Source organism: Castor canadensis, chromosome 12 (genome assembly GCF_047511655.1).
Source record: "Castor canadensis chromosome 12, mCasCan1.hap1v2, whole genome shotgun sequence".
NCBI lineage: Eukaryota > Metazoa > Chordata > Mammalia > Rodentia > Castoridae > Castor > Castor canadensis.
Genome location: NC_133397.1, coordinates 49902856 through 49974944, shown reverse-complemented (window position 1 = coordinate 49974944; position 72089 = coordinate 49902856).

The window sequence follows — 72089 nt, the reverse complement described above, 5'->3', positions numbered from 1 at the left end:
TAAAATTAGTAAATTCATTAAGAATTAAGCATCCATGTGTTGCCTCAGAAAGAGAGAGAGAGAGAGACAGAGAGAAAGAAGAGAATAAGTCTACTTTTTGTTGAGAAGCAGTTCGTACTGGCAAACTACTATTTCAAAACTACTGTTTTGAAATAATACAGTCTCTTTAAGGAATACAGCTATTACCCATTTTTAATTTCGACTGTATCTAAAATGCTCCATGGCTTAGGACCAAAAATTTCTGATCTTTCCTTTTCTCAGAACGTAAGAGCCATTACCAACTACAGAAATGATGAAAAGTATATGTGAGTTAGGAAAAACAATACACTCAAAACGTCTTTCTCTTTCCTTGTAGATGACATTCTTTTTTTTAAAGCTCTAATTTTCTTTTAACTTTTTCTTACTTTAATTTTTGATTTATGATACATTAATAATATGAGGGGATTTCATTGTGATAATTCTATAGATGAGTACAGTATACAAACAAAGGTGACCCCTTTATCAAATTCCTATTCCCCTCCGTCTTCCCTCCCACACCCACATAGATGCTGCTTGACATGTGCTCTATACACACCTTCTAGCAAGGTATCTTGGCTAAACATACAGTTTATCTTATTTACAAGGTCCTCAATGCTGAGACTTGAAAATAAGAGCTGTATTCTTATGTGCAAAATGAAGTTATCATTAGGTTTTATCTTCATCCCCTACGATTCACAAAAAGCTAAAGTGGAAAACTTCATCTGATCTGAACAGGTATATTCTCTTTAAGATTTGTCTTTACTTCTTGATTTCACTGCTTCTTATCTGTGGTGTTGGGGTATAAAAATAGGGTAATGGCTACTTTTCAGGTAATCCTATCTCTGAAAAAAGGATAATATCTTATGTGATCTCAGCCTGTAGAAAAATTAATATTTTACCTCATTCTTTTCTCTTGGACTTTGTTATTTTCCATCTTGTTTGTAATCTAAGCTGTCTGGTGTATGGTCAACACTATACTCAAAGTGAAAATGTTTGTCTTCTTTGCTCCTTGTATTATAACTTAAAGGGCTAGGGATTAGATTCCAAGTAGTGAAAAACTAGAAAATTAGTATTCCTTATTCTCAGAAATATATTGACTTTTGTAATTTCTATGTCAAAATCTCATGCAAATTTTTGTAGCAGCTATCTGGAAGTTTATTACCATGTAGATCTGGCTACATCCAAACTAAATCAATCCTAGAGAGAGGTCCACATCCCACCTGATTTCTACATCATTTTGAATAAGTAGCTTAGAAGAAAATTACATAGACAGAATGAGGCTCCATAGACCAGAGGTAGAGCCAACTGACTATTCATACATTATCTTCTATGAGAATCCTGTTTTCTGGAATCCCTAATATTGGTTTAGTTGGGACCAGTATACCCACAGTGATCAGTACTGCCTATGACTCTTCAGTGGACCCTGTGGGATATTTCCTGGTCCTCTCTTACTCCCTTGGAAAAGGAAAAGGTGTCTTTCTTCTTCACCATAGTTTATTTTTCCACCTTTCTCTCACTTTAGAGCAACTTATTTTCCTTGCACCTTTTTTCTTGGTGAGACTAGGTTTGAACTCAGGTCTTCGTGTTTATAAAGCAGGTGCTCTACTACTTGAACCACACCTCTAGTCCATTTTTGCTCTGGTTATTTTGGAGATGGGGTCTTGAAAACTGTTTGCCCTGACTGGCCTTGAAACTTGATCCTCCTGATCTCTCTCTCCCAAGTAGCTAGGATTACAGGGGTGAGCCACTTCACCTGATTTACTTGCCTCTTTAATCCCCATAATAGATGACCTCTAAAACAAATGTTTCCCTGCAGAATGCATTCCCTTTATGTTGTGGATGATTTGACATTGGTTTGCTCAGGTATTTGTTGTATTAGCACCTCAGCTACGTCTTAATCCATCAATATTATAAAAATTACCTTAAATCAGGTGATTTATAAATAGTAGAAATTTATTCTTCATAAGTCTGGAGATAGGAAGCCCAAAATCAAGTCACTAGATTCCACGTCTGGTGAGAGCTCTCTTCTGATTTTAAAATTGATTTCTTCTAGTTGTGTCTTCCCATTGTGGAAGGACCAAATAAGCTTTCATGGTCCCCCCTCTTTTATAAAGGCATTAATCCCACTTATGAGAACCCTACCCTCATAAGCTGATCACCCCCCATTTATCTCACCTCCCACAGGTGTGGGTTCTATGGTGTGAATGGAGGGAGTGGAGAGCACAAACATTCAGACTATAGTAACTTACTCCAGGTAGTTCCCCGTGGCTTTGATGACACTGCACTTCATCTCATCTACTAGTAACCTATTATTATTTTTTTTTTTACTATTTCATACTCCTTCTGAAACTCCTATTGAGTCTTTATTTCCTTTTTGAGGAATATAAAACTCTCATAGCAAAAATAATGGATGTTCCTTAACCCTAATTAATGACAAGCTCCTGGCTTGATTTGCTTCATTATTTTTGCATCATTGTGATCAAAATACCTGAGAAAACAACCTGAAGGGAGGAATTATTTATTTTCATGGTTGTTTGGCTCTTTTTCTGGACCTAGAGAGGAGCAGTACATCATGTGTGTTGCAGAAACTGTTCACATCATAGTAGACAAGAAGGACCCAGGGACAAGACACCCCCCAAGAACAGGTCACCAGTGACCTACTTCCTCCCACTAGGTACTACCTCTGAAAGTTTCCTAAATCTCCCAAAATAGTGCCACCAGCTGGGGACCAAACGTTCAACACATGAGCCTGTGGGCGCATTCCATATTCAAACCCAAACAACTCCTAAGACCAAGTAAAACTGAAAGGACTAAAGTCATTACTAAAAAAAATCTTATGTATATCCCTGCATACAATATTTTAGATATTAAGAGTGAAATGTCACTTAAGTAAAATACTACTGGCAATGTTAAAATGAAACACATATAATTGCATTCTACTGGTTAAGGTGGAAACTAATACACATCCTTGCAAAGAGATATGATGAAGTATATCATCATTTGTAAGGATTTAATTTTTCAACTTGAGGAGATAATCAGATTTGCTTGCTTGCCTAATTTATATACAAATTGTTGATAATTTTGTTTAAAATAGCAAAGCCAAATATCAAATGATTAAAAATAGAAACAAATAGCAAATTTTGGATATGCAAGCTACAGTACTCGAGCACAATGATATATACGTCTGCAAAAGGTGATAGTGATGTGAAGAAATGTTTTATGAAAAACATAGCATATGAATCTATATAAACATATAACCTATAATCAGCTACAGTTACCCTGGCTTTCAAAGATCCAGTTGAAGTTGACATCAGCCTTCTGTCCAAGGCCCTGTCAGATTGGAGAAGTCTGCTGCTTGCTGTCTGTGAGCCTGTGCACTTTTCTTCATCATGTTCATTTTCAATAGTATTCCTCTTTGCCCCCAAATGACCTGGCCTCAGATCCTAGTTCCTTCAATGATTTCCACAAGAAACTCATTCATAGCACATATTTATATTTTCTGGTATCCTTTGTTGAAGACTTAGGTGAGCAAGGGTGGAGGGAAGTTGTTATTGGAAGAAGAATTTACAAGAAGGGTTATAAATTATAATATGATCTTCTACCATCTCCTGTCTCCACTGTCACATCTTTATTTTATTTTTTTTTGCCTCTTACTCTTCACTTAAAATACACAATAAAAAAGAAGCTCCATTCTTTCCTTAATTCTACAAAGGGTTAGTCTGGTTAGACCTTGGCCCTTTTTTATCATAATTGACTATAGTAAGGACATTTTTCTCAATTTGTCTAGTTCTTTAAAAAAATTGGAATGTAAACACCTTTCCCCATTGAGTTACTTATTGTTCAGTCTCTATTTAGTAAAAAGGACACATATGATTCTCTGTATTTAACTTTCTAGCTGTTTATTCCTCCTCTTCTGAGATACCTTGTGTTCTTCTTTGTTATCACATTTGTAGATAATCTATCCTGCTGGCTAAGTATTCCCTGCCTTTCCTAATGTTTCATTTATATTCACTCCTCTAGAATGGTGAGGGACATATAAAACAAGGCTGCTCTTTGATTACCTTCTCTTTGTAAACCTGTATTAAAGTCTCCAAAATACTTTAAAATTCTATTCGTTAGAAAAAATCCATTATATGTGCACAAATAAAGGACCATGAAGAAACATCAAGATGGTAACCATGGCTGTTGGTGGTGAATATAATCATTAATGATTCTTCTTTAATTATTTATTATATTCTCCATATGTACATATATATATATATATATGTATGTATCCACTTTCAGTTAACGAGCATAAATTCTATTAACTATATATGTTAAAGAACATCAACTTATCTTTAGGATTATACATAATTTTAGGTTTCAAATAGATGAATATGCTGATGTTTATTTAGAATAATTGCGTAAGCTCTTATAAATTCAGAAATATTCTCAGTTAGAAATAAGTATGTATTTATTCATTTGAAACATAAAAATCTTCAATAAACATAAAGCTTAAAAAAAACTTAAGCTCAAAACACTTTGGCATGTTCCAAGATGGAATGCAAATAGCAATGTAAATTCTAAGGTAGTTTTCACATTCTCAAATTAATGCATTATTTTCTTGATCTTTCTGTTATGAAATCTTTCTGTAGCTGAATATCTTATGGAATTATGCTAAGCTTTCAGCTGCTCTGTTCTGGTGGCATAATGTTTGCAAGTCTTTTCTAGGCCAAACCCCCTATATTATGCTGTATCACCGCACATTAGGTGTCATTAAATATCTATTTCACTTATCACTAATTTCAACATGTCTGCTGTAAATTGAAGACCTGATTTAAAGTTGCTCAATACGGTGCTGTCACTTAGTATTAGACCAAGGAAAAGGTGATATGCTGGCATGGAAGGACCTTAACAAACAATTTTTATCTGTTGCTAAGAAAACAAAAATTGGCTTTCATGTTGTGAATTTTAATGAAGGAAAAAGAAATTATGTGGACTTTGCTTCAAAAGGTATTTATGGAGCGAGAGGGTTTGTTTCTACTTTTCCTACATGCTGTCATTTCTCAACTCTCCATATCAATTTCAAAAAGAATTTTGTAAGGGATAAGAATGTTAAATAAGCCAAGTCTGAAAACTCCATTTAACTTCAGATATAGAATACCTGTATAAGGGAAGAGGGGTATGTGGTAGGAGAATATAGTTAGATACATCTTATTCAAATTCTACTTAAGATCATTTCATGAAGATGGTCAGAAATGAAAAAAATAAGTCCAAATTTTCCTACACGAATTTTGGCTGTCAGGTTGATAACTTGAGAAGTTGTTAATAACTGAAATGTAACTATTAATCTGTCTTTGAATATTCCATATTAACTACTGCTGGTTCAACCACACAATCAGAAGAAAAAAAAACCATTTGTTCATTATGGTCCCTAGATGCAGTAAGCTAGGAGTTCCTACTACTTGTTTGAAACATTCCCTTCAGTACTCAACTTCAAGTAAAACCTCATTATATATAAAGACCTAAACCAAGCCCATTATTTCCAGGGTATAAGCCTCATTCTACTAGTCTCTTTCTCTCTCTCTCTCTCTCTCTCTCTCTCTCTCTCTCTCCCCCCGCCCTTTCATGTCTTTTCATTAAAAGATGCTTTTAATGCTTTTGAAGGTAAATAATCCATCTTATATTTCTTTAGTATTTGTGCACCACACATTTTAAATAGAAATGAGCATTCAAAATACTTAACCACTGATTTCAGCATAAGCCAAGACCTATCAGGACTGGCTGCCAACAAACAGCATACAAGAGTAAGTAAGCAGGTTAAATACAACCTATGCTATAAGGCACCAACACATGTATGTTTTGGATTTAAGAAAATAATAGTAAAATAAGAAAAAAAGTAGTAAGGAAATTTCACCAGTATGTAGACTATAATTTAATAAACCCTTGTGCCTAATAAAGTCAGAAAGACAAATCATAGGGCCATTTTCTAACATAGAAGATATTTTCAAATTTCTTACAGTAACTTGAAATGAAGCTGGCACCTCTGGTGTAAGCTACATCAAAGGCAGTCAATAAATACTTATTTGATTTACCAAAAACAGCAAACAATATTTACGTTGATTTTGTTCCAGAGCAGTGCTAAGATTAGGAGGATATGTGATAAGTAATCTATGCGTGAAGATTTGGTACAAATTCCCACAAGCCATTTTATATTACTTAGAACAAGAGAGCCCAAAAATCAATCTAGAGCCAATGGAAACCATGCTTGAATAATAAATAACCCTATAAGCAATGGTATTGGCAAACCAAGTGATAGTAAGAATTGTTTTTGGTAACTCTTGACTTATTATTTCTCACACAACGGCTAGACTTTTAGACTTGTGCTGTTGGTTTCTCTCTCTCTGTCTCTACTTTGCCTCAGTGACAATTTATGGATCCAATAATTTCTCACATTCTACTTGGAAAAATGTTTCTTTATCCAAAGGTTAACTCCGTTAGGAGTGAAAACCTCTAAATTTTCTCTGTCGCTGTATTAGCAAGGACAACTAGATTCACTAGACTCATAAATCTATCAATTTTCTAGTCTATAACAGTATAATTCCTGAAATCTGGTACATATGAATGGAACTGCTAATTTTCAATAAATTTACAGAAACAGGTAATAGTGTCAGGGGCCCCTAGCTCCAATCATTTTACCTATAATAAATGATACCACAAGGGACTGGCTTAAGGTCATAAAATTTACTGACTAGGATACAGATTTTAGACCCCAAAGTATTTTATAACTTCCCCTTATTTTCTCTTTTAAAGCACTGATTCTAAGAAAGATTTCTCATGTAAAATTGATTCTAGATAGGAAAGAGGAAAAAATACATAGCCACAGTTTCTTCAACTTAGTATTCACTATTGAAAGGAAATAATATGTAAGTAATATTCAAGAAATTATTTGAAATATGTACCTTAGTATGGATGTTAAAAATGAGACTAGTATTTATACTTTCCTATTTTATTTTAAAATGCACATTTTAAAACATAATGCATTTATCTAATTATTGATGAACTTGTGCTTTTAAGAAGTTATCTAAAGATATAATTAAATATTTTAATTTCCTTAAGTAATTATAAAATATTTTACCACTGCTCTTTATATGCAGATTATATACTTTTCTTTTGCTGTTCTTATTCTTTTTTCATGAGAGTTTGCCAATGTTTTAAACACATGCCTATGGTAGTTATCATTCATCCATATAATAAGACAAGTTAAATATACTTCCTTGGGGTTTTTTTTGAGATTATCAAAAACACTTTGGGGGAAGTAGGTGGCCAAAACAATGTATATACATTTAAGTAAATGTAAAAATGATAAAATAAAATATTAAAAAAGAATATTTTAAGTATAATATTTCCATAACAATGATTGAGAGGTCTGAGTTGAAATTCTTATGAATGAATGCCTTTACTGCTTAGAGTTAAATTGTTTAGTATTTTAATGACCTTTGGGATTTTCTAGGTTAAAATTGAACAGGATGTGTGACAAAAGGAATAGATGAGCTGTATTTTTTGCTATGTTTTTACAACCACAGCCAGAATGAATAGAGCAGTTGAAATACTTAAATAAGAATTTCCTCATTTTTCTTGTCTCCAAGAAATGCACACACGTGATTTGACAAGGTTTAAGTAAGGTGTCAGGAGCGAAGCATCAAAATGGTGATATAGTAACATTGCCACTCCTTTATGGGCAGTTCAGGTAATATTCCCACAGCTTCTCTAGCTTAGAACACACACTTTCCTCCTGCCTATGTGTCGTGTTGTAGCTGGTGTTAAGTAAACCAGGTAAGAGAAGCATAGTATATAGCTACTTGGAAATAGGTCTTAAATGACTGTTTCCAGTACAGAAAATAATATGAGAAGGGCTCTGAAACAACTGGGAATATTTTTTAAAATTCTTCAAAATAGTAAGCATTCATTACAGAAAAAAAGGTCTAATAATTTTGACAGGAAGATTGGTTTTATTGGTCAGGTCAGTGTCGTTTAATTTAATGAAAATTAAGTGCTCTGCAGAACCACAGAAACTATGCTGAAATACAAGATGGATCACAACATTTTGAGAAATATGTGACTATACCCTTAAACTTCTCATAAATATTTATTCAGAACAGTGACTTAAATCTGTCATTTTCAAGACATAGAAGACAGGTGTATGACTTCTGATTAACTTATTGAAACTAGGCTTGAGCCTTCCAGGGTCAAAATCATTCCTGCCATTTCTAACTTTACTGCTAATGACTGGACTATATTAGAATTTGATGGACTAAGTGGATCTTTGGAGAATGAAACATATTCACTACTTCTGGTGCTGATACCATTTTGTAGTATAGGAATGCCTTTTTCACTTACCAGAACCATATGTGTGAATATAACTGCCCGAACCTTTCATGTGCATGAATTATTCATTTGTTTATTGTTATCCAGACAATTATCTACTTATGTATTCCTGTAACCTTATTCCACAAGACATTTAAACAGCATATAGGGAATATGGTTTGAATTCTGTCTTGAAACTTGGTAAAATGATTCGACCAAGCTTTTGGGAAGCTCTGCCAATGCAGTAAAGAAAAGAGCAATTTTAGTCATGCAGATGTTTGTGGTAGTGGTGCCAAATGCCCAGGAGGAGGCTCGACATCTATGTTTCCTTCTCAGCTGACTTTTGCTGTGTGGGCACACAGTGTATCAATAGCAAGCTTTTGCCCACTTGTTCATCTCCTGGAATATATGAATGCAGATATGTCAGGCCAAACTGATAGATACCTAATCCAAACTAATAATTCCTCAAATGACCCCTTTTGAGGAGTATAAAAATCTTCCCTTAAAATCACAAAAAATAAATTCAATTGTATGGACTGATATAAAAATAATTAATTCTGAAAGACCTAATTCTCACTTTTCTCTTTTTCCAGACATGTTATTTTCTTTGAATTATCATTTTAATTCATGGATTAGTGACATGAAAAGATGTTCTGGTAATTATAGGTTTCCCCACAGACTGGAGCAGTGTATCACATTGTACACATAAAAACATGAAAATGCCTGAGATATTATTATTTTATATTGAGAAACAGTTTAATTATTTAGAATGTGGTTTTATTTTCTAACATGCAGCCAATCATATTCTATTATTAAAAACTGTTGCTATGGTTTCCAGGTTGGAAAGTGATATTTATTATATTATGGCAAGATATTGGAGGTTTTGCTTTCACAGTAAAGAGAAAAAATTGAATAAAATTAGTTTTCCAATAAATTAAATCATGCCACACAAATGTATTTATAACTAAAACTTATTAAACATATTCTCTTCTGGTCCCGTTTGCATTTTAAAAATTCTCAAGTTAAAATAAGAATCAGCCCTCTTTTGTTTGTTTGTCTTTGAATTAGTTCTGATTCATTTTTTACATCAAAGAATATAGGAATAGTTCAAGAACACATTAGAGGTGGGACTGCAAATTAGGGCAGGGAGAGAGGGAAGGTGGCCCATGTTTAGAATAAAGGGAAGAAAGTATGAAACAGAGAAGAAATGTGCTTTAGAAAGTGGGGCCTGTTTAATAATAAGTTGGAGTGCTGTCTTTTCTTCAATATTTGATTTCTATGATCTGTTAATCCTTACTGCTTTCCTATACACCATCCCTTTGTTCCCTCTTTTCTGGAAAATGTATACTATTTTATCCTGCTTTAATTACTACCTAGGTCACATGGTATCTGGAATATCCCTGTGAAGCAAATTGTGTGAAACCATTTCAGAACCCAGGAAAACACCTCTAAAGAAACCAAATTCACTTGCACAAGTCAGTGGCTGGCAGCTGGAGCCATGAGTGGACCTGAGTATCAAAGAGCCTTTCTCCAGCACATTGTCCATTTGGCCCCATGCATGTTGCTCTATGATATCCTGCCTTAATCAGTATGTTCTTTAATTCTATGGACAACTAGTTTTAAAATATTATTTTGGCTTATTATTTAACCATTTCTTGAATCTTAAGTTCTTTCCCTCATATTTTAAAGAAAATTGCTTCTAAAGAAAGAAATTGATATACAGGGCTTATTGTGACTGTCAAGAGTAAACAACAATTCCAAAGAGAACAGAGGAACCAGAAACCAGAAGAAAACCCAACAGCCTGTTAACTTCTTTCCTAGTTTTACCATTTCTCAAACATAAACATTAAAAGCTAAGGTTGATATTTGAAAATAGGTGATGAAATATTTAGCAAAATGCCACACACTTTGTATGTCTTGAGCTTTCCCATTGCTCCAGAGAGCAGACAGGTAACTTACCTTTCTTTAGCAATTATGCCTGGCAGCCACTATGGCAAGCTTGAATTGTGTCAGCTTATCCAGTCTACAAAAAATATATATATAATTGGTATTATATTCCTCACATTATCAATGTAAAAGAACAAGGAGATCAAAGATGTTAATATTATTTTTGGAAATTAATAACAAGTAAGTTTTTGTATGAATTGACAATATGCCATGTGTCACGCTAACTTGGAGCAACTCATGTGTTCTTTATAACAAGTTTAAAATAAATATTCACGTCAATATTTTCTGATGTGATAATCCAAAATTTAGACTTAAGTAGTTTTCCCAGCCTTAAATGGAGAAGCTTGAATATATCAATTCAAACTTATCTTTTTTGCCAAAATCATAAAAAACAAACAGAAATAACAGAGTAAAATCACTTTTCTGGCAGGAAAGGAGAGATTGGCTGGTAGATATCACGCCGAGTCCTGCAGAATGGGATTTCTTCCTTGTTCCTTCTCCTCTTTCCAGTGAGATAGCTAACGATGAGAAAATTAATTCCATGTGAAGCTTTACGAGGGACAAAATGTTTCCTGCTTCACTTTCTGAACTGTGTGTTGCCCTAAAACTTATAAAATCTAGAAGACTTTTCTCAGCCTGATGGCCACAGGACAGGCACTTCTCAGTGGTATTTGTAAGTTTCTGCCACTGCTTTTTAACACCTCAGATGAACCGAAATTAGAGATCGAAGGACTAAGTCAGATAATGTACTATTAAAAATACATTTTAGAAGCTTTGCTAGAAAAGGAAATAACACTTTTTGAATTACCTGTAATTTTGAATTATCTTTGGAAATATTAGTTACAAATTGTGAAGATATGAAGATTTTTTTTCTCTACCTCAATGTCTTAGCAAGTCAAGAAGAAGTTGGAAATATTGGTAGATTTCTTTTTCAATGTGAATGTATTTAATATATAATTTAATATGTAAATGTTTCCTAGTATACAGTTACATTAATTGACAAGCAAGTTATTGATTTTTAAAAGTATAATACTTGGGAATACAAATTTATATTGAAAAATCGTGAACAAAAGGATATCCTAGACAATTACTCCCTGAATATCTGAATGAACTACATTAAAATGCTAAAACAGGAAAGGCACAAACTAAAAAGAAAGTTGATCTAGCAGCATTTTGAAAAATCCACTTTCAACACCAGGCAAGAAAAATAATACTGGTACAGTATTTAAAAACATATTTTTAGTCAGGTACGGTGGCTCATGCCTGTAATCCTAGCTTCTTGGGAGACTAAGACCGGGAGAATGCGGCTCTAGTCCAGCTCTGACTAGAGTCTGATTTTTAAGACTCCATCTCCAAAGTAACTAGAAAAAAATGGACTGGAAGTGGCTCATGTGGTAGAGCTCCTGCTTTGCAAGTGTGAAGCCCTGAGTTCAAACCCCAGTCTCACCCAAAAAACAGAACAAAAACATATTTAAAACCTATTCTTCTAATAGAAATGTTTTGTAGCTATTTGCTATTTCTATAATGAGGTTGAGAGAGTAAAAGATAATAAGATCCTGAAATTTGTGTAAAGAAGATGAAAAAATAGTTGTCAGTTTTCAATTACGTGCTTTAATGACAGCACCAAAAACCACAGGGATGGAATTGAACTTTACCATGAAAACTATGAAAGTTTCTGTTATATCGATGAATCTTCAATTTAACAACAGATGAAAGTATTTTCCTTGCATTAATTATGTGTTTTGGATATCCAATGTGTTTTTGCAAAATTTCATCATGTCTTGGCTTGTTTGATAAGACAATTGGTTCATGGCTCAGATGTATTGGATTCTGTGTTCAAAGCCAAATGGCGACTCAAAAAGTAGGGGTGAAAAGTGATCTTATAGAGTGACCTTAAAATTTAAGAATGTTTTTCATTTAAAAACGTGGTTGCCATCCATCTTCTGAATAATAAAGGGATATAATTTATAACATGGCTATAAACATGTTCTATCCCCAAATCTACTATTTTCAAATTTTTTGATTTATGTAGATTTTGATGGATTTGAAGTATGAATTTTCTTTGTTAAATTCATAATTTTGTGTCTACATGCTAAGAAGGTCAAAGAGTTTGGTAACTAAAAGGAAAGCCCCGGACTACAGAAAATAACTTAAATTCCTCTGAGTCAAATGTGGTTTGAATACCAGGGCAAAGTATTTCAAATTTGCTGTTAGAAATATAATATTGAGTGCCAGTGCCTATATTTTATCCTTTTGGAAGAAATTATTTAAGCAATGACATTGGAAAAAATTATTATTAAGCAAGCACAGAGCATTTCAGCACTGAAATAAAGACACAGCTATTTCCCATCACTCACCTTCACTGTTTGATAATCTTTTACACATTGAGTTTCACTTCTTCAACAGTTGTGTTATATCTCCTTGATCCTTTCTCAGCATGAAGCATGACTCAGTTTCAAAGATAATATCTTTCAGATGGAAATATTTCTCTCACTGATATCAAATAAATTCCTGATGTGGAATTGATACCCCAAGTTTTATGTAAAGAAAGAGGAAATGGTACCAGCATTTCCAAAAAAAACTTGCACAGATATGTGACTTCATACAAAAAGGAAAGCCAGTGAATGCAAATGTCTTCTTTGATATCTCTGCAAGCAAACCTTTATTTTCATTGGAGCAAGTATGTTAAATATTTAAGAGAAGAAAATGTACCTTTGCCAACTGTGAATCTTAACTGTTATTTTTTTCTGCAAGCACCCTGTAGAGAAAGAGTAACCACAAAGTCCTCTAGAGGAATGAGGTATGAACAAATTGTATATAGAGATAAATTTGAAAAAAGGACATTTATAAAATAAAATGAATTTAAAACCTTTAAAAATTTCAATGTAATGTTTAATGGTACATTTGAGGACAAGACAGCTTGCAAAGATGGCATGAAATAAACAGATCATCACTTAGAAACGTAACACTCTCTAACCCTAGAGACTCCATTGAAGTTCATCCCAAGTACAGGGCCTGGGAGTTAGGCCAAGAAAATTATCTCATGGGGTTTTGAGCTTGATTTGTATTTCACATAATATGAGGTGGCATTCATTACCTTGCAATCGATATGCAGATAAGAAGAAATTATTTATGGCACAATTAATTGGAAGGGAAAGAGTATCGTATAAGTACATATGGGAGAACTGAGGCTTTCTGACAGGACCATAGAGCACAAAGAGATTTTTGACAATGATCAGACCTCAGAGGTAACCTGCTGCTTTGGAAATTCAACCAGCTTTATGTATTCTAATATATTTGTCATCATCTTTTAGTGTTGTGTTTTAACTGTAAACTGAATATTTACAAAATTTTACATAAAACAGCTAAAATTGTTTCAAATTTTAAAAATATCAGCATTTCTAAAATAATCTTTAAATATCAGTTCTATGAGATGTTAATAGTTAGTTTGGAAGAAGCAGTGTTGAAAAGGAAATGGGACTATCCAGAACCTTTGATAGCTAACATATAGTGAAATTCTAGGAGGACATAAATTTTATAGTATTTCCTAACTTATTTAATTACAAAACTCTTCTTCAACATGCCTTTTTGGGAAGTAACCTATAGGAAGGAAGGAAGGAAGGAAGAAAGGAGGGAAGGCAGGAGGGGAGATGAAGGAAGAAGGGAGAGGGAGAGGAAGATGAGAGAGAGAGAAAGGTGGGAATATATGAGAGGGAATTGGGGTGGGTGTTGTCCAGAACTCCTAGTCGCACACTGTGGCAATTGCCTGCCTTCCACATCAAACCAAGTGCTTTACATACAAGGCCTTTCCTACTATATTTCATCTTGCTAGCTGCAGCCCTGAACAGGGTCATTCATCCTCTGCAAGAGCTCGTTCAGGGTAGGAGCTCCTGTCCAGTGCAGCCTGTTTGATGAGCTTCCTGCCCAGTGAGTCAGTGGCTCTGGCACCATCCTGCCCAGCACGCCCCCCCACAAAGAAGTCTTGTTACTCCATGAATACCAGAGATTGGTCCTTGGCTTCCAGGGCTCTCAGGGCTGGCTTTACCCACATTCTCAATCAGTAGGAATTCAGAGACTTATATTCTGGCTCATGAAAAAGGAAGATAAAATGTTCACAGAAATACTTCCAGCTTGGAAGATTGCTAAAGAGACTATTGACAACATTTCATTAAATCTTAACACATTCCTTTTTAACATGCCTTTTCTCATGAAGTTTTCCTCACCTGGATTTTTTTTTAAATTTTATTCATTTATTCACATGTGCATACATTGTTTGGGTCATTTCTCCCCCCTACTCCTCTCCTCCACCCCACCCCCAGTTCCAGACAAGTCCTGTTCTACTCTTATCACTAATTTTGTTGAAGAAAACACATGAGCGTAATAATGAAGACAAAGAGTTTTTGCTAGTTGAGTTAAGGATAGCTATACAGAAATATTCCTAGCATTGCTTTCGTGTACACATGTATTACAACCCATGTTGATTCATCTATAACTGAACTTTACACTGGTTACTGATCCCCTTCTTATGTTAACCTCTGTCGCTTTAAGGTTTCTGTATTAGTTCCTTTGGAGTGGGGACACTCACCTGGAATTTTATCCTTTCCACTCTAGCTTTCCAAACACTTTGATTCCCCTTAGTAGCAATAATAGAACTGTCTAAAAGTTATAATTTTTACTATATTATATGTTGTATAGGCATTTTACACAGTATCATAGTTTGAATTAATTTCTAAAATTTTATTAAAAATTTGAGATCTTTAGGTAATTAAAATTACAAAACCTAGTGTACCCATAACCTAGAATAAGACTTGTTAAAAATGGAGTCAGTTTTCTTCTTTCTTTTTTTATATACCAGACTGACCTCTAACTCATGATTGTTCTGCCTCTGCCTCCTGAGCAAGTACTGGCATTATAGGCTTGTACCACCATACCTAGGATCCTTCATTTTTTAACTAAAAGAAATAAAATACTATAGGTAAAAATGAAGTCATTTTATTCACTTTCTCATAGTCTATTCAACTCTCCCATTCATAGAAGAACAAACTATCATTCGTTTTGTCTGTCTCTCCATATTTACATTTATAGATTACTACAAATGAATATGATTTAATAAAAATGTGTGGTATTATTTCATATGATTTTCACAAAAACCATACAAATCATGCCATATTGTACATACATTATTTTGCCACTAGCTGTTTTATCACACCATTGTTCATAACATTCTATTCATGTCAACACAGTTCAGTGGTTCTTAACCTCTTTTGTTGCATAGGATCCTTCGTTAGGCTGGTGAAGCTAGTGAACTTCCCAGATTATATACAGGATCCCAAGGAAACTCAATTATATTAACATATTAGATATTAAATAAATTATAATACAGCAACAATTTTAAAAGCTGCATTGAGCAATATCCAGTGGTAAATGTATACTACTCTAAATTGAAGGGAGAAATGAGGGTACACAATATTTCCAGATGTTGGTCATACTGTAAGGTTACATGAAAAACATACACAAACTCAAATCTTGACCGTCTTAAGTATGATTCATGCCTCTGGTTGTTGCCAAGATTTATAAGAAAAGTATACTGAAATTTCAGTTTAAGCTTCCTATTAAAGTTCATGGTCTTTCCAAATAATTTACATATTTTTCATTCTAAGTCTGTTTTATTGTATTAATTGCTTATGTTCTTGCCAGGTGTGTTTTTATTTTTTTAAAACAGGGCTTATAAAAGTTTTTGATCCAGAAGAAGTTAATATTTTTTTTTTGATTGCATCATTTTTCTTTTTTTTTTTTCTTTTATTATTCATATGTGCATACAAGGCTTTGGTCATTTCTCCCCCCTGCCCCTACCCCCTCCCTTACCACCCACTCCACCCCCTCCCTCTTCCCCCTACCCCCTCAATACCCAGCAGAAACTATTTTGCCCTTATTTCTAATTTTGTTGTAGAGAGGGTATAAGCAATAATAGGAAGGAACAAGGGTTTTTGCTGGTTGAGATAAGGATAGCTATACAGGGCATTGACTCACATTGATTTCCTGTGCGTGGGTGTTACCTTCTAGGTTAATTCCTTTTGATCTAACCTTTTCTCTAGTTCCTGGTCCCCTTTTCCTACTGGCCTCAGTTGCTTTTAAGGTATCTGCTTTAGTTTCTCTGCGTTAAGGGAAACAAATGCTAGCTAATTTTTTAGGTGTCTTACCTATCCTCACCCCTCCCTTGTGTGCTCTCGCTTTTATCATGTGCTCAAAGTCAAATCCCATTGTTGTGTTTGCCCTTGATCTAATGTCCACATATGAGGGAGAACATACGATTTTTGGTCTTTTGGGCCAGGCTAACCTCACTCAGAATGATGTTCTCCAATTCCATCCATTTACCAGCAAATGATAACATTTTGTTCTTCTTCATGGCTGCATAAAATTCCATTGTGTATAGATACCACATTTTCTTAATCCATTCGTCAGTAGTGGGGCATCTTGGCTGTTTCCATAACTTGGCTATTGTGAATAGTGCCGCAATAAACATGGGTGTACAGGTGCCTCTGGAGTAACCTGTGTCACAGTCTTTGGGGTATATCCCCAAGACTGGTATTGCTGGATCAAATGGTAGATCAATGTCTAGCTTTTTAAGTAGCCTCCAAATTTTTTTCCAGAGTCGTTGTACTAGTTTACATTCCCACCAGCAGTGTAAGAGGGTTCCTTTTTCTCCGCATCCTCACCAACACCTGTTGTTGGTGGTGTTGCTAATGATGGCTATTCTAACAGGGGTGAGGTGGAATCTTAGCATGGTTTTAATTTGCATTTCCTTTATTGCTAGAGATAGTGAGCATTTTTTCATGTGTTTTTTGGCCATTTGAATTTCTTTTTTTGAGAAAGTTCTGTTTAGTTCACTTGCCAATTTCTTTATTGGTTCATTAGTTTTGGGAGAATTTAGTTTTTTAAGTTCCCTATATATTCTGGTTATCAGTCCTTTGTCTGATGTATAGTTGACAAATATTTTCTCCCACTCTGTGGGTGTTCTCTTCAGTTTAGAGACCATTTCTTTTGTGAACAGAAGCTTTTTCTGAGTTCCCATTCATCTATGCTATCTCTTAGTTGCTGTGCTGCTGGGGTTTCGTTGAGAAAGTTCTTACCTATACCTACTAACTCCAGAGTATTTCCTACTCTTTCCTTTATCAACTTCAGAGTTTGTGGTCTGATATTAAGATCCTTGATCCATTTTGAGTTAATCTTGGTATAGGGTGATACACATGGATCTAGTTTCAGTTTTTTGTAGACTGCTAACCAGTTTTCCCAGCAGTTTTTGTTGAAGAGGCTGCTATTTCTCCATCATATATTTTTAGCTCCTTTGTCAAAGATAAGTTGCTCATAGTTGTGTGGCTTCATATCTGGGTCCTCTGTTCTGTTCCACTGGTCTTCATGTCTGTTTTTGTGCCAGTACCATGCTGTTTTTATTGTTATTGCTTTGTAATATAGTTTGAAGTCAGGTATTGTGATAACTCCTGCATTGTTCTTTTGACTGAGTATTGCCTTGGCTATTTGTGGCCTCTTGTGTTTCCAAATAAATTTCACAGTAGATTTTTCAATCTCTTTAATGAATGTCATTGGAATTTTGATGGGAATTGCATTAAACATGTAGATTACTTTTGGGCGTATCAACATTTTTACTATGTTGATTCTACCAATCCATGAGCACGGGAGATCTCTCCACTTTCTATAGTCTTCCTCATTCTCTTTCTTCAGAAGTGTATAGTTTCCCTTGTAGACGTCATTCACATCTTTGTTAGGTTTACAGCTAGGTATTTGATTTTTTTTTTTGAGGCTATTGTAAATGGAATTGTTTTCATACATTCTTTTTCAGTTTGCTCATTGTTAGTATATAGAAATGCTAATGATTTTTCTATGTTGATTTTATATCCTGCTACCTTGCTATAGCTATTGATGATGTCTAGAAGCTTCTGAGTAGAGTTTTTTGGGTCTTTAAGGTATAGGATCATGTCATCTGCAAATAGGGATATTTTGACAGTTTCTTTACCTTTTTGTATTCCTTTTATTCCTTCTTCTTGCCTAATTGCTCTGGCTAGGAATTCCAGTACTATGTTGAATAGGAGTGGAGATAGTGGGCATCTTTGTCTGGTTCCTGATCTTAGAGGGAATGGTTTCAGTTTTTCTCCGTTAAGTATAATGCTGGCTGTAGGTTTGTCATATATAGCTTTTATAATGTTGAGGTACTTTCCTTCTATTCCTAGTTTTCTTAGAGCTTTTATCATGAAATGGTGTTGGATCTTATCAAAGGCTTTTTCTGCATCTTTTGAGATAATCAAATGGTTTTTGTCTTTGCTTCTGTTAATGTGGTTTATTACATTTATTGATTTTCGTATGTTGAACCACCCCTGCATGCCTGGGATGAAGCCTACTTGGTCGTGGTGAATAATCTTTTTGATGTGTTGCTGAATTCGGTTTGCCATTATTTTGTTGAGGATTTTTGCGTCAATGTTCATTAAGGAGATTGGCCTATAGTTCTCCTTTTTGGAGGTGTCTTTGCTTGGTTTTGGGATAAGTGTAACACTGGCTTCATAAAATGTGTTCGGCAGTTTTCCTTCCCTTTCTATTTCGTGGAACAGTTTAAGGAGGGTTGGTATTAGTTCTTCTTTAAAGGTCTGATAGAATTCAGCAGAGAATCTATCAGGTCCTGGACTTTTCTTTTTGGAGAGACTCTTGATTGCTGCTTCAATTTCATTTTGTGTTATAGGTCTATTCAGGTGATTTATTTCCTCTTGTTTCAGTTTTGGATGATCATATGTATCTAGAAATCTGTCCATTTCTTTAAGAAAGTAGTCTCTGATGATTTCCTGGACTTCCATGGTGTTTGTTGTTATCTCCCCTTTTGCATTCCTGATTCTACTAATTTGGGTTTTTTCTCTCCTCATTTTAGTCAGGTTTGCCAGGGGTCTATCGATCTTGCTTATTTTTTCAAAGAACCAACTTTTTGTTTCATTAATTCTTTGTAGGGTTTTTTTGGTTTCTATTTCGTTGATTTCAGCTCTTATTTTTATTATTTCTCTCCTTCTATTTGTTTTGGGATTTGCTTGTTCTTGTTTTTCTAGGAGTTTGAGATGTATCATTAGGTCATTGATTTGGGATCTTTCAGTCTTTTTAATATATGCACTCATGGCTATAAACTTTCCTCTCAGGACTGCCTTTGCTGTGTCCCATAGGTTCTGGTAGGTTGTGTTTTCATTTTCATTGACTTCCAGGAACTTTTTGATTTCCTCTTTTATTTCATTGATGATCCATTCTTCATTAAGTAATGAGTTATTTAGTTTTCAGCTGTTTGCATGTTTTTTGTCTTTACTTTTGTTGTTGAGTTCTACTTTTACTGCATTGTGATCAGATAGTATGCACGGTATAATTTCTATTTTCTTATATTTGCTGAGACTTGCTTTGTGCCCTAGGATATGATCTATTTTAGAGAAGGTTCCATGGGCTGCTGAGAAGAATGTATATTGTGTAGAGGTTAGATGAAATGTTCTGTAGACATCTACTAGGTCCATTTGATCTATTGTATATTTTAGATCTTGGATTTCTTTATTGATTTTTTGTTTGGATGACCTATCTATTGATGATAATGGGGTGTTAAAGTCTCCCACAACCACTGTGTTGGCGTTTATATATGCTTTTAGGTCTTTCAGGGTATGTTTGATGAAATTGGGTGCGTTGACATTGGGTGCATACAGATTGATGATTATTATTTCCTTTTGGTTTATTTCCCCTTTTATTAGTATGGAATGTCCTTCTTTATCTCATCTGATCAATGTAGGTTTGAAGTCTACTTTGTCAGAGATAAGTATTGCTACTCCTGCCTGTTTTGGGGGGGCCATTGGCTTGGTAAATCTTCTTCCAGCCTTTCATCCTAAGCCGATGCTTATTTCTGTCGGTGAGATGGGTCTCCTGTAAGCAACAAATTGTTGGATCTTCCTTTTTAAGAAGTTAATATTTGTGATTTAGTCAAATGTATTTTTTATTTGTGAAAATTTTGGCATTTGTATCTTGTTTCAAGAAGGTCATTTTTGGGCTGGTAGAGTGGCTCAAGTAGTAGAAGGCCTGCCTAGTAAGCACACAGCCCCTGCCCCACGTTCAAACCTCTTTACCATAAAAAAAAATGGACATTTTTTCATATTTTAATCTAATAATTTAAAATGGTATTGTTTCATTTTTAGGTTTTTTAAAATATATCTAAAACCTTTCAAATATCGTCTAGGGAAGAAGGGATTGATTTTCTTTTCTACAGTACCTTATGAAATTCTTACAACAAATCAGCATCTTGATATTATTATTATCCTCTTCCAAAAAGCAGGTCACCTCTGATTTTCTCTGTTGATGTCAGTGCTGAATGCTCCCTTTATCAGATGGCCTCAGCTTTCTGAATATCTATCCCATTTGGATTCATGTCATATTTTCTCATTTAATTTTTCTTATTTTTTGTGAATTCTCTTGTTGCTTCCAAAGATTGTGAGCATTTTAAGAACTGGGATAATGTCTTCAAAAAATCCAATAATAACTAGCAGAGCACTGGACACACAAAAAAGCACTCAGTGAATATTTGCCACATGATTGAAATTAATATAACATGTTTTCCTTTGAAACTCTTTCCAATCTAATATACATTTATAAAAAACTGTGCTTCCTATCATAATTTATCATTTGAATTAGGCCTTTTCCTTTTTGAATTAGTTTTTCAACATATGGCAATTCTTACTTTCTGTATTTCTTATTCCAATATATAATATGCCTCCAAAATAATGGCAGTGATTTCCATAAGCCACACGCAGAAGCCAATTCCTTCTCAAATCCTTTCCATGGGGAAAAGGAAGGAGAAAGACCCCACTGGCCCCAATGTCTAGCTTGTCACCTGCTGCTCTGTCTGCAGGTGGTTGGTCTTCATGCAGTCAGAACATGCACAGGATATCTGGCTATAAGGACCCAAGGGAACCAGGACCATCTTGTCATGCCCTCCTCCCCTTCTACTCAATTACGATTTCTCCTGCTTTCCTTGCTAACATTCTGAGTATGTGAAAGTCAAGGAAACTACTTCTAGCTAGAACAGTGCAACACACAATTGTTACCTAAGCTTCTGGAAATTCTCTGCTATTAACCTAAATGCAAACTGGAAATGTTGTCACTATAACAGGAAATGCACTGAATTTCTATTTTCTTTAATGAAAAAATGTCTGTTTTGCAAACATATCTTTTTCATTTTTTATTTTTAAATGAGTTTAGACTTTAAAAATTTTGTAAAAATAGTAGAGTTCCTGTATAAACCTTTCCCAGTTTACTTTAATGTTAATATTTTGCATAAGTATAGTGCAATGATCAAAATTAAGAAATTAACATCATGACAGTACTAATAATTTACCAAGAACTTTACTCATATTTCACCAGCTTTTTCAGTATGACTTTTTTCTCTTCCAGGATATAATACTGACTCCTACAATTTCTTAGTGGTGTCTCCTTAGTATTCTCTAATCTTTGGCAGTTCATCATCCTTCTTTGTCTTTTATGACCTTGGCAATTTTGAATAATAGTGGTTATTTATTGTTTAGACTACTACTCATTTTGGATGTATCTGATATTTCCTCATGATTCGATTGAGGAGCCATTTGTAGCAAGAATTCCAGATGGTGTGCCTTTCTCAGTGCATCATATCAAGGGATTTCCATTTGAAATCAAAATGTATCTTGATTGATCACATTTTGAGAGATAGTCTGACACTGCAAATATGCTCTTTCTCCTTAAATTTTTACCCACCAATTTCAGCATCCATTGGTGGACCTTTCCTGCGAAAGTTATTACTGCAGTGTTTTGATGGTGATTTTCTTCTGCATGTTTATATCAATATGGACTCATTTATAAGTCTTTTTTCTATGGGTTCTAATACCATCATTACTTAGTTTGTTCCTCAGTTTTTGCCTTTGAAAGGTTTTTTGGTGGGTTCCTGAGCCTTTCTGATCTGTCCTATCTCTTTTGTCCTCTTCACAACCACCATAAAATATCTCAGACTCATGCCATATTTTTCTCTGCTATGGCCTTCGAATCAGCAATTTGTCAAAAGTCCCTATTTCCTATTGTTGGCCAATGAGCTTTACACATGGAAACTTAGGTTTTTAAAGGCTATGTACAATGGCCCCTACCTTGCCCTAGGAAAAGTGTCAGCAGACTTTATAAATGACCATAGAGCAAACAAGCTTTGCAGCCCCATAGTCTCTCTTGCAACGACTCCACTCAAATGTTATGACATGAAAACATCCATAGACACTAGGTCTATTCCAATAAAACTCATTTACAAAATAGAAAATTTTACATAAGCTTTAGAACACATTAAAAACAAAAACAAGGGCAAAATATTTTAATTTTTCTAAGGTAATCAGTGGGCAGGATTATACTAATGTAAATAAAATTATCTTAAGGTTTTTTCACTTTTAAAACCTTCTTTAGATCTTATTATTGTATTTAAAATAAGAAAAAAATGATAATTATTACTTCTCAGATGCTTCAAATTATTGGACATATTGATGGTGCATTTATTTATTCTCAGATGAGTCGAATGGTGAAAAGTTAAAGTGGTACATGGACTATTAATAATACCTAAGTGCAAATTGAATATTACAGAATCAGCAGGAAAGACTGGATAGAACATACTGAAAAGTCTCCTAGAGGAGGAGAATTGAGACTGGTACCAAGGAATGGATAAGTCAAGCCTCACCTAAACGTGAAGCAATAAGGTTAATGATTCAGAAGTGATTTAAAAAGGAATGGTTTTGAGCCTGGGAGTGTTCTTAGAAAAATCAATAGCAACAAATAACAATAGCAATTTTTAAAGTGATTTAGAAGCCAAACCACTGTATTAGCTTTTCCACTAATCACACAGATTTTAGGCTCCTATCAAATAACCTTGTATTATTTAAGCCAATGGACATTATACTTTGAAGGTTTAAGTGGAAAAATCTTTAAGTTAATTAAAGATTCAAATATTTTTTTATTGATTTTAGGTCAACATATTAGCAAGAATTTTTTGCCACTATGTCTAAACTTTACTGTGTTAGTTTTCTATAATTCACAGGTCTTTCCAAGAAGACAGCCTTGTAGGATGCAAGGACATTTTCTAATTCTTTAACTCCACTTTCACTTAGAGTCAGATATTTTCCTGTCTCATTTGATTGGAATTCTAAGACCATAGACAGGTCATTTTATTGCCTTTGGCCCCAGCAGTTTCTGTGCTAACTACTGAACAAGATGATACCACAAAATTACAAAGAAACTGTTGGAAGATTTATTTAGAAATGTCTCTGCTGATGCTTATGTCTTTTTCCTAAGAATGAATTCATCATCGATGATTGTTAATTGAATCTGATTCTGTGAGGTGAGATGATTTCCTCAGGAAAACCAAACTCTTCATTGAAAGTGTGCTGTTGAAATTTTCTTATTCAATGGCATTAAGATGTTTTAATTGAGAGGCCACTAAATCCCTCATTGCTTGTGCTCCAAGGTAGATTATAAAAAATTAAGTTAAACTACATCTTGTTTAATAGCTAGCATGAGTGAATGAAACAGATACTTGATTCCCAGATGTCCAACAACTAACATTGCTTTGGTAGGAAATGATGTCCTATATTATAATCAAAGGTTTCCAAACCAAGTCTTTTCATATAGAGTTTTGCTTGTGTGAATATTTTCTATGTGAACTGCCATATGTCACAAATAGCTAATGAGGTCCTCGATATGCAATCTCCTCACACTTGCATATCTCTAGTAGGTAACCTCCTTCAGAATGACACTTGGTGTCTTCTTCTTTAGTGTCATGTTTCTTCTCTTTTCCTTCAGGTGTGCCCATCTTTTAGATACCTTTGCTGTCTGCTCTAATATACCCTGCCTCTCATTTTGCATGGTGGGTGCTGAAGCTCCTTCAGAGACCAGCTTCTGTCTTCCCAACCTCAAACACAGGCAACATCCCTTCTTTTGTACTTAGTTTGAAGCCCTTAAACAGGGCATATTGATTCTGTTAAATGATCTCATGACCCAAGGACCATGTACTATATAGACCATTATAAGAACTCTTCCTCATTCTTTGCATTTGTATACCACATTCTATTCTCCTACTTAGCTCAGATCTTCTTGAAATGACCTACTTTTTAGTCAACTATTTGTCAGAATCCTATCTTGCTTCAAGACTGAGGACAAATTCTAGGCTCTCTTTGAGATTCCTATGGACCCCCAGATCCACTACAAACTCTGGGTGATTCTGTTTTCTGGGGATTCCTGCATCTGTCTTTGCATCCCTTGTGAGTTCTATTTGTCAGCTATTTCCTCTGTGCACATTCCTATTTGCCCCAGTAGTTTTTAAGCTTGTCGAGAAGGGGCATATATCTTGTGCTTTCCCACACAATATGTGGAGCCTAGCATTGTTTAGACAAAGAAGGCCTTAGGTAAATGTCTGTGAGGAGGAATGAGGCCACTAAGCCTTTACCTTCATCAAAGAGGATTATTCAGAAAATGTCTATACTCCATTGAATTGCCTGAAATAATTTTGGCATTCTCAGAGAGGCAAATCTGTTGAAAATTAAATTATATCAGAGTTCCAGGTATTCTATAAGGAAACAAGTTAGCTTCTAGCAAACTAGTATTCATTCTTTTAAGCAAATAGTTCTGTAATACAGGCAGTCTTTCTCAAGTCTAGGTTGCCCACTGAGAGAGCAAGCATTAAACAAGAGAGAATGAATATTAAGGAAGCTTAAAATTGAGTAATTTTCAAAGTAAACATAAAATCAAGTCATTTTAAGCTATGGGAAAACTACATAAAGTGGAGTCCTATTCCCCAAATGTTTAAGGTCCATAATAGATACATTAGTTTATGAAACATTATTTTACTGAGTTCTTTAGAGATTTACCAGATCCAATAGCACTGGTGTCAAGCATTTGTGTCCTGAAATGACTAGTGTCTTAAAATGACTGTTCCCTTAAAAAGAAAAGTGATCTATAGCTACGTACAATGTAGATAAGCATGCGTACATAGGGAATTCAGTGCTGACTTTCATCTTTATAGCCAAGGTATTGCATAACTAAAAAGCATATGGGTTATATTATCACCCTTAAAAGGTGAGATATTTTCTTTGTAACTCTTTCCCAGATGTTTTTGTTTTTAGCATGATCTGACAAGAAAAACCCATTGGGACTAGGCCAGCTTCTAGAAAATCTTTGAATATACCAAAAAAACCAGGATTGTTTTTTATCAGAACCTCATACAGAGTCCAGCTACTTGGGAGGCAAAGGTAGGATTGTGAGTTTAAGGCTACTTTAGGGAAAGTTAGCAAAACCCTATCTCAAAATAAATAAGATGAATAAATATTTTTAGAAAACCCAAAAGGGCTGAGGATATAACTCAAGTGGTAGAGTGCTTGTCTAGTAAGGAACAGGAGATCCTGGGTTCAATCCTAGCACCATAAAAATAAATAAACAAACAAATAAGTACACAAATAATAAATAATACTCATACACATGTGAGTTTGATTTGTAAAATGTTGCAAGTATGTCATTTAATCTAATCTGTGACTTAAAAATTTTAGACAAATGATCTCAAGGATATTTTTCCTCACCATTTTTGAACTCATAGCCAGATAACTCGCAAACATCAAAACTCTTAGGTTTTATGCTTAAAATTTTAATTTGTTTGCATTTGTCACTAAAATGTATATATATTTGAGAAAAGAAATCAAATCCATTTTGATTCTTGGTTTGTACAATGAGAAGATGGTGTCTTTGATTTATATATATATGTGTGTGTGTATACTAGTTTGATATAAATACATACATCAAACTAGTAAATTTCCTATTAAATACAACCTTGAGTCCCTAAGAATCATTTTCCTAATCTCCTTTGAAAGAATAATTTTGTCTTAAAAAAATCTTGCTACATATATCTCCTTTCACCTTCCTCACACCTGTTAAATAAACTTGCATTTTTACAACCAACTCAGGGAAAGAGTTCCACATTCCTCTCCTTAGGGACCTCGACATAACCCATCCAGTCTCTGGGGTCGCCACCAGTTTCCTCAAAAGGCTGGGTGCATGATTTGATAGTCACAGCTGTCATTATCATCCAGCTTAGCAAATGCCTCTGGGATTTTCCCACTGAACAAAAGTCTGAACTGTGCTGCCTATGCTTTCTCATACCAATTATAACTTCCACTCAGCTATCTAAAAGGGAAAAAAAATTACCAACATAATTCCCAGCCTTGTAATGAGGAAGCAAATTTTCTCTATTATAACTGACTAAATATGTGCAGGCTCAACCTTAGGACCACTCATCACCTGGTTCCTGTCCTTCTGGAAATCATGGCCAACACTCACTTTTCATTTCAGATTTCCCTGATAGCGTACTTGTTTCATTTATTTCTTTTAATACTATACTTGTTCCATCTTTATCGTTATTGTGTCGAATGCCTGTTCTCACTCCATGTCTCCAATGCATCTTTTTCTGATGAGCTGCACATTAGGACCATACTTATGATTCTCCTTCCTTCCTTCCTCCCTCCCTTCCTTCCTTCTTTCCTTCTGACCCTTCCTTTCTTTTTTTCTTTCCCCCGCTTCGAGACAGGCTCTTCCTGTAGTAACTTAAGCTGGCTATGAGTTCTCTGTGTAGCCAAAACTGTCATCAAACTCAATCTTTCTGCCCCCACCTCTGGAGTGTTGAGATTATAGGAATGTGCCACCACATTTAGCTATATTTCCCATTTCTTGATTTCCTGTCACTGGACTGCCTTACCACTAATTTACTGCCTGGGTATCAGAGTAGAAGGATCTTCAAGCAATGTAAATGACCCAGGTATTTCACTTGCCTTTCCTTCAGTTATTTCTATAAGCCTTTTGTGTCTCACACTCCCTTTTTGTTCAAAGAATTTATATTGTGTACCTTTTTGTAACCAGAAACAATAATATCTTTGGCTACATGCAGTTGAGACATGAGTTGCACTGATGAGACAGATTGAAAAATACAAAGAATTGATGACCATGCTTGTACTTTTTACTTGTAGGTAGAAATAATTCAGACATTGCACAAATAAGCCAGTCTCCCTTATATTGAGTTATGAGGGAAATCATCTCTGAAAATTTGATGATAAACTAAGAAAGAAATTAAGGAAAAATAATTTTAGATATCTATGTATCAATGACTCCTCCTCTCCATAATGTTGCCCCTTGGAGAAGCCAAGCCCTAAAATAGAGACTATTTCACTCTGATGAAAGCTTACATACCGAGAAATTTGGTTTAGGCAAACCCTATAGGAAAAGACTAACATATCTGTTCTTACTTTTCAACCTTAGGAATAGGACATCTAGTTTAACTTAGACATATGGCAAGCAGAATAAAGACTACATTCCCAGTCTAAAAATTAGCCAAGTGCAACTTCTGCCTAACAATACCTAGGAATAACTGTTTTTTGCAGGATTCAAAGTCTATGAGTTGGCCCATGCCCACTGGCCCCATCTTCATCATACTTCATGAAGCACATTTCATGAAGTAGTCATATTAGACTTTTAGGGCAGGGATCATATCATAAGCATGGTGAATTGATGATATGAAAATTTCACAGAATGGCACCATCAAATCAGACCTGAAACTACCTTGTATGTGAGAGAATGAGAGATAAATAATGTCATTTAAGTCACCACTGGTGCTTTTTCCTTTTACATAGTCACAGTTCTGATTCAGGGAGCTTGTGATGAGTTGAATAGATGGACGATCATGATTGTAGTCTTTGCTCATGGAAGGCTAGGAATAAAAAATTCTCTAACTGGATTTGGGATGTGACAACATATAAATCTGATTCCATATTTGCTTTATCTAGCCCTGCACACATTTACTAGTTCTCTAATAACCCAGCACTTCCATTTAATGGAAAATTATCCTAGAGTGAGAATCTAAAAAGGAAACAAATTTATGTATGTATGAGTTAATTGTAAATTACATATAATAGAAAAGTTTTTCTTTCTTTGCCATGCTGGGGATTGAGCCTAGAGTCTTGTTAGAAAAGTTATAAATAATCTACCTATCCATAATTAGAAAATGTGTTAAATATTAGTGCCATATCCACACCAGTATATTCTTCAGCCATTAAAAATGATATATTATGAAGAATGTGAATAAAATGAGGAAGTATTCACAAAATATCACAGAGTGAAAGAAACCTGATTAAGATTTCAAGTCATGATAGTATTATAAATTTTCCCAGGTATCCCCTCCGCTCTTTAGAGATGACAAATATAGATAAAATGTAGAATGAGGAATTCCAAATGGCTAGGCTCCAGAGATGGAAACATAAATCTTTATTAAAAATGAAAAAGAATAAGTAAGTAAATGGATAGATATGTCATGTTCATAAAGAGAATCAATTGTTATGAAGATACTAATCATTGTCAATTTAACTCCAAATTAATTTCATTCAAAATTTTAGTAAGAGTTTTAGGAACACTCAAAAGCTGATCTTAAAATTTTTATGGGAACAAATGTTTGAGAATATTAAAATAAGTTTTTATACAACAGTGTTCTATAGATATGAAGATATGAAGCCTTAGTAATTAGTGGTTGAGATAACAACTTATTAAACTAATTTAAACATTGTATTAGATAATGTACTAATCTAACATACTGATTAAGATAATATGCTATTAATCTAAATATAAAATAAGACAGATTTTCCCATACGGCTGATTTCTCAAACAAAATTGAAAAGCATAAACTACAAAGTAAAAGGTTGACAGAGTCAACAGCATTAAAATAAGAAGCAAAAATCTGCATTAGGAAAAACATTCAGTCATTCTACAAAACAAGTTTTAGGGAAAATATTTGTAATGAGTTAAAATGAAAATGATTATATTCCAGAGTATAATAGAAATCCTACCATTTTAAACTGAAGAGAAAAATTATTCAAAAATAACAATTTAAAAAAATTGTCCAAAGTAATTTATATATGAGAAAACTGAATTTTCAATGAAGATATGAACATATTCTTAAATGACACAACTAAACACTGTGTCTAGTGATTTTAAAATTAGAAGAAGCATAGTGAATATAGTATGACATATTTCAATGTAGGTAAAGGTGGTCAAAAATAGAAAATCTATATTCTGTCTATATTGTTATATTTGTCTATATGAATTCTTCTAGTTTCATAAAACTAGAAGAAAACAATTTCTAACTCCTTTTACGAGGCCAGTATTATTACTGTGATGCTACAGACAAAGATACCTTAAAAAATGAACAATGAATTGACAGATACATATTCCTCATAACCACAGGTTCAAAATTCCCTAACAAAGTATTATCAAATCAAACAGAGCAAAATGTAAATGGTTTTATTATTCACTATGACTTGGGGGATTATCCAGATAACCCAAGGTGTGAATACATGTGTTAATAGAATAATGAACAAAAACCAAATTGTCATCTCGATAGAGGCAAAAAATTCATTCAACAAAATCCAACTCCACTTTATGAAAATGGATCCCAATCTCACCAAACTAAAATTAAGAGGAAACTTCCTCAATTTGAGAAAGGATGTCTATGAAAAATGCACAGCTAATGTCATACTTAATGTTGAAAGAATGAATGCTTATTCCCTTAAGATTAGTAATAATCTTAGGTTAGGTGAAGACACCTAACTTCAACACTTGTACATCATTTTACAAGAGGCTCTAGCTAGTACAACAAGACAAATAGTGATGTTAATGAGGATAGATCAAAACAGAAGAAGCAAACTGCATTAACTGTCAGGTAACAATTTTGTATGTATAAAATCCCAAGAAATCTACAAAATATCTACTAAAACTAATAAAAAATGTAAGGAAGTTTCAAAGATCAATAAAAGTGATTTCTATATACTAACAATGATTTTTAAATGTAATTACAATAATATGAAAAGAGAATATAACACTTAGTAATAAATTCAGTACAAGAAGTGAAAGACTTATACCCTGGAAATTGAAATCATTAAGAGAAACTACAGATGATAAAAATGAATGTAGATAAGTAACATATCAATGAAGCAGGACTCAGTGTTATTGGGATGATAAACCTTCTCAATTTGATCTTTAAATTGAATGCAATTGCTATCAAAATTCCAGTAGGCTCATTTTAGAAATTGATAAGTGGTTCTAAATTTTACATGGAAATGCTCCTTGTCAAGACATGTAAAGGATCTGAAATTTTATGCCACTTGCAAGCTAACAGTTCAGCTACTTACAGTTTCTTGGATGCAGCAAAAGACATGAGATGCCTAGGTCAGAAACAAAGCTTAATCAAGGCACACAGCAGGAGGCAGATGGTCAAGTTTACATAGTACCCCTTTCTTTTCAGGTTCCAAGGAGTAATGAAGAGGGTCCCAGTGGAAAGTGGCACACATGGTTCTGTTCCATCAAAGATGAAAAGTCTTCAATTAGGGAAAACAAATTTGTTATAATGATCTAAAAGAAAACTTTGCTATAGAAGGTGTACAATATAATATTTATTATATTGGACAGATAACAAGCCTCTCCTTCCCTCTGAAAGGGTACAGAAACTCTTATGTTTGCTACACAAACATCTGTGGAAAGATAGTATAGAAAAAAGAGAAAATTGTATTTCACTTTTTTTTACACAAAATTTGCAAACATCTGAGAAACATGGGAGCCAAAGGCCTAAATAACCAAGAAAATTTTATATCTTTACATAATTAACCTTCCTGAACTCCTGTACAAGTTAGATTTTTATTTATTTTTGATGACTTAGAATTTTCTATGCAGACAATCATGTCCTCTACAACTACAGCTTCATTTCTTCATTTTTGATATGTATGTTTTTCAGGTTTTCTTTTTCTTGCCTTATTGCACTGACTAGAACTTCTAGTATATTTTGAATAAGAGAGACATCCTTGAGTGACAGTCAACATCTTTGCCTTGATTCCAGTTTTAGGAGAGAAATATTCAGTTTTGGCCTTAAATACTATGTTAGCTGTAGGTTTTCAAATTGAGGTAAAATTCATAAAAGGTACAATTAGCCATCTATGAATGTACAATTCAATGATCTTAGTACAGTCTCAATATTTGGAAGCCATCATTTTTTACTGAATTTCTCCCAATTTTTATTGCCCTAAGGAAACTCCATATATAAATATATTTAAAAATCAAAACACATCAGGCAGTGTAGTTCTAATGTTATATGCACAATAGGGTAAAACTAATTTAGTATTTCAAAATAACTAGAGTGGAAGAATCTGAGGGTTCCCAAAACAAACAAATGATAATATTTGAAGGGATAGAAATGCTAAATACTCCAATTTAGCTATTGTGCATTGTATGCGTGTATTGACTTATAATACTGTACCCCAAAAGTGAGTACAAATTTTATTTCAGTTAAAATAAATACATAATAAATATCTATATGCTAGAATGGATATGTATGCACAAAAATCATAACTACAATTGTACTTATACATTCCAAAAATAAGTAAGAAATCTAACAAAATAAGTTCAATACTTGTATGCTGCAATCTACAAAATATATACATATACATTTACATGGATGGGTAGGCTCAGTAAAGATGCTAATTTCCTTAAAATTGGTATATAGGCTTATCACACTTTTTTCAAAATTTGAGAAGACTTTTTTTTACAGATAAGATATTATTATTCTATCAAATATATTAAAAGACAAAGGAATAAGAATGGCCAAAACAAAATTGAAAAAAAATTAAGTGAAACCAGTCAGTTTTCTCAACTTCAAGATTTATAGCCAATACTCTAGTAATTGGCTCCATGTAGTATTAGCAAATGGATAGACACATACATGAATATAAATGGAACAGAAAATATGAAACAGAAATAGACTCAAGCAAAAATGCCCAACTGATTTTTGACAAAAGTGAAAAAGCAATTAAGGAAAAGTAGTGTTTTTAATCAATGGTGCTAATGCAATTTGATGTTAATAAAAAAAATAACAAAACTTGACTTAAGTTTCACACTTTCCCAAAATTAACTCAAAATGGGCCATGTGCACTGAGTAAAATATAAAATTATAAAATTTTATAACAAAACATAAAAGAAACACTTAGGATCTAATGCTAGACACAGGGTTCTTAGACTAGAACTCAACAAAAGTTTTCTATAAAAAGAAATGGTTATAGACTCAAAATTGAAAAAAAATGTGTGCTGTGAAGAAAGAGCCCATTAAGTGGATTAAAAACCCACAGAGGGAGAAAATTTTGCAAACTACATAGCCAACCAAGAACGCTATTCTGAATTATATAAATCAGTCTCAAAATCCACCAGTTTTTAATTTTAAAAGTTTAATAAAAATGAATGAGATCAATATAAATAAATGACCTGTTTATGCACGTTACATATGGATAAATGTTAAAAATATTATGCTAACTGAGGAAATCCAGATACCAAACTATGTATTGGGTTTGGGTATGAAGGAAATCCTAAAGTATTGTGATTTAAAAAATAAACAAATCTCTCTCTCTCTGTGTCTCTCCCAACACCCACCCTTTGGTCCTGTAAGTTTGAGCTCATAGCCTTGTACTTGGTAGTTAAGTAGTTTACTGCTTTAGCCACTTTTCGCTTTAGTTGTCAGGTAGGGTCATGCACCTTTGCCCAGCTGTTGGCCATATCTCTTAAATTCCCACAAACAACTCCCCCAACACCATCTTCCAGGTTGTTTAAGCTGTGCTATTTAAATTATTCCTGTTCACTATTAATATCATTGCAAGGTTTCCACCACACTATCAGGTTTTCTTGCACAGCGTATGAGCAGCTTATAGTTTACTCCAGTTGGTTAAATTCCAGACTGAACCTTAGTTTATTTAAAGACTTTTAAAACGTCTTCTTCCTTACTCTAGTAACCAACCACATAAAATTATTTTATATCTTGCTTCTTAGTGCAGCTTTGGTGCTGAAGTTACAGTCATTTATGCCTGATCACCTCATTCTCTGAAGAACATTTTTTCTAAGCATAATTATATTTCATAAATTCAGTATGAGTGCTTATATACATTTCCATATATATTGTGTTTTTCATAAATCTATCCTTAGCAGATCCTACCACTATAGAAGTAGATACTTCCCTAGGCTGATTTAAATAACGAAAAAGCAGGGTTCATAAAATAATTGAAAATTGTGAGTAATAAATTTTTTAAAGGTTCTATGAGATAAAAAGTAATGATGAAAAAGAGAAATCATGAACTTAGAAGGATTATTGCAAAAAATATGATGGAATAGAATTACTTTTCTTAAATATACATACAGACTCAGACAAATCAAAAATAAAAGAAACTTTGATTTAAAAGGTGGGATCAATAGTTTCAAAGGGGAAAATACAAATATAAATCAGTTATAAAGATAAAATCAGGCTCAGTTTTACTTATAATTTAAAATATGTGAAATAGTTTTTATCTACAAGATTAGAAAAACTCAAGAGGAATGCATAGCGTTGGTGAAGGTCTGACAGAACAGGCAGTGTCATAAAGAAAAGAATTGCATTCCTCTTTATGAGACAATTCAGCAAAACCTGCCAAATTTATTGTGCCCTTAATTTACACTTTTACTTTATAATCAATCTTATTAAACACATATCTTAAATGAAATATACATATGTATAAAATATTTATCAATAAGAATAATTATTACAGCATTAATTTTAGTAATGATTTGATTGTTTTCCAGGAGGGTATTAGAACCGATTAATTCCATTATACAATTGGGTGTACCCATAACACTTTCAGGACCTGGAACAAGAGTGCATGTAGGCCCACATACAATATATCCAAATATTGAACAGTTATCAATTAAATGAAATTTATCTTTTTTCACTGACAAAGATATGTTGATCACTACTTGAAATAATAAGCCAATGACAAAGTAGAAGGGAACTAACTACAAGATGAGCATCCACCCATCTGTTTAGAGGTATCTCCAATCACTTGTTACTCCAAAGGATCTCAATGTATTGTATTCATGTCCGTCACAGTACATGAATATGTGTTTTCTTTCTTCATGTAATCTGCACCTTCAGTGTAAAAATTTCTTTAAATTTCTAAGTCCTTCCTTGCTCAGCTCAAATGTCATTTTTGTTAAATCAGATCTGTTGTTCAATAAGAATTACTTATTTTCTTCTTAGTGCTCCCAAACTTTTTGTTTTGACATTTAAAAATAATCTGTTTAAGACATGAGAGGATTATGGACGTGTTTTCTCCTCTAGCAGGTAGTGAGCTACTTCAGATCAGAGCTTACCGTATTTATCTTTGCACACTCAGTACTGAGCCTGTATCTTGCAACCAGTAGGTATTCTACATTTAAGAAAACTCAATTATATATAGGTTAAGGAAAACAGCTGTTTATTAAGAAAATTTCAAATACCTTAAAAAGGAGAGAATAGTAAAATCGAATAGCTTCAACATCTAAAAGCTAAAGGCCATATTTGAGGTGCTGTGTAGGCTAATTACTCTGGTTTGACCATTCCATGATAAATACATTTTGAAACATCACTTGGTATCAGTGATTTTGTTTTCAAAAGTAAGAAGTATTTATTTACTTATTGTGTAAAGATGAAATACATTGCAAGTGCATGCTCATTTAATTAATAATTAATAATTTATACAATTAATTCAAACTCAGAACTATAGGGTTTTTGCTGAACTTCTTGTTCTAGATTCAATATTATTAAAGTAATTACTCATTTGCAATGTTCCATAATACACACAAAAATAGGCTCAGTACAATAGCAACATTACTACCAACATTTTAATTCTTGAATGCAACTTCATACTTTAATTTGTATTATTTTTGTGCTTCAGAAATATCCCAATAAGGGTATTATTCAGTTAAAGTAATGTTTCACAATCACCTGCATTTTTCCTCTTTGTATCTACCCAACCAAGTTAGGACAAAGTTTAGTTATATATGATTTATTTTCTCCAGATATTTAGAAAATTCTTTTTAAATTTTTTCAATTCTACTTTTGTAAAATATTTGTATTTAAAGTAAAATAAATCAATATTGTATATTCAGAGCTGAGATTTTATATTTGTTTGCTTCTAATGCAATTTCTTTAAATATAAGAAAATGATACAATACAGACTCAAAATATGAAATGTTATATATTCATTAAGTTTTTCATTATTTGCCTATATTTTCCAAATTCCACTATCTATGAATTTGAAATGAAGTGGAATTGACACAGAAATGTGACATTGTGGTTTTACTTTGATGAGAATTTGCTGCACAGTAGTTTACACTACATTTTCACACTTATCCATGTGTGGATGTCATCGAGTCTACATCTCTCACATTTAATCCTTTGTGAACTGCTGTAAGAAAGGGTTAATAATATTTAATCCACAGTTTATGGGTTGTATAGAATTCTTAGCCTGAAGGTAACCATTTTTATAGAGATTCAATTTATTACTAAATACCAGCAGCTTAATTCTTTGACCAACATAACTAACCAGAGTTTCTGCTTTAAGTTTTTTAGGATATTCTTCTTGTCAAGCCCTTTGTATTAGTTTGAAATTATGTTTGACTACATGTAACAGAAACCTAATTATAATATCTTGAACAATGGGGGTTAACTTTTCAAAAATCTGGAAGCAATTTGTATAGGATTGGTACAACTGCTCAGGAAAGGGCAAAGATCTTTAAAAATTCTGGCCCCATTATCTTTTTCATATAGTGTTCATTTTTTCATAGTTTCAAAATGGCCTCTCTACCTCTAGACATTGTGTTTATATTCTAGACTGGAAGAAAGAGAAAGAAAAATACACCTGTCAGAGGAACAAATCGACTTCCTTTAAAGTCCACAGGAAGTCGATTTGTTCTTTCATTTCATTTGCCAGAACTGGCAAATATGTCCATACTTAACTACAACAGAGATGCAATATTTTTATAAAAAACAATTGGAACCTAGAAGCAAACAAGACTGAAAGAATGGCTTTAGGACAAGGAACCAAGAATTTTTGCTCTATCCCCTAAATCCCTCTCAGTGATAATTTGAGGGTAGTATTCCACAAAACAAAAGCTAAAATCCTTTTGCTACTCAGTTATCTAAATATGAATCAAATCTATTTTGTTTGAACACAAGAAATTTATGATTTGAAGAAATATAATGAAAAGGTGTTATGCAGCTGCTTATATTAGTTTTCTAGGGATGCCAAAACAAACCATCACAGACTGTGTAGCTTAAACAATAGTTTATTTTTTCACAATTCCAAAGTCTGGAAATCTGAGATCAAGATGGTTGATTTCTTTAAAGCCTTTTCCTTGGCTTGTTGTAGCTGTCTTCTTCTGGTATTTTCAAGTTGGCTTTTCTTTGTGGACATCTGTGTCCTAATCTTGTCTTCTTATAACCACATCAAGCATATTTATTTAGGGCCCATCCATATGATTTAATTTTAAGTTAATTATCTTTTTGAAAATCCTGTTTCTGGAGTACTGGGGGCTAGGTGTTCAACTTATGAAATTTTGAGGGGACATTTTATCCATACACTTCTAAACACAGAATTAATAACAATAAGGAATAAAACAAAAAGAAACAATACGGTACAAGACAGGGTTGACATGAAGCCATTTCTGGGTCATCCTTCTCAAAGTGTAACTGCATCAAGATTTTCAATCTCTTCTCTTGAGTACCATTTGAATATTACAGCCAGAAAATAGTGACTTGGCCAAATATAAAGCTAACATTGCCAAATGATTACTAATTCATATATCTATAGATTCTAATAGGTTAATAAATTAATTTGTTTAGCTGGCATAAGTAGTCATATATAATTGTAGTTATTCACACATTAAACTGTAAGGAAACAACAAACTAATTAAATTAAATACAAGCATATCCCTCTGGGATTTGTGGAAGACATTTAAGCAAAGAGACATGCCATTTTCATAGTTCAATTTGCTTGTACCTGTCTACTTAGATTTATTGTGATTTGTCCTTGTTTGTTATGTGGTTATTTGCAGTTAACAATCATCTGCAGATGATCCACATAGAATTGTATCTTTGGAATATTCATATTAATTAATTTAGGTTCAAATTCTAATAACACCTATAAATTACTTCTAGGCTTCTAATGGCATGGGGGAAAATAAGCCTATGTTGCTCTTGTTTGACTTATTTTTCTGTAATTTTATGTTACATACAATAGCTGTAAAAAACACAGGTAATCATGATGTTTCATGTGAGTCACAGAGAAAAGCGGGAAAACACATAATCCGAACAAATGTGAAATGCTGTTAATTAATTAGTGATTATCTTGAGACTTGATGTTAAAAAGTCTCATTCATTAAATAATCATAATAATTATCATTTGAAAAATAGAGATTTTATGAGGAAGGGATTGATAGAACTGGTTTGGTAGTTTGAGTTGGAAATTTTTATTGCCAAAACTGAAGGATTTGCTAAATACTAGATGAATAATCTAGGAAGGGTATTTGAAGTTGGCAGCATCTGAAATAGGACCAACTGAAAAAGACAGCACAAGTCAATGCCAACAAGATAATCATTGCATGGGATGATCTAGATAATTTAATACTGATAATATAATTCCCAATACCTGTTCCTGATTCAAATTTTCCCACAGAGTTCTCTTTGCAATGAGGGTTATAATGGACAAAGAATCCACAATTCAGTGTTTGCTAAGTATCTAAAATAGAACCATCTATCTCAAACTTTCTCTCTAGGTCAACTCAGTTAATTAAATGAATTTACATTAATAAAATAAATCAAAAACCTTTGTTAGAAGTCTTACCTTACATGAACAAGTGCTTTAATCTGGAAAGTTCTTTTGATCAGTCATATTGTAGTATTTGCCACATGTTATTAACCAAATCAAGTTGCCAAGTCAATCCATACAAAGGTGGGAAAATCAAATCTACCTCTCTAGTTAGAGGAACCACAAAATTACTTGCTAAAGGTGTGCCTATGGAGAGGGGAAAAGAAGTAGTTATTAATGAAATTAATCTATCATGGTTCTGCCTTCAAGGAGGATGTGATTTTTTACCTCCCACATGAAAAATATGCTCTTCCCATCCCATTATGCTATAGTCTAGATATTTGTGTTCTAACCAAAATTTTTATATCAAAATTCTAATTCCTAAGATTTCTTAGGAGATATAGCCTTTTGGAGGGAATCAGTCATGAAGGCCAGAACCCTCAAGAATGCCATTAGTTTCCAAAGGAGTTCTTTCTCCTCTCATTCCTCCACTTTGCATCATAAGATGGTAGGAAAACAAGAGAAGAAAATATTACTGAGTAAGAGCTCCAAAGAAAAACACCTATACATTATGGGTAAAATTGCTTCTCCAATTATGGGTAAATCTTGCTTCTCCATTTTCTGATAGTGCCATGCTTCTTTTAAGGGATAAATACTATTCTAATAATTGTATTAAGAGGATGGATATTTGTTGTATGGGTGAGTAACTGGACCTGGCTCGAATCTTCTTCATTGTTGTTTTCAGTAAGACTCAAAAAGACCAGGTTATTGTACTGGTGTTTGTTGTTTGTATCTCACCCTGGGATCACAGGAAGAGAGCAGTTCTAGAATGCTAACATATCCCAACATTGCAAAATAGAACTTTCACACCTATACACCCTCTTCTTCTACAAGAGACTCTGAGCTCATCCAGTGTGGAGTGAGAGCCTCTTGAGAACATAGCATTTCACAAAGGATTCTTATTAAGTAATACTTGATCCTCCTTAAGTAAAGTCATGTGAAATGTGCAGAGTGGGTATAATTACTTTGATTAGTGAGCTCTCATGTAGATATCATCACATTTTCATATCACAGTTAACATTTAACAGAACAGGCGGCTTTAGACCATTAACAACAGGGTATAAGTAATCCTGGCATTTTCCAGGAAAGCTATAATTGGATGCAATGAGTTGGGGAGAGGCATCTATTTCTTTAAAATTGATTCCTGTGTTCAATTCAGACAAAATGAAAGCATAGAATAGGTCATGATGAATGATGAATCATCATTACCTTGTGTATTCTACTGACAAACTAGAATAGTGTTCTAGAGAATACTTTCAAGAGATAGGGAGTAAGAAAGTTTGCAAGTAAAACAAAACACACAAAATCCAAAAAATTCTTCCCTCCTGCCCCCAGTGATCAAAGACTCATTAACATTAAGAGGGCACAAAATCTTAAATATTAAAACATTAAATAATAGCATCAAAGCACATGTTTCTTTTTTGACTGACCAGACTCTGAACTTGTCCCATTTTGGAGGAAAAACCTCATTGTGTCTCGGTGGGGATGTTTACTTGTCCTCACAATGAAGTTGAAGAGAGAAACTCTTTATGTCTTAGTAGTTAAGAGTATCCATACCTAATTCTGACTTTGCTAGATTGGTTCTCCAATCAGTTTAAACTCTGGAGAGAATTATGCAGCAATGAAGCGGCAAATATTATTTACAACAACACATAGTTTTGGTTTTTTGTATGTAATGACAGCAGTGTTCAGCAGCATAGATGGCCATGGGACCAAAACAATATTCTCATCTGACTCATTCTTTAGCCTAAACTTGGCTGTGGTTTTCATTTGTCTAGACATCTTCAGTTCCTACCCATTTTTGTAAACTTGTTTCCCCAAATCAAATCTAGGAGCTACAAAAAATTAATTTTTTTTGCGTTACATAGAAGTTTGACAGTTGCTTGTGACCAATAACCCCAAATGGTATGCAACCTTCTTAAAAATATACATTTAGATATATAATTTCAAATAACATAATTAGACAGTATTTTTCATCCACCACTTTTTAGAATTCTAGTCTCTGTAGTGCCTCCAGGATCACATTGTCTTCCCCAAAAATAATTGATTTAGTATCAGGTTTGGCTTTAAGAATAAGTGGGGGGAAAATTAGATCAATGTGACTATCAAATTGGTTCAAATTCCTTTAACAAAGAGAAGGAAAAGTGGTCATATATATGAACATTATGAAAAGTGTTTTGTGAAAAATAACGTGCCAAAGTACGTGAATACAACGTAGATAATTCAAAGTTCAAAATCTCTCAGTGAGTGATACTCCTAGCTTGTCCTAAAACATGTAACTAACTGCTGTTGTATAGTGATACACTTTCCTCTTTTGCAATGACTATAAAAATCAACTATTGGAATTCCCCTAATCATTTAGTGGGCCAAAGCCAGGATTTGAATTTCTGTTACCAAAAACTTATGTCCACTTATCAAAATCATATAGGTGAAGAATAAAGATTCATCTGCTTATACAGATTTTGGAATTTATTTCAGGAATCATGACCTATGAAAATACTTCCTAGAAAAAGATGCCTAATTAAAACAATCCATCAAGTATCAATTTCATGCTTAGAGGGATCTGCTTTATTAACAGAGAAGTCAAAGGAAGTAAATTTTTTGAAACAATACATTTGCATTAATGTGTGATTTTTAATTTTAAAAGCCCACTTATTTTATATTCTCTTATAAATGTGGTTTAGGTAGCTTGTAGCTTGGTAGTAGTAATTAAAGAGGCAATCTGCAAAATTAATATGTACAGAACTTATATGACTAATTGTAGTTTGGCACTTGGACAGGTGTTTCATTGGAAATTAATTCTTGGGATTCTCCTACTTAATGTTTCATTAAGACCCACCCTATTCACGTATACCTAAGTTACCTTGAACAAATTGGAAGGTGAAGGCTGAAAGGTAAAGATAAAATTTCAGGATGATCACTGTCGTTGTCATAGTCTGGGCAAGTTAAGCTTCTACCCACATGCCAAAGTGAGTTTGGAAGATGTACAGCATTCAAAGTTCAAAGCCTTGGTACTGTCTTAAGGGTCACTACCCTATCTGGAATTTCCTAATCATGCCTTCCCAGTTACCTGTGCTTAACTTTGAACTCTTGGCTCAATCTGGAATTCTTCCCAGATCTCAGTGACTAGGCATTTTATGCACTCTAGGAAAAATGTGCTAGTCTCCTTGTATTGCTCATTACTGCTGTATAATAATGTATATGCAATTATACACAATAATCTATATTATTTGATTTTTAGTTGTTTCACCTTCTGCAAACCCTGAGCAACTTGAGGGAAGGACCCATATCTGATTTTGCTCACCATTGTGTTCTCAGCACTTCACATAATGTCTGATGATCAGTAAGCAACAATTTGATGATATTCAAACTGACAAAAAAAATCTTCACACTATTCTTTCAGAAGAAGGCTTTCCACAGACCTATATTACATTCCTGTTTCACTCCATTGAAAGGAAGAAAGTTTATTCCTCTCATTATGGTAAATTATTTCCCTGTGTTTGGATCCCTTCACTTCTAGACTCCCCTGGTATGTCATTCCAACAATCTTTGATTTTTGCTTCTATCTTCAAGCTTTATCTCTTTTCTTTAGAATGAATTCATCCTTAGATGTGCACTATTTTACAAACAAAAAAGAAGCAAAAATATGAAAGTCCTTCCATCATCTACTAGGTTATTTTATTTGTTGGATATACATCATGGAATATTTACAGTTCATGTCTGTCATTTAGCAGTATTTTAGGCTAGTCTTCATTCTGAAGGAAAAGATGTAAATCCTATCAAACATGGTAGTCTAACTACCATTCTTTCTATTTCGGAATCAAGTGTCTTATTTCTTTAAAATACTTTCCCTCTTGTTTTCTTTATCCTCACCTCTTCTTCATCCATCTATCCCCTGAAGTCTGCGTTCTTCCAATACTGCTTTCTATCAAACATCTAATAATGGTTAGTCCTCTGACCTTCTGGCAGTATTTGGTCTCACTGACCATCTCTCCTGGGTCCTGTTGTTTTCATTGGTGACCTGGCTCTTATCTTTTCCAGCTTTTCTTCTACTTCATGGAAGCGTTTTTTCTTGCTTTTATAAATTAACTCATATTTTGTGATGGTGTGCCTTATTTGGCTTTTAATACATGTCAGCAATTCCTAGGTGATCTCATTTAATCTATTGTCTTAATCTATCATGTGTAAGTCTCAACATGTTCTGTCAAGGTCCCTGTTTCTATTTTCAAATATATATGTCCAATAATTTGCAATTTTACCTTCATTTAGATAGCCTATAGATCTTTCCTAAAGTAAATCCATTATAATATCCTTCCTAGATGTCTTTTCTTTCTAAAAATGTACCTATCACATAATCTTTTGTGGGTGATCTTTTGTTTTCACTTATGATTTCTGTCATCTTCCATTCATATTCTAATTTGGATATTCATCATCTCCCACAGGCCCATGTATTAAATGTTTGGTCCCCAGGTAGCACTATGGAAACTTTAGAAGGTGGTAAGGGATCTATAGGTCATCAGAAGCATAACTTGTAAGAGGATTGTAAGACACCAGTCTCTTTCTCTTTCTCTTCTGCTTTCTTGCAATGAATTGTACAGTTTTTTACACCATGCACTTTCCACTATTGTCATGGGTCATACCCACTAAAGGACCAAAACTGTTGGTCTACCTGATTGTGGCCTGGAAACTTTAAAATCCTGAGCCAAGATGACCTTTTTCTATTTGTAATTTAATTATCTTAGGTATTTTGTTATAGTGAGTAAAACTAACACACACATCACTTGCTGTAATGGTCAAACATGAATCAGCATTGATTTCACTTGCTTAAAAATATTTACTTTTCATTCTCTTTCTTCCATGTTTACTACAAATAGTAGTAATTTTTAATGTTTATCTTCTTTTTCTCATATTACTATAATAGCCTCTTAAAAGGTTGCTCTACAATTCTATTTTTGACATTCCTGTCAGCATTACTTTTCTAATGTGCCTAAGTGACCATGTTGTTTTTGTGCTAAACATTCTTCATAAATCACTGTCAAGCTGATGCCAGCCTCCTTAGCTTGTTATGTAAGGGTTCTTGTGCCTAGGATGGTCTTACTTCCCATCTTTGGTATATGCCTCATTCAAATTCCATATTTCAGTCATATTTATCTTCTTCAACTTTCCCCAAGAAACCATATAATCTTTCACTTCCAGGTTTTAGTGCATTGTTCTATGTCTATTGTCTTTCTTGATCTTTCCAATATGATTAAAGGGAGTTGCCTTTTGATGACAGAATCCCATGATTTTTTTATCATACAGTTGTCCAGTCTAGAGGATATAATTCACTGAAAATTATTAGACTACACATATCCTTTTCCAACCATCACCTTTCAACCTTCCCACCCCAAGAAACATACTCTTATGTTATGGGGGAGAGGGAATTAATAATCAGATTTGATTTACTAGTAGGAATTCATATTAAAAGATTATAGGTGGCACTTTCAATTTTTTCTTCTCCATTGATTTAATTCAACTATACTATGAAAATAATCTGTAAGGTTCTTCTTTTTGCCTGGGGAAAGGTCACACAATTTTCTTTGTGCCTCAATATGATTAAGTGTGAATGGCCCCAGAGCTTCTCTGTTGAGTTGGCCATGTCTTATTTCTACTCCTTTTCTGTAGCTCCAGTAATAGTACATGTCTAAATACTCTCCTTCCACCCTTTCCTGTCTTTCTTCAGGTTTTCCTGCCCATCTTTTAGTTCTCATCTTAGGTGTCAATATCTCATGTAAGATTTCCTGATTTCTTTCTGTCATTTTCATACTGCACCTTGTCATGGTATCTCATAGGAGGCTTATATTTTATAATTACAATCTTTCTTCTCCATTTTGCTATAAAGCAAATGAGACTAGAGACCATATGTTTTATTCACCTCTGTAGAATAAAATATTTACCTTTATTAAACATGCTTATTGAATTTGTAACAAGTGTAATATTTTGGGAACAAAGAATTAATGTACTTTCATTGCTTGCCTTAGAGGAAGTAGGGTGGAGCATCAGCTGATAACTTGTTAGACCTGCAGGGCCTCATTAAATAGCCCTAAAAGGATATGACTCTTCCAATCATATCCTTTTGTACCCCTGAACTTTTTGAGTACACTTCAGTTCCGTGAATGCTTCCCTGGCAGTAGGCAGCATCTGCAGCTCTTTGTGAAGGCTATCCTCAGCCCAGTAGAGACGTGGATGCTTGAATATTTGTAACCCCTGAAAGGTGATGAGTTTTGGGGAAGGGTGTGTAAACACTGAACCTCCCTTAATTAAGACAACAGTCCTATCTGTCTCCAAATATCCCATGTTGAACTGAGGCAAAGTCATAGAGTATAGGATGTTGGTTACTTCCATATTCTTGCTTAGCCTCTATCCTTCCCTTGCTTTTCCCATTTCCTTACTTATCCACTGTTTTTCCAAATAAATGACTTTCACATGAATCCTTGGCTCACAGTCTGTTTCCAGGGTCACTCTACCTAAGACATTTAGTATGACAAGGAAGGTTGTTAAATGTTTTTCAAGTCCTTAGACATACTGTTGACCTATGTTATCACTCAAATACTAACTTATTTCTTGTTTAAACAGGCACAGATGGAAAGGCCTTAGTGATCTACCTGTCTAATGGCCTTGTTTTATTGATGAATGACTGAGCTATAGAAGGGCATGTTCTCTGTTCAAGGTCACAGCCTTCCTGAGTAGCAGGGTGACAACCTGGACTAGAATCTTGATATTCCTGACACCCAGACTCATGACTTGAATCAAGAAGTTTTCATAAATTTAAATTGGATGATTTAAAAAGGATGAAGAGAAACCAAACACTATTAAAATAGGATTAATTGACCCACAGATAAAAATAATTCAACAGACATTGTAAAACCATTAAAATACAACCTGAGGATAGTGACAGTGCCCTTTTTATGTTTTATTCCTCAATTTTGCTTCAATGTCACTTTCTCTAATGCCTTCTTTAGAGAAAACATCTAGCACGTAACTGTAGGATCTACTGTGTTTGTGTGTGTGCCTTTGTGTGAATGTGTGTGTGTACATAGATGCATGTGTATATATGGGGAATTGTGTGTACATGTAATGCATAGTACTGACTATAATAATTTTTTAAAAAGAAAAAATTGACATATTTACAATATTATCATTGAAAGCCTCAGTATAGCTGCTACACAGATTGTGATGAGTAATAGCTTCATATGTCTTACTTGAGAGTCCTCAAAGTACCTTAAAATGCATTATACTTGTGACTTAGAGGTTCCCAGACAAGATATAAACCCATAATTCTCTGCAGTCATCATTACTCAAGATGATGGGCTCAATCTAGAGTAGAATTGATTTATTAGATTTTTTTATTTAGATACTGTGTATTTCTAAATTTCCTGATTAATGGAAAGGTTCTAATAGCAGACCTAGCACATTGCCATGATTTGGACTCTAAAACTAATAAGTGAAGTTGTGAAAACCATTCAATTAAAAACCACCTATTTCTCTCTCTCTCTCTTCTATTCTTCTTTCTCTCTCTTTTACTCACTTTTTTTGTGTGAGTGTTGATGTGTGCCTCTAAATACACTTGCATTCAGTGATTAGCCCATGCAATTTTATAAGAGGTAGAGGAGTCTTTTTGTTATTTCTGGTGACATAATTTCATTATTAGTAAAACAAAAATTAGAGAGCATTTATAATAGTTTTCCTAGAAGGAGGGGCAGGATTGGATTGGAAATTTGAACGTGTTACCTTGAAGTGAATTTCTGGTAGCATAGTATTATTTCAAATTACATAAAAACACAGAACAACTTTTCTCAATAGGTAGAGTGAGAAGGGATTGATTTAAGATATGGAAGTAAACAACATCTTACAAACTGTGACTTTGCGTCAATTCTACATGAGATCTTTGGTAGAGTGAGAAGGGTAGAGGAGTGCTCTAAATATCATTTCTTAAAAGTGTTGGTTGAGTATTGCCGGGGTGGAAGATCTTAGTGTTTGTAGTTTTATAAACTATGTTTTAGGAAATTGCAACTTCATATGAGGTGAATGCCTGTTTAAATCCACAACCCTCTGCTGTGGATTACAGAATTAATCTTTTCTGTGTCGTTTGGAACACTTTCTCATAGCTAACATATGACCATGTCTCTAGTATCCTAGATGGAAAATGATGCCTTTCTTTCTCTTCTCAGAATTTCTCATGCAACTTGGTCTCTACATAGTCCTGCTGCTATTTAGCTGGTGAGGTTCTGTCTTTAAATGTGGCACATTCTTGAAAACACTGCTTTTGCTGCTCCTGATTTATTTCAACTAATATTTATTTAGTGTCTGTTCTGTGTCAATTCTATTGTTGTAATTAATTGAGAGATGTGAGAAGCAAAAAAATAAAAGTTCTCATCTTCACAGTGTTTCTCTGTATGTTCATTGAGGACTTTATTAAAATGCAGCTTGCCTCCCTAACTCCAACACACTTTTCTTTAGTATAGTATAAAACTTCATTAAAATATTTTTGGAAGCAAATCATACCAGTGTATATTTAACAAATCACTAATTAAAACATTTAGGGTTTCCCACATGTATGCACACAATCTCTCTGACTTCTTTCTTTAATAATTTCTAAAATGAACACATTTATTGTCTCTTTAAAAAAGACTATATTGTCTTTTATCTCATCATCCAACTTGAAATAATCATTGTAATTTAGACTTAAACTGTGGATTGGCTCTTCTGGTTTTGGGTCAAGAAAATTTGGTAAAGACATTTTTTGTTATGTTATTAAGTTGTGGTTTAAAGTGTTACTTAAGAAAAAAGAATCAAGTATGGAATCTTGAAATCCCAGAGTATTACTATATCACTATTGATTTCAAGATGATAATATCACTTTAAGCAAACATTATAAAAAGTACTGATAAATAAAACCAAATATTTTCCAGAAATTATACTCATACAAACATCATTAATAATTTATTGTTTATCATTCTGGAATTTTGATGAATAAATTTTTATATTAATAGTATCGTATTGTACATTTCTGCTTCTTAACTAATATACATTTCATATACTCTATTCCATCTTAAAATGTAAAAATCATTCCGTGTTCTTTTGAATGTATGCATTTAATTCTACTTTATGAGCATACTGCAACTCATTTAATCTATTTACTATTCATTGACATTTAAACTGGTTCCACAGATTTTCCATTTTAAGCAACATGGCATGTACATACCAGAATAACATTGTTTGTGCACTTATACTATTCTTACCTTAGGATGCATTTCCCAAAGTGCAATAGTTTCAGAAATGGATACACTTATATCCAAATTTAAATTTTAGAATACATTATCACATTGCCCACTGGAATGCATGAATCATTTTACACAGACACCTCCATGATAGAGCGTTATTTCCTGAAAACTTTGTTAGTGAGAATTACAAATCTTTCCAATCATAATATTTTTATTTTAGTTTGCATTTTTATGTTTAGTAATAATCTTTTATATGCTAACTTGCTGCTTGCCCAATTTTTTGTTTGGTCGATTTTATTTTTCTTTTTGATTTGTAAGTAGATGCTAAGGTTTTGTCATATGTTACACAATTTTGTCTTATATATTTTATAGAATGTGCATAGTAATTGTGCACTGATAAATATGAAAGAGTTTCTCTACTGTTAATTTGATCTTTAATGCTTTTTAAATGTTATTGAACAGCAATTAAACAGTGATAACACTGTAATATGAAAATGGAACATTGAGAGATCCAAGGAGTTGAAATGAAAACTTTCCTATCAAACAGTACTTGAACAAAATACTTTACTCTCTCCAAATCTCAATTTTCATAGTGTAAATAAGGAAACAAACAGAAAAAACAAGAAAAAAATCACGAACAATTATTCCTATCTTATACAAAGGGATATAATAATGATGAAATATGCAAATGCACATGCTAAAACACTTATTACTTGAGGCAATATTCAAGTAAAAAGTTTTTTATTTGTTTTTATTAACATATTATAGTTGTATAGGGGTGTACATCATGACATTCACATATGTATTTATAATATATCTTAATTAGATTCATCCCCTCCATCTTTCTCCCTCATATCCCCTCCCCCCCTTTTTAGAACAATTTCCACAGGTTTCATCATCCTATTTTCTATTTGAATACAAAATGCCTCCATCATATTCACCCTCTTCACCTTTTTCTTATGCCCTACCCCCTCCCACTGGTACTTACAGCCAGAGAGGACCTGCTTTATCTTCCTGTCCTTCATTTTTCAAAAAAACATTTTTGTTAATACATGATAGTTATACAAGTCAGGAACAATTGTTCCTATCTTACACAAAGGGATATGCAAATGCATAATCTAAAAATTTTTTGTTACTTGAGATAATATTCAAGTAATAATTTTTATGTTCTTTTTCACCTCCTCTGGTTTCATAAATCTAATAGGCATCTAACTATCTAATATGAGCCAGTATTTTTATTACTCTTCTGAATGTGTTTCATGTGGTCTTAAGTACCACTGCCACTTCCAATGATTCTTAAACATCACTGTCAATATTTGAACAATCACAATTACAAGTTACCTCAATGCCTAGGATATAATTCTTGGTCTCAGGACAAAAATTCACTTAAGGCAGCAGAGGATTCTTGCTACCTCCTCACCTTTCCTGAGTTTCCATTGCCCCTAACCATGATTGTTCTCTGCCTTGTGGTTTGGAGGTATTCTTCTTAAAGAAAAAGGCAGTGCATTTTTGCTTTTTTTGTTTTTTTGTCATCTGTTTATCCATGCTTCTCAGAAGTATAATTATATTGCTTTATGTTGCTCTTAACAGTTTCAGTCAAACTTTGGTTACAGTTAATAATTTTTTCAAACATTCCCTAATGTGGGAGACTTAATTTTCTGCAATAACTTCTTACATATTTTTAAATTTCTCTTTCTCTCTTGCTTTTCTTTATTCACTTTTAGTTGTCTTACTTCCCATCTGTCATAGTCAACTTGGTCAACAACAAAAAAAAGATATCATCAACTGGGTAGCTTATAAAAACCACAAATTTGTTTCTTAGAGTTCTGGAGTCTGGGAAGCCCACGATAAAAACACCTGCAGATTTGGTGTCTGGTAAGGTCTACTTCCTAATTTCTTGCTATGTCTTCATATGGTGGAAAACACAAAGCAGCTCTCTGAGATCTCTCTTAAAAGGACAAAAATCTCATTTATGAGAACTCTACCTTCCTAGATGATCACCTCCCGAAGACCACCTTATGATGTCATCACATTGGTGATTAGGTTTCAACATATACCTTTGGAGGTAGAGGGGGACACAAATATTCAGACCACAGAAACAATATCAAAAATTCATGGTTTGAGATACTGGACAGCAAAAGCAGATTGTACCTCAAAGCAAATATTCTCACTCAAGACAATGGAAAAATTTGTGGGAACAATGAAGCCAGAAAGGAGGTATGGGAGTGGACACCCAATTGCTGAAACACATGGTGAAGCCAGCCACTGGGGATGGTAGAGCAAATGCAAAATGGAGCAGAGAAATCAGCCATGAATAGCTTATTGAAGGTCAGAAGTATTTGTTGTTTGCTTTCAAAGACTGTATGTAGAAGGGCTAAAAAAGTACACCTCTTACATCTCTGTTCAGCTCATAACCTAAGATTTCCCTGGATTCCTTCTGAACTTCAGTGATATCGCTGCTGATTTACATTTGTTTTTCTTTCTGATATGGACAAGACTGTCCATAGATAAATGTTCAGCTTTGTGAAGATCTAGGTTCCATAGATTTGGGTGATGAAGTTGAGAATAAATAGCTATCCCTTTGCATTGTCATATTTTAGTTCTGTCACAGATTATTGGGAGTGTATAAAGAGATATGTTCCATATTAAGAGCTCTGGTCCTTTTCTGAGAAGATAGAAAGGGAAATCTAATAACCCTGGGTTTATTTTGGTATCATAGCAATGGTGAAAGAACTTTGCACCAGTTTAGAAAATTCAAGCATGCCCAAGTGGCAAGTGACAGGGAATTACTATGGGGAAGTTATGCATCAAAATCTGATTGTTATAAATCTATGTAGAAAAAAATTGAAATCCTAACAGTAGAAAGTTTTTCAATCCATGAACATGTCTATTTACTCCAATCTCCTTTAATTTCTCTCATAAATAGGTTTTCCATGCTTTTAAATAAATTTATACATAGGTATTTGATATTTTGATACTATTACAAAATATGATTTTTAACTTTTTATTTTCAAATTATAACAAATAGAAAGAAATTATCGAAATACTTTACTAAATGCATTTATGAATTCTAAAAATTGTCAGTACATTTAAACAATTTTATGTATACTCAATTGTCATCTGTACAAAGTGGACCATTACTTATTTTTTTAAATAAAACTTTTACCTTTTGCAGATAAGGTTTTTTGCAAGCGGACAGATTCATGTTGTATTCCTGAACTTAAAGATGGAGCCTGCAGGAAATAGAACTTGTAGCAAAAGGCAGTTTTCCTGAGGTGCTTGTAAAGACCACAGGAAATCATGGGTGATTCACAGGGAATAATACCATTCATCTTTTCAGTAATGTCACTGTGTAAGGTAGTTTCATAGATCGCTAGGCTCTCACCTGTATAGCAACATATTTAACTCAAGGAGGTGAACATAGCTTACATTGTTAAAGATTTGTTATATATATCAGATATAATATGCTTTAAATTTATCTCATATAACTTGCAACATAACAAAAGTGAGATGTAAGTGATTATTATTCCCATTACTCCCAGATTTTCTTTTGGTGATACTGTGCTTTTGAATTCAAGAACTCATGCTTATAGATGGGTGCTCTACCAATTTGAGTCACACCTCCAACCCTTTTTGCCTTAGTTGTTTTTCACATGGGGTCTCATGTTTTTTGCTTGGGGTGATCTCAGCTGTGATCCTCCTACTGATGCCTCTCATACAGCTGGGATCACAGGGGCATACTACCACACTCAGTCAGCTTTTTGTTGAGATGGGATCTCTCTAACATTTTGCCCTGGCTAGCCTTGAAATGATCTTCCCAATAAGCAAATTATTCCCACTTTACAGAATAGAAAACATTGGAATAGGGAGATTAAATTACACTACTGATATTACACAGTAAGAAGAATGTAAATTATGATTCTAATTGAGATGTTCTTTTCTAAAACTGTGCTCTTAACTCTGCGACACTATTTCATGATGGCCTTCTTGGTCACATCTTGGTCACAAAGCTTTTATACATCTGTTAGTCTTTCTGAGGTGAGTATATCCTATGAATGATCAAATAAAGATTCAAAACACCATTTAAAACCTAAAGCCAAGATACAATGGTTGTACAAGATGAGAGCTAATATTTGTCCTTCTATTAGCAGGCTATTCAATTTTCCATTGGTCTATGTAATGTTGTTTGCACTAATGATATGCACCTAACTTGTCTTGTTGTAGTGAGGACAAGGATAACCACATACCCAATATTTTGAACCAAGAGTCAGAAGGTTTAGAAGAAGAGCGTCATGAATTTCCTACCTCATGTCCTGGACAGTACAATTGCTAAAGTGGCAACACCTTGATTGCATCAGGCTTGGTGCATGGCCCATTCCAGGAGGTGCCAGTAGATGTTTCCAAACCTACCATTTCTTAGGAAAGGAGTCATTTAACTAGCAGAGGTACCTCATCACATAGTGACTTGTAAGATTGCTCTCTGAGTTAAATCCATACTGCCAAATCAATCTAATCTAGTTTGTTCCTTATTGGCTCATTAGGCCTATCCCTGGAAGCCAAGAATTTGGGATTTTGCAGCATTTGGTTGATGAGACTGTGGAACATACCAGGATGCCAGCAAATATTGTTAAGCTCTAACCCTTTTGTCTGCCCAGACATGCTACTGGGCATGCTAGAAAGATCACACCAGTTGTAAAAGAAATACTAATTGTTTTGTATAAATGTAGGCAATGTTCTTATCAGACTAATATTTACCATTTACAACAGTTTAGTAACTTGATGAGAAATGGTTCACATTTTAGCTGCTCAAATTCATAGCTGAGTAAGCCAAAGTACCAATAGCCATCCCAAACTGTTCCAATTCAATATACTAAAAGTTTTCTTAAGACAAACAGTTCTCCTCAAAGCCCATTAAATGGTATACAAGGCAATAGCAAGGTCACAGCCACCTGTAAGAAAAACAGGAAGAATAAAATACTTTGTTGTTCTTAACATTGAAGGTGTAAAACATCTTACTATCAAGTGTTTATTTGCCAATAAATTGGCTAGCTGCAGACTATATATAATAAAAACTACTCTTTCCCCACCATACAAATAAAAGAAAACAGTTACTACAGTTAACCCACCTTATTTGTGGATGTTTTACATACAGTTTTGATCAAGTGCTGTCAAAAAATGATAAATTTTAAAAAGTCAAAATAAATTTCAAAGACAAAAATTTTAAATTCTCACAGGTGAATTTTGCAGTTCAGTTGATGAGGAGACACTCTCAGTTCTGCATTATCATCAGTTGTGTTTAAATCATCGTGTGATCTGCTCCGTATTTCCCTGCCCTTAATTTTGTGAAAACCTGCTTTCCAAAAAGCAAATGGTGTCCAAAAAGCAAAGTGAACATTATGGTATTCCTCCCAAGGCAAAAAAAAAAAGGTACATAATGTGCTTAATTTAAGTGATAAGTTGAACATTTTATATTTGTTGAAAGGCAGCATGTCTTTAGCAGAAGTTGAGCAGTATTGTGGGAAAAATGAATCAAGCATTTGCTGGATTTAAGATAAACAGCATGAAATAAGATCTAGTGTTTGTTGGCAAGTATTAACATGTACAATGGCAACTTTTTGTGACAGTAATGTAGCCTTCTCCCTGTGGCTTCAAGTTATGGATGCTCAGACCTACTGGATGTATAGTAAAGTTAACTGAGTAAGTCTAGAGTAGTGAACACTGTGCATGCTGAACATTCATGATTTTTTCCTTTTTTTCTTTTTTTTGATGGTCTGCTTGAAACCATAAACCTGCACAAACCAAGGTTTACTACATTTTCCTTGAAATAACTTATTGAGATAGAACACTATCCTGGACTTAATGGGCAAGACTACAGATAGCACACATTTCTTCTCTATAAGTGCTTTTTTTCCTTGGGGAACATATTTAGCATCAGCAACTTCTGAATTGAATGACTGCTTGTGTTTCTTCCTGCAAAGCGACAATTAACCCATGTGGATTAATCCATGCTGTACTGAAAATTAAAGAGACAGACAATTTGAGAGTGGTATTGAAATAGAACTCTGGATCATAAATTAGAAGGGAAAGAAAATGTTCAGGAGTTGGGAAGATGTTTGAGTTAGGGAGAAAGGAGAAGAAAATAAATTAACTTTTGTTGTTTTTGCTTTGTGTTAGGGACCATAGATGTTTTATTTTATTTAATATCAAGATAATTTTGAGAATCACATATTACCATTCCCATTTTACAGATCAGTAAAACAAGTGTTTGTAGACATCAAATCCTCACCGGAGATAAAGAAAATAAGTCAATGAGTAGTCAGAATTCAAGCTTATGTCTCTCTGGCTCCACGTGCCAGATCTTTCTGTTACAGTTTGTCAGCAGTAGAAAAATGAAAGGGTTATTTACCCGCACAAAGTCTCACTTATGTCATTTATAAAGGTAGATAATTATACAGATCTGATAATAATTGTAAAAAAGTATTTTAGGATGATCCATAGAACATACTCAGGGGTGGGTTTGTCATGAATCAGGGCTTGGTGCACAATGTTTGAAAATGTTAGAACAGTGGATCTCAGAAGAGGATTGTAATGAATAATTCACGAAGAGGTGAGTCACCTGCTGGGGCTTCCTATCTTTGCTCTATCGGAACCACAGACAATAACCCTAATTACAGGCAGTCATCTTGAAAAATGTGTTTGGGATTTCTCACAAAAGTAAGGGTGCAGGACATGGACAGACTAGAGACAACTCATCTCTACTATTGGGAAAATAATGGGAAGCCCTACCTTCCTGAGTTGGCTCTATGCCATTACTATAGAGAAAGCATGTTATCAGAGCCTAATTCCAAAATCAGATTATTTACAGCTACTGTTCAGCACCACCTGCTGGTAAATGGAGAGAAAATAGAACTCAAAATCTGAAAGGCAAAAAATGGAGCAAATTAGTTAAAAGTCAGTGTGTAGTGGGGAAATGGTTAAAGGAGACACTTTGCTTCAACAGAGTAGAACATTACATACATCTGATAAGATGGAATGTGCAGAAATGTGAGTAAAAAGTAAGATTACAATATTTTAAACACAAATGAAAACATATCTATGTGAGACAAAGAGCAAATAAAACACCCAATTGATGAATTTACTCTTTTTCCGATCTAGTATTTTGTGCTTTTAGGTACAAACTTCAAAAGTACTTCCTTCAAAAGTACTTTGGATGCAGTATATTTTTCCCTCAGACATTCTATTATTTTATTTTTAATTAGAGAGTCATTAAATTAAATTAAAGATACATTTTAAAACTAATGTATGTAATTAATATATACACACAGTAAACAAAAATCCAAACTGTACAAAGGTTACATAATAAACATGTTTCCCTGAGCCGCAGTGACCCAGACCCTCTCAGAAAATTTTCAGATTTTGAGTATTTGTTAACCTTTCTAATTTTTTTCTATGTATATACAAATAAGAGTATGAAAATGTATAAAAGCATGTGTGTATGTGTATAATATATCCATTTTCTCTCACATATGGGAGCATACTAAACAAATTGTTGTATGTCATTTTTAAATTTATGCAACAGAGTTATATGAGTAAGTATCTGCAAGCTTTTAGGATTTACATTTAAAGGATTGGTAAATTTCTTAAATTTTATTTTATTTTTATCAAAGAAATAAAATCATGGAGTGATCAAATATTCTGCAAGACTCATGGCCAAGTTCAGCTGTCCTATTGTACTGCAATTTTTAACTCATACAAATCCTCACTCTTCAGAAGAGACCACTTTAATGTTGCTATTACTTAGCTTTTTATTTCTGGGTAGCATGCTTATGCACAAGTTCATATTTAATCAACTTTATATAATATCTGTTATTTTACTGTTCAAGAGGAGGACTTAGCTTCTTAAGCCCTCTTCCAAAAACACAGCACGTGTTCTCTTTCCCACCCAATCTATAGAATTATGCACTTTTGTCTTGATCAATACTCATATAGCAGTCTTATGATTATGTAAATATTTGCAGATGTGAGACATTTTGTATTTCTTACTTTTCCTGGAGTTAATAATTGCCTCCTTTTAAACTTTGCTTAGTTTTCTACATACCCCTAGGTAATTTATTCCTAAAATCTTGGGCATCCGAAAATCTTTACATAGTACAAACATCATGGTTTCATTTCTTTTTCTTCTTAAACCTCTCCTATTACCCCACTCTAGTTTGGATGGGTTGGTCACTGGGTTTGCTACCCAGCTGTCATCCTAGAAATATACATTCCTGTGTTGTGTTCCTTTGATTATGTGTCCTATTCTTAGTGCTTTCATCTGGGGAGAAATTGTTTAGGACCTCCTGATGAGAGGTACATGGGGATTTTCACTTGACCATGATTTGATAACCTGATGAAAAAGAGTTTTGAGATTGAAAATCATTTTTTCTGAAAACTTTCAAACTCTTGCTTTCTGGTTTCCAGTTTTGATTGTTTTTGAAAATTCTAAAGCAGGTCTGACTCTGATCTTCTGATATGAAGTGTGTAGGGCCTTTTCAATATAATAAGTCTTTTCTCAAATTATTTCTTTTACTATTATACACACACAATTTTTTTCTCTTTCCTAAACTTCTCTTATTTATAAATTAGACTTTCTGAGATAACTTTTGATTTTCCCCCTTCTTTTGCAGTTCTTTCTTTTGTTCTGTTCAGTCACTTTTTGAAGTTTTTCTGTTAATTTTCCAAAACTTCTACTGAATTTTTCTTTTCCTTCACTATATTGGTACTTTTCAGGATCACTTTTATGCTCTAAATGTTTCTTTTTTTTTTGTAATTGCCTCTTCTTTCATAGAAGCAGCAACTTCACTTATCTCTCTAAGAATAATATAGCCGGTTTTTTTTTTGTTTTACTTAGTTGTAGTCAGCCTTCCACAGTCTCTATTTTCTAAATTTCTTCATTTTCTATTTTAATTTGGAAGTTTTTGTTACTTCAGAGACTTTCCTCAATTGTCTGCTGATTTATGACTCTATTTAATAGGAAGCCACTAAACTTTATAAGAAGGGGTGTGTGTGTGTGTGTGTGTGTGTGTGTGTGTATGTGTGTGTGTGTGGAGAGAGAGAGCGAGAAAGAGAGAGAGAGAGACAGAGAGAGGGACAGAGAGAGATTATTATTTAGGAAATTCTATCATTTCCTCTGAGAGGACTTTCATAATATTTTGGGGGAGGAGTGGGTTCCATAATTCTGTTTATGAATTTACTTGCTTCCCTCATTCTCTGTTGTAATTGATATCTGTACGTGTAGGGTCTGTCTGCTCTATTTCCTCCATAATTAAATCTATAGACTTATCGGTTGCCGGGGTCTGGTTGTGTCTTATGCAAACTTGAGTTCGTTCTTTTATTCCATCAACAAATCTTTACCAAGTGTCTTGCTATATGCTAAATGCAGGTTTAGGAAGTATGGAAACATCCATCTGTGAATCAAACAAATACTCTTCTGTTATAGGGATTTTGTTCCTAAGGCCATATTCACATTCAGAATTTACTAGTATCTCTAAATTCTAAACATCGGCTACTTAGCTTGTTTTTTGTTTATTTCCTTGCATGCTATGGTTTTATTTTCCATTTAGTCTGCTTAGTGAAAAACCACTCATCCATTTGTATTCCAGTTCCATAACTGGGTTGCTTTTATCTCTTCAGCCATTCTTGACTTTTGAATTAATTTCACACATTTGGTTGTTTTCATGGGACTTTGAGGTAAACAGAGAGCATAGATGTAAGTATGTACTTTGCTGGAAGCATCTGAGACTAATTTTGCCCAAATGAGTCCCAGTGCCTCAATTCCTGTGATGTACATGGGATTACTCTGCATTCCAACACAATTGGGAATATGGACTGTCCTCTCCTAAAAGCCATTTCTGTTACACATTGACCTCTAAAACAGTATTGAAAACTATGCCATGCAATCAGCCTGTGGTATTCTTATTACAATTTCTGTGTTCTCTGACAGAATTTCTGTTTCTCTTCTGGCCAGACCCGAAGAACCCACATTTCTGTGGACATGCAGCTATCAGAACAGTACCTACCATAATCCTACCCAAGCATCAGCATACATCAGAACAATGCCTAACTCCCAGCCCCACTCCAGCATCATATATCTTCTGAGAGAAAGAGAATCCATACAGCTTCAAAATAAATTTTAGCTAAGCCAAAATGTGCATAGATGAGTTTGGTTGCATATGAAGAACGATTTGAAAAGGAACAAATTGTTGAAAGTAGTACTTCTTATTTCAACATTGTTAGAAAGAAGTCGGCATTAACATTACCTTATCTTGCAAACTACAAAACTAGGCCAATTATGAGAACCAAATATTTATAGGCATTAGACAACAGCCAATGTAAGGCTGAGATACTTGAGAAAAATAGAGATCAAAAGATTAGTTCTTTATTCATCCTGACTTTCTTGAGGTGATATTCAGTGTTCAATGCATGGAAGCAAAAGGAGGAATTGTCACTGGGCTGAGTAAAAGTCTTTGTTGTCTGAGAGTTGCTAACATGAGTAGAATTTGTGGGGCATGATTGTAGGGTGGAAAGATCCAGAGTCTTTGCTTTTTGGAAATTAGTAGACTGGAAATAAATAAAAATGTTTCCTATGACCATTGGGATGCAAGCTGAAAATTTGCAAGGTGTAATAGCAGAGAGGTACTGCTAAGGGGCTGACAGCTGAACAGAGATTTCTAGTCTGACAAAGTCATGCATGGAAATGTATGAAGATGTTGTAATTCTGACCCAAGGAGAGTACAAATTCCTTCATAATTAAGCCAGACAGTCAGTTGAGACTCCCAAATATCTCATTATAGGACTATTTTATATTTTGTTTGACAATTCCTTGCCTTAAAACTAAGGGTGAAATTAAAATAAATTAAGCCTTAAAAAGTCAAAGGAATAAAAAGGCTGGGCATGGTGGTTCATGTCTGCAATCAGACATGTCTCATATCATTCAGGAGACAGAGACAGGAAGATCATGAACTCAAGGCTAGGCCTCTAACTGCAATAAACAAATAATAATAATAATAAATATAATAATTAATAATAATAATAAATTCAAAACTTAAAATATAGAAAGATACTTAACAAACAAGTATAGAACTGAATACTGAAAACTGTCAGACATTACTGACAGAAATTAATGCCCCTTAAAATATGCTAATTCATAGATCAGAAAATTAATTTTCTTAAGGTGTTATTTCTTCCAGCCAAAAGTATCTTGAAGAACACAAAGTTAGAAGATTTTACTACCAGACTTCAATACATATTGTAAAACCAGAATAAGTAAGGCATGATAGATGGGAATTAGGATAAGAAGATACCAAAGTCAAAAATGATATTTGAGGCCTAGATTTACTTAAAATTTAGAAAACATTAGCTATAGAAGTGATTTTTGCAAACTAGGAATGGAAGGGAAGGAATTTACAGAAGCTGGCAATGTGCAGTTTTGGATAACCTACATGTTATGCAAATAAAAGTAAATTCAAATATAATATTTGAGAAGGAAAAAAATTCTATTTGTCACCATCAGATATTTTAAACATTTTCCTACAGATAATGGCAATGCAATTAGAAAAAAAATGTGTGTAAAAAAAGAAAAGGAAAACAAAACTAAATAAAATATGAAAGGAAAAGAAAAAATAAAACATTTCTTTTTAGAATGATGTAATTATTTGTATTAATGCAGCCAACTGATTTTGGTCAAAGGAATCAAACAAGTTGAATCTGAGAAAAAAGATTCTTATCAGTAAATTGTGCTGGAATGACTAGGTAGTATAAACACTAAGTCACTTCCTCACACCACACACAAAAAGTAAGTTCAGTTGTTCACATACCTCAATGTAAAGGTTAAATTTATAAATCTTCTCAAGAAAAATGCAAAACAAAAGCCATCAAAAGTTTAGGGTTCGGTGAAAATTTCTTTGACAAATCAAGAAGACACAAAATAAAAAAAGATAAATTGGACTTCATTAATTTTTTTAAATTTACTTATCAGAAATCAGTATTAATAAAGTGATTATCAAGCCATAGAGTGGGATAATGTACTCTTAAAATATGTATTAGACAAATGTCTCATATAGGATTTTTATAAAGAACCCTTACATCTTAATAGTGAAGGGAAAATCAATACAACTAAACCATGAACAAAAATTTGAGTAGACATGTCGCTAAAAACTTATGTAAGAATTTCCACAGGGCACATGAAAGGTTTTTTTTGGTGCCACTGAATTACTGGGAACATGCAAACTGAAACCACAATGTCATATGACTCTATCCCAACTAGAATGGCTGAAAGGAACAATATTAAGATATCAAATATTGGTGAGAGTATGGAATAACTAGAACACTGTATTCTGTGTATGCAGTTTAAAATAGCATAACTACTTTAGAAACTAGTAGTTTATTAAAAGTTAAATATCTATGGGAAGGGGAGCTGGAAGCAGTGAAGAGTTCTGGTAGAAATGAACCAATGTGGGTGGCAATACACAGGTGCATGGAAACAACACTAGGAATCTTTCTGTATAGCTATCTTTATCCCAAACTAACAAAAACAATATGTCTTTCTTATTATCACTTATGTTTTCTCTTTAACAAAATCAGAGAAAAGGGCAGAACACGTTCTGCCTGGAAGCAGGAACTTGGGGTGAGGTGGGAGGGAGGTAGCACAATGTATACACATGTAAGTAAATGTAAAAACAATAAAATATAAAATAAAAGGAGAAAAAATAAAATTAAAAAATATCCTCCCAAATACTCTACTCATCTGTTCTTTTATGTGCACTTTTAAAATATTTCATTCGTATATCCATGAAAATATACGAAGTTTTTCATAACAACCAAATATTAGAGATAAAGTCAATTATTTATTAGCATGAGAAAAGATTAACTTTGGTATATTCATACAGTGAAATACTACTAAGAAAGCACAACAACAAGCTAACTCTCACTGTATGCACTAACTTTGATGATTCTCACAGGCTTTATTTGAACAAAAGAAATGAAATACAAAAGAGTACATGACTCTATAATCCCATTTATATAAACCTCAAAGACAGTCGTAAATCAGAAGAGTGTTTGGATTGTAGGACTACAGAATGGCTAGAATGAGGCATAAAGAAATTTTTGGATTCAACTATATCATAGAAGGAAGTTAAAGTGAATACGGGTGATGTACTTCCTAGTCAAGAATGAATGTACAATTTTTAAAACTGTCACAATCATCATAAGAAGGGGACTAAGGTAAAAATGAGAAAATAGAAGGGATGAGAAAATAGAAGGGATGAACATACCTACATGGAAATGTCACAATGAAACTCCCTGTGTAGCTATCTTAAACAAAAATGTCTTTTAAAAAATGGAGACTAAGAAGGGAAAACAGATCCTGTCTGGGGAGTTGGTAAGAGTGGGATGGGGCAGAATATAAGGAAAGTGTGTAGGAGGGTGAATATGGTAGAAATTTTATGTACTCATGTATGAAAATGGGAAAATGATACCTGTTGAAACTGCTCCAAGAATGGGGGAAGCGGAGATAGAAGAGAATGATGGAGGGGATGAATTCAACTATGTTATATTGTAAGAACTTTGGTAAATACTACAATGTGCCCCCAGTATAATATTAAATTAAAAAAAACTATACCATAGCAACAATACACAAGTGACAACTGAGCACTTGAAATGTGACCAATTGAAATTGAAATGCACTGTAAGTAAAAAATACAGTTCAAATACTTAGTATTAAAATATTCCAAATCTTGTTAATACATTTTATTTTATTTTTTTTTCCATTTTTCTTTTATTATTCATATGTGCATACAAGGCTTGGGTCATTTCTCCCCCCTGCCCCCACCCCCTCCCTTACCACCCACTCCACCCCCTCCCGCTTCCCCCCTCAATACCCAGCAAAAACTATTTTGCCCTTATCTCTAATTTTGTTGTAGAGAGAGTATAAGCAGTAATAGGAAGGAACAAGGGGTTTTGCTGGTTGAGATAAGGATAGCTATACAGGGCATTGACTCACATTGATTTCCTGTGCGTGGGTGTTACCTTCTAGGTTAATTCCTTTTGATCTAACCTTTTCTCTAGTTCCTGGTCCCCTTTTCCTATTGGCCTCAGTTGCTTTAAGGTATCTGCTTTAGTTTCTCTGCATTAAGGGCAACAAATGCTAGCTAGTTTTTTAGGTGTCTTACCTATCCTCACCCCTCCCTTGCGTGCTCTCGCTTTTATCATGTGCTCATAGTCCAATCCCCTTGTTGTGTTTGCCCTTGATCTAATGTCCACATATGAGGGAGAACATACGATTTTTGGTGTTTTGGGCCAGGCTAACCTCACTCAGAATGATGTTCTCCAATTCCATCCATTTACCAGCGAATGATAACATTTCGTTCTTCTTCATGGCTGCATAAAATTCCATTGTGTATAGATACCACATTTTCTTAATCCATTCGTCAGTGCTGGGGCATCTTGACTGTTTCCATAACTTGGCTATTGTGAATAGTGCCGCAATAAACATGGATGTGCAGGTGCCTCTGGAGTAACAGTCTTTTGGGTATATCCGCAAGAGTGGTATTGCTGGATCAAATGGTAGATCGATGTCCAGCTTTTTAAGTAGCCTCCAAATTTTTTTCCAGAGTGGTTGTACTAGTCTACATTCCCACCAACAGTGTAAGAGGGTTCCTTTTTCCCCCGCATCCTCGCCAACACCTGTTGTTGGTGGTGTTGCTGATGATGGCTATTCTAACAGGGGTGAGGTGGAATCTTAGTGTGGTTTTAATTTGCATTTCCTTTATTGCTAGAGATGGTGAGCATTTTTTCATGTGTTTTCTGGCCATTTGAATTTCTTCTTTTGAGAAAGTTCTGTTTAGTTCACGTGCCCATTTCTTTATTGGTTCATTAGTTTTGGGAGAATTTAGTTTTTTAAGTTCCCTGTATATTCTGGTTATCAGTCCTTTGTCTGATGTATAATTGGCAAATATTTTCTCCCACTCTGTGGGTGTTCTCTTCAGTTTAGAGACCATTTCTTTTGATGAACAGAAGCTTTTTAGTTTTATGAGGTCCCATTTATCTATGCTATCTCTTAGTTGCTGTGCTGCTGGGGTTTCGTTGAGAAAGTTCTTACCTATACCTACTAACTCCAGAGTATTTCCTACTCTTTCTTGTATCAACTTAAGAGTTTGGGGTCTGATATTAAGATCCTTGATCCATTTTGAGTTAATCTTGGTATAGGGTGATATACATGGATCTAGTTTCAGTTTTTTGCAGACTGCTAACCAGTTTTCCCAGCAGTTTTTGTTGAAGAGGCTGCTATTTCTCCATCGTATATTTTTAGCTCCTTTGTCAAAGATAAGTTGCTCATAGTTGTGTGGCTTCATATCTGGATCCTCTATTCTGTTCCACTGGTCTTCATGTCTGTTTTTGTGCCAGTACCATGCTGTTTTTATTGTTATTGCTTTGTAATATAGTTTGAAGTCAGGTATTGTGATACCTCCTGCATTGTTCTTTTGACTGAGTATTGCCTTGGCTATTCGTGGCCTCTTGTGTTTCCATATAAATTTCACAGTAGATTTTTCAATCTCTTTAATGAATGTCATTGGAATTTTGATGGGAATTGCATTAAACATGTAGATTACTTTGGGGAGTATCGACATTTTTACTATGTTGATTCTACCAATCCATGAGCATGGGAGATCTCTCCACTTTCTATAGTCTTCCTCAATCTCTTTCTTCAGAAGTGTATAGTTTTCCTTGTAGAGGTCTTTCACATCTTTTGTTAGGTTTACACCTAGGTATTTGATTTTGTTTGAGGCTATTGTAAATGGAATTGTTTTCATACATTCTTTTTCCGTTTGCTCATTATTAGTGTATAGAAATGCTAATGATTTTTCTATGTTGATTTTATATCCTGCTACCTTGCTATAGCTATTGATGATGTCTAGAAGCTTCTGAGTAGAGTTTTTTGGGTCTTTAAGGTGTAGGATCATGTCGTCTGCAAATAGGGATATTTTGACAGTTTCTTTACCTATTTGTATTCCTTTTATTCCTTCTTCTTGCCTAATTGCTCTGGCTAGGAATTCCAGTACTATGTTGAATAGGAGTGGAGATAGTGGGCATCCTTGTCTGGTTCCTGATTTTAGAGGGAATGGTTTTAATTTTTCTCTGTTAAGTATAATGCTGGCTGTAGGTTTGTCATATATAGCTTTTATAATGTTGAGGAACTTTCCTTCTATTCCTAGTTTTCTTAGAGCTTTTATCATGAAATGATGTTGGATCTTATCAAAGGCTTTTTCTGCATCTATTGAGATGATCAAGTGGTTTTTGTCTTTGCTTCTGTTAATGTGGTTTATTACATTTATTGATTTTCATATGTTGAACCACCCCTGCATCCCTGGGATGAAGCCAACCTGGTCGTGGTGAATAATCTTTTTGATGTGTTGCTGAATTCGATATGCCATTATTTTGTTGAGGATTTTTGCATCAATGTTCATTAAGGAGATTGTCCTATAGTTCTCGTTTTTGGAGGTGTCTTTGCCTGGTTTTGGGATAAGTGTAATACTGGCTTCATAAAATGTGTTTGGCAGTTTTCCTTCCCTTTCTATTTCATAGAACAGTTTAAGGAGGGTTGGTATCAGTTCTTCTTTAAAGGTTTGATAGAATTCAGCAGAGAATCCATCAGGTCCTGTACTTTTCTTTTTGGGGAGACTCTTGATTGCTGCTTCAATTTCATTTTGTGTTATAGGTCTATTCAGGTGATTAATTTCCTCTTGGTTCAGTTTTGGATGATCATTATGTATCTAGAAATCTGTCCATTTATTTTAGATTTTCAAATTTATTTGAATATAGGTTCTCAAAGTAGTCTCTGATGATTTCCTGGACTTCCATGGTGTTTGTTGTTATCTCCCCTTTTGCATTCCTAATTCTACTAATTTGGGTTTTTTCTCTCCTCATTTTAGTCAGGTTTGCCAGTGGTCTATCGATCTTGTTTATTTTTTCAAAGAACCAACTTTTTGTTTCATTAATTCTTTGTATGGTTTTTTTGGTTTCTATTTCGTTGATTTCAGCTCTTATTTTTATTATTTCTCTCCTTCTATTTGTTTTGGGATTTGCTTGTTCTTGTTTTTCTAGGAGTTTGAGATATATCATTAGGTCATTGATTTGGGATCTTTCAATCTTTTTAATATATGCACTCATGGCTATAAACTTTCCTCTCAAGACTGCCTTAGCTGTGTCCCATAGGTTCTGGTAGGTTGTGTTTTCATTTTCATTGACTTCCAGGAACCTTTTAATTTCCTCTTTTATTGCATCGATGATCCATTCTTCATTAAGTAATGAGTTATTTAGTTTCCAGCTGTTTGCATGTTTTTTGTCTTTACTTTTGTTGTTGAGTTCTACTTTTACTGCATTGTGGTCAGATAGTATGCATGGTATTATTTCTGTTTTCTTATATTTGCTGAGGCTTGCTTTGTGCCCTAGGATATGATCTATTTTAGAGAAGGTTCCATGGGCTGCTGAGAAGAATGTATATTGTGTAGAGGTTGGATGAAATGTCTTGTAGACATCTACTAGGTCCACTTGATCTATTGCATATTTTAGATCTTGGATTTCTTTATTGAGTTTTTGTTTGGATGACCTATCTATTGATGATAATGGAGTGTTAAAGTCTCCCACAACCACTGTGTTGGCGTTTATATATGCTTTTAGGTCTTTCAGGGTATGTTTGATGAAATTGGTTGCGTTGACATTGGGTGCGTACAAATTGATGATTATTATTTCCTTTTGTTCTATTTCCCCTTTTATTAGTATGGAATGTCCTTCTTTATCTCATTTGATCAATGTAGGTTTGAAGTCTACTTTGTCAGAGATAAGTATTGCTACTCCTGCTTGTTTTCGGGGGCCATTGGCTTGGTAAATCTTCTTCCAGCCTTTCATCCTAAGCATATGCTTATTTCTGTCGGTGAGATGAGTCTCCTGTAAGCAACAAATTGTTGGATCTTCTTTTTTAATCCATTTTGCCAAATGGTGTCTTTTGATGGGTGAATTAAGTCCATTAACATTAAGTGTTAGTACTGATAGGTATGTGGTGATTCCTGCCATTTAGTTATCTTAGTTGTTTGAAGGTTTGATTGTGTGTACCTAACTTGATGTTACTCTCTACTGTCTTGCTTTTTCTTATCCTGTGGTTTGGTGCTGCCTGCCTTTTCATGGTTAAGTTGGGTGTCACTTTCTGTGTGCAGGATCCCTTGCAGAATCTTTTGTAATGGTGGCTTTGTGGTCACATATTGTTTTAGTTTCTGCTTATCATGGAAGACTTTTATTGCTCCATCTATTTTGAATGATAGCTTTGCTGGGTAGAGTATCCTGGGGTTGAAGTTATTTTCATTCAGTGCCTGGAAGATCTCACCCCACGCTCTTCTTGCTTTTAATGTTTCTGTTGAGAAGTCTGCTGTTATTTTGATGGGTTTACCTTTGTATGTTACTTGTTTTTTCTCTCTTACAGCCTTCAATATTCTTTCCTTAGTTTCTGAACTTGTTGTTTTAGTGATGATATGTCGTGGAGTAGTTCTATTTTGATCTGGTCTGTTTGGTGTCCTGGAGGCCTCTTGCATTTGTATGGGAATATATTTCTCTAGATTTGGGAAATTTTCCGTTATTATTTTGTTGAATATATTACACATTCCCTTCGCTTGCACCTCTTCTCCTTCTTCAATGCCCATGATTCTCAAGTTTGGTCTTTTGATGGAGTCAGTGAGTTCTTGCATTTTCTTTTCACAGGTCTTGAGTTGTTTAATTAATAGTTCTTCAGTTTTTCCTTTAATTGCCATTTCATCTTCAAGTTCTGAGATTCTGTCTTCTGTTTGTTCTATTCTGCTGGATTGGCCTTCCGTTTTGTTTTGCAGTTCTGTTTCGTTCTTTTTTCTGAGGTTTTCCATATCCTGGCTGTTTTCTTCTTTATTGTTGTCTATTTTTGTCCTGAGTTCATTTATCCATTTATTCATTTTGTTCTCTCTTTCACTTTGGTGTTTATACAGTGCTTCTATGGTTTCCTTTATTTCTTCTTTTGCTTTTTCAAATTCTCTATTTTTATTGTCTTGGAATTTCTTGAGTGTCTCCTGTACATTTTGGTTGACCCTATCCAGTATCATCTCTATAAAATTCTCATTGAGTACTTGTAGTATGTCTTCTTTTAAATTATTCTTGTGGGCTTCATTGGGTCCTTTGGCATAGTTTATCTTCATTTTGTTGGAGTCTGGATCTGAGTTTCTGTTCTCTTCATTCCCCTCTGGTTCCTGTACTAATTTTTTGCTGTGGGGAAACTGGTTTCCTTGGTTTTTTTTGTCTTCCTGTCATTGTCCTTGGTGTTGTTACTGTCCCTGTACTGTGTGTAATTAAGTATTTTCTAGCTTGTAATAATAACAATGGTAATATTAAGAATGGAAGAGTGAGCTGAGATGGAAAGCAAGAAGTTAAAGAAAAGGGGAAAACAAATATACAGACAAGAGGGAGAAAGCAGAACAAGGTATCAGACAAGAGAGTTTCAAAGGTATAAACAGGGAGTGTTAGTGTACTAATCGACAGTAAGCTGAACAGACAATAGAGAAACAGAGAGAGGATTGAAAATCAAAGATAAAAAAAATAAAAAATAAGTTTATGAAAGTAATATCTATATATAAAAATGAATTAAAATAAAATGGAATATAGAAAATTAAAATAAAAAAAACCAAAAAACTTCCAAGTTTATATGCAATGCAATTTCAGTCTTAATAATTTGGATGTCCGTCTCAATCTCCAGTCCTGGAGTTGGTGCCTCAGATGTTGTTCTGTAGTTGTCTCATCAAAGGGGATGCATAAAGTAGAACAAAACTGGTCCGCGTCTTCCCAAGCCGTATGGGCGCCGGCCACTGGCGGCCCCAGGGGCCCTCCTCGGTTCTCCGTTTAACGTGAAGTGGAGATTCTCTGCGCCGGCTGGAGATGTGGAGGGGTCAAAGTTATGCCTTTTCTCGGTGATTATGCCTGCAAAGTGTGTCTCCAGCGTCTCTCCAAGATTTCACTATAGGAGGGTCGCTTTCTGCTTCCTACCTCTAGCTGCCATCTTGGAATTTGTTCTTGTTAATACATTTTAATTGATTACATGTTGGAATGAGAATATTTTAGATATTCTGTGTCAAATAAAATATTGCTAAAATTAATTTTACCTTCTTTTTTAAAACTTTTTTTGTGACAGATTTCTTTGTTTAGCCCAGGCTGGTCTCACACTTGCCATGTAGCCCAGTCTACTCTTGAGTTCTTGATCCTCTTGCTTCAACCACCCTGAGAACTGAGATTATAGATGTGCATCTTCCTCATTCCTCCTCCTCCTTTTTCCTTCTGTTTATCCTCCTCCTCTTCCTTCTCTTTTAAATTGAGACTAATATTAAAAGTTACATATGGGTCTTACATTGTGTTTCTATCTGCCACATTATTCCATGTCTTCACCTGTGGGTTACATGTATCTTTACAGCTATCAAAATTAAGGTATATTGTTAACATTTGTATATTTCACTGAAGGAAAATTATACATCAACAAAATTAAGTCAAGGAAAAGGAAGACAAGTTGGATGACAGAATATGCTATAATCTAGGTGAATAATGATAATATCCTGGGTCATTGTGGTGGCTATATGAATGTAAGAATTCATGAATGGATGTTTAAGAAATTTTCAGAATTTAGTATTACTATGACTTCATGATAAATTTTGTGCAGATTTGAGGATTATTCCTACAATCAGAAGGAAACATTTTTTTTTCTATATCTAATGAGTGGGTCTGAGAGGTCCATAGTGCTAGGCCTCAGGTGAGAGACTATTACTTACTCTGTGTAATAAATTCATTTATCATATCTCTGCTCTGTACAGACATAAGACTGTTCCCACTTGAGAAGGCTGGAGATAAGGTTAGAAAAAGCTGCAGAAAGACTGTGAGCAAAAAGTGGGAGGTTACTGTGGGACTGAAGATCTTGAACCCCAATCCTTCTGTGTTAGCATGGATGCTAGTCTATTCCATCTTTGACTGTTTCTAGAATTTCCTTGACTAAAAATAGGATCCTGTATTTTAAGCCAGACTTGTGCCATTTATTAATCCCTTCTTACTCCCTCTACCAAGTAGGTAACAATACATCCTCTTCCTTATTTCAGTTTCTGTCCTATCCAACAAACTCATCCTGTTTGACTGAAGAAGAGATGAAAACTATTTGATTCTGCAGAGAGGACTCATATCACTGGCTACCTTACAAGTGAGGCTCCTATCCTAGTTTGCTGAAAGGGAAGACTTTTGGACCCCTTGCAGAGTATGCCAGTGTGTCAACATGTACTTTCTTGAATCTTTGTCTCTTCAAATCTTTTGGTTTGTAGCTGTGTGGAGAAAGGTGAGACCTTGTCTCATTTATAAATGATTCTTGTGCTTTTATTAATTAAAAGTAAATCTCCATCATGAATTATATAGCTTTTAGGTTTCAATAGATTCATTTGGTATTTTTCAGTTTAAATCTCCTTTATCTAATTTTTTGCAGGTTTCTCCCCATGTTTCTTAAGTGATCTTCCTTCATCTCTTTTTCTACTTGGTCTTATAGGTAAATTAAGCAAAAAATGTTACCTAATGTCTGGCTGCTCCATTGTCAATCTTTTTCTGGCTTATATTTTCAGATATAAATTAAGAATTTGCTATGATATTTCGAGAAGAAACTTTAAAATAGACTCTATTTAAAAGCACATTATTGCAGATTGATTTTTATTTGCAATAATTACTTAAATGAGAAAACCCACAGTTTTTCAATATAGTGTCTCTTTGTTCAAGCCAACTGAATTTATTTTTTAAGCATCATTGGATACCGAAGATTCACAGAAACTGAAATTCTTTGCAACTATGAAATAAGTCTTCACAAGAAAGTAAATAAAACATCTTACACAAAGAAAACCACTTTTGAGTCATAATGAAGATCTCTGAAATGTAAAATGAGCCATGAGGAGACATAATAAGAAAATTCTTATATACTTGGCAAGCTTTTGTTACTCACTGTATCAATCATTGTGACAGTTTTTTTCCACAGCCAAATTCTTCTTGTCTCTATCCTCTTCATTATCCTTGGCGGAGAATCTAATGAGCAGTGAAATGCCTAAAATGTAGCAAGCAGGAAGCAAAGGTCCTTAAGCCAGTATAGGAAAATCACTTGCTGCTAATGTTCCCCGAAATAAACAAAAAAGGCAATCATCAGATACAGAAAGCAAGGGTGTCATTTAATTTACAACTTTTTTCTAGATAAAGCCCTTATGTAAATAAAATGGAATTTTAGCCCTGAAATTTACCTTAAGATAAATTACTAGACAATTTTCAATAGAAATAACAAAGAGAGTCTGTATTATTACTCCTATTAGCATTTGGGAGATTCAGATAACTTAAAAACAAAGAAAATCAAACAGCTCAAGATTCAGTCAGTGAATCCCAGAGATTTAATGCGAACTCCTTGCCATGGAACTCAGGTAGTGTCGTAGTCCTTCTGTTGCAGAGGTAAAAGCTGTCATTGAGATTTAAAAGCCCCAATACGATAGCATAGATTTCTCCAAGCTTAGTCCATCTCCCTATATATAACAATTCAAATGTCAAAAATGGGCAGGAGGGGACGTTTTTATGCTGTCTCTTCCATTTGATTGGCCCTGACCAGAAAATTAGTGTTCTGTGCCATATATGCTAAGTGCTAAAGTACCTGCCATGTAGTAGACCCTTGATATCCTTGGACACATGGTCACATAAGGCCACTGCTGAGGAAAAACCATCAATGCTCCGGATGAGTAGAATTCAGAACTATACTGCAGATGCTTGATTCCTTTTTCCCATAGTGCCACCCAACTTTGCTAAAGACATGCTACCTTTCAATAAATCTAAAATTTTCCCTTTATGCCTAAATTAAGGACATTAAATTTTACTTGCTTTTTAGACACTATTTGCTTTTTTGGGAGACAGATTTTTATAAAATGAAACACTCACCAAATTAATCACACAACGATTTAAACACAATTGATGATAATGCAGGAGCCACTGAGAACTTCTCTGCACCAAACTGAGATGTGTAATGTGCAGGTGGGAATTTAAATTATTTGTTTTTGAAATTTCTTTTGATCTTAAAAACTTTATTATATTTTTCTTTACCATGTGCAGTCAAAACTGCATGTAATGCATCCACAAATAAGGCGGGCTTACTGTACATAGCAGATAGGAGATAGAATAACTATACTCTTTCCTCAACGTGTGCTTCTGCTTACAGCCCTTGCCACTGGTCCAAACTAAATTTTCCCAACCTTTAAGGAGAATGTTCTAAAGAAAGATTTTAGGAAAACAGACAGCTTAAAACAGAACTGTCATTTTGTAAGTGGAAGTCATTCAATGTTATCCTGCATAGAAGAGTTAAGCTATGACAATGGGAGAAGATCTACTGCAGCTCAGACTACATGATGAAATTTAAGATTTCTTTGCACCATTATTTTTCCATATACCTTTCCTAAGGTGGTATTTTTAAACCACTGAAAAATCATTATACCATCTGCTTCATATACTTCAAGATCCACTTGTTTTCGGCTTTTAAAAATTGAGTTTTAAAGCATTTTTCTGACTATACACACAAAATTTATTCAGAAAAGTCTTCCTTTTAAGTACCATCTTCTATATCCATTCATTCCCTCCCTCATTTTATTAATGCATATTACTTGTACAAAGTTATGAATTTCATTATGATGCTTTTATAGATGTGTATGATGTACTTTGATAATTTTTACCACCTCCATTACCCACACTTTTATCTCCTCCACTCCTTCTGGTGTTTTATTTTCCATTCCTTAATAGTCCCCTTTTATACTTTCGTGTCTTTGTTTTTTTGTCTAGATTATACATATAAGAGAAAATATGTGATACTTCTCTTTCTGAATCTGGCTTTTTTTCACATAACCTGATGATCCCAGTTCCACTCATGTTCCTTCAAAACACACAATTTCATTCTTCTTTACATATGTACTACATTTTCTTTATTCATCTATCTATGGGAATGTAAGCTAATTTCATGACTTGGCTATAGTGAATAGTTCTTCAATAAACATGGTCATGCAGGTATCTCTATCATATGTACCTTCAATTCCTTCAGGTATGTATCCAGAAGAGGTATAGCTGGATCTATGATAGTTTTTTCTTTATTTTTAATTTCTTGAGGAACATCCACACTAATTTCCATAGTGACTGGATTAATTTATGTTCTTATCAATCGACAGTTTATAAAGGGGTTCCCATGCTCCCCCTTATCCTGGCCAGCATTTTCTGTTTTTTGTTTTCTTCATGATCACCATTCTGACTGGGGTGAGATGGAACATAAATGTACTTATGATTTGCATTTCCCTGATGGCTAAAGGTGTTAAATTTTTTCATGTATTTATTGGGTATTTATATTTCTTCTTTTGAAAAGTGTTCAGTTTGTTTTCCTATATACAAATAGTCCCATTTGTTCTTTTAGTGTTTAATGTTTGAGTTCTTTGTATATTCTGAATACTAATGCCCTGTTTGATGAGTAGCTGGCAAAGATTTTCTTCCATTTAATATGTCTCTTCACTCCAGTAATTGATTTTTGTACAGGTTG